Below are 72,089 nucleotides of genomic sequence, written 5' to 3' on the forward strand. Positions count from 1 at the left end.
CTCCAACTCCTCCTTCAAACCTTTCAGTTTCTCCACCTCACCTCAGGTAGAGTCAAGAAATCTTTGAGTGGCACCAATAGGAGTCTTTCTCAGCTCCTTAGCTAGAGTAGTGCACACTCCCACCATTCGAATATCATTACGGGTCATATGGCTAAGGTGATTTTGAATAGCCACATCCTCCATGCCTATGTGACTATGAGGCAAGATATTCTTCTCACTCTGAGCAAACCCATCAAACTCTTTATCGTTGATTCTCAACTCCCCAATAGTCTTTTGTTTTTTTAGAGGAGGCCCTGAAGGCAATAGGGAAGGCGGGGCACCCAATCTCTCTGAAGGTGGGTCAGAGGAAATCAATCGAATGGAAGGAGTAGGGATGATGTTCTTTTGAGCAGTAGGACCAGAATCCAATTTCTTTGGGGAAGGTCGGGATGAAGCCCCCTCAGTCTATTTACCCTGAAGACCTCAGGCCACAACTGTCTTCCGAGTCTAAAGCAAATATTTCATAGAGGAGGTCTTGGAAGCCATGGTCTCTACAAGAACGAAAGGCACATTAGAACAACAAAATACAACTTAAGAAATCATAAAAGCTAGAGGTTGGGAGACTACCTAGCTCGAACCGAAGCTGACTAGGATCCCCTATAACCTTTTTGTGTCTAAGTGAGGAGCTCGGCCTCAGAACTCTTGCAACACGTCCATAAAATATTTTTCAACTTCATCTAACTTATCTACAGTGTATTTGGCTATCACGGGATCCTATTGCCAATATAGGGAAAAAGGAAGTCTCATCATTCTCGTCTAGATAGAAAGGTCGGACACCCTCTAGAGATCGAACCTTAAAAAGGTAATTCTTGAAGTCGTGAAAAAACTCATTGATGAATCCATATTTGACGATACATTTTAGTTTGATTTGAGTAGATTTCATCACATAAACCCACATTTATTCACCTAAATAGCATGCTTTTGTGTTCTCTCCCTAATTTTTGCCTAAATGTGAAAATATGCGTTTTTGAGCTTAAATTAGTAATTTTAATCCCACTTTTATGTCATTCGATGCCATGACATGTTTGTTGAGTGATTTTACGTCTTAGAGGTAAGTTTGGCAAGGCAAAAGTGGAAGGAAGCATGTACAAAGGGATAAAACATGAAGAAAACAAAGGAGAACAGCACAGCTATGTGTGCGTACGCACAGACCTGCGTGCATACGCACAACCATCAGAGCAGAGCCACGCGTGCGCGTGAGCCGCATCATGTGCGTACGCACAGGTACCAGCGCGTGCCTCCATTAAAAAGTCACGTGGACTTGCGTTTTGGGGGGCTTTTGGCCCATTTCTGATGGCTGGGAGGCTGAAATCAAAGGCTATAAGAAGGGGGCAACATCTCATATGAAGGCATTAGGTTTTTATTAGGTTTTATTAGCTTAGATTAGGTAGAACATACATTAGGAGTAGGAGTAGAGTAGAAATTCTCTCTTAGGTTTAATTAGGGTTTGTAGCATTTTATACTTCAAGTTTGATTTGGGATTATAGCAATGTCATTGTAAGTATTTCTTTAATTTCTCTTTTATTTACACTACTTGTTCTACACTTTCATCTATTTTTATTTCTCTTGTCAATATATGCATAGTTTTGCAATTTTGGATTTCTAGTTGTTGAATTTGATGTTTGATGCTTATTTTATATTTGTTGAGTTTCCTTGGTTGCTTATTATCACTTGTGGTTTATAGCTTTCATCAATTTACCAATTTTGTCATGTTTTATGTTTACGCCCTCTATGTGTTTGATGAAATGCCAATTTTGACTATGGGTAATTTTCACCCCCTTGGCTTGGGAAAAATGAGTGTATGGATTACTAGAGCTATAATGTCCATCATTTAGTGATAATTCTTGGGTTGTTAGTTGTTATTGTTTCCACTAACGCTAGCTTTTTACCAATTAATTTGGTAAGTTAGTTAGGATTTGTGGATTAATAACGATTATGCTCACTTGACTTACTCTTCGATGTTAAGGGTTGACTTAGTGAGATTAATCCATCATAATTATCATGGTTGTAGTTATGGCAAGGAAGGGATTCCATAGCTCATCCCAAGCCAAGGTTTCATTTATGTTTTAACCCACTTTTTCATCAATTTTGAGTATTGTTTATATTACATACATAGTTCTTTTGTTCTTTCATTAGTTTATTAAATGCAATTTTATCTTGTTCTTTTATCTCTTTATTATTTGCTTCCTTATTGTTGACAACAACCTTTGCCTTTTACAACTTGTTGGTATTAGTTCCTAGGGAAGACGACCTGAGGTTTGATTACTCTCGGTTAATTAGAAATTTTAAACTTTGATGTTTGGGATTTAAATTGCCGGTTTGGTCTATACTTGCAACGAAAGTTATCTTAAGTGTGAAAATCCAAATCGTTGCAAATCTTAACCCATCACTCATTAAAAATGGAAAAAAGCTTTCTACCATGGATGGCGCGAAAGGAAAACCAAGAAGCTTTTCCTTTCAACGTCTCAGGCTTGGTCAAGACGAACAGGTAAAAAAAGACCTTAGTAAAAGGTCGAACATCAAGTTCTTGGCAGAGGAGCTGGAAAATCTTTAGGAAGTCCCAGGAATTCGGGTGAAGTTGAGAAGGAGCAACATTGCAAGTCCACAGAATATTCAACTCAAAATTGGTAAAAGGGAGTGAAACACCTAATTTGAAGAAAAAGCAATCATAGGCGTAGAAAAAAGGGCATTCCGAGTTATCCAAAGGACGAAAACAAACTCTCTCCTCAAGGTCAGGCACTACCAATTCATAATTTCTCTCGTCCTCTCTATTCTCACAAATCTTATAATGCTTACGAAAAGTATCACAATACTCCTTATCCACTACTAGAACGCAAGAAAGGATAGAAGTATCTACCCAAGTTAAAAGGCTAGGGGAAACTTTAGTCGACATATTGAGGACAACAGAATGCGACATAAAGGCTATACTTACAGATGCAAAATGAAGAGATCATTACTACAATAACTCGGACGTCGTCCAAAAGAAGTTGGTCAAAAACAAGTAAAACCAAAGAAAGCCATTTTCTTTTTTCTACAAAGCACGCGAAAATGGTGTCCCTACTATGCTATCAGAAACCGACATCACCATATGGTTAGCGACACCATTGGGGGCAATACGAATGCAACCAAACAAACAACAAAGCGGCTATAATTTTCACGGCTATAATTTTCAAAAATTTTTGCAAAATTTAGAATTCCTCAAGATGATCTCAATAGACAATCAAATGACAATAAACAATTTCAAACAAGTACAATTCTACAAAATAACAGACACAGCCAAACATTCTATATCAGTCTCAATCGATGGAGAAGACCGAAAGACTTCTTAGCAAAATTAACGCAACAACAGTTAAAAGCAACTCCAAGAATAAAAAAACTAACATATCAACATCGACGACAATTTTTTTTCAAGGGACCATTCAGAACAGTCTCAAGCAAATAGACCATAAAGATTGACAAGAAGATAAGGCACCAACCTTGACGAAAGCCAAAAAGGAGAGGGGCACGTCAAGCGACAATTCACGGATGATCCTCTTCGTTAAACGCAAGCCAAAACGAAGAAAGTCTTGGAAATGGAATCGCAAAGTGAACTACTAAAAGAAAGGAGAAAATATTTACAGTAACAAGGAAGAAAAAGTTTTCTGCGAAAGAAGAAAGCGAAGAGAAAAGTAGCAAAAGAGTTTCAGAAGTATGGAAATGAAGAAGAAGAGGTGAAGCATTTTTATAAGAGAGAAGGGGCAAAAAAGTCCTATCAGCCCCCTCTTAAAGACGTGCGTGCATCCCAAGGAAACTGCCACGCCAAGTTAGCCCCTCATTTAAAGGAGGTAACGTTCAAAAATTCAAAAATACGTCGAGTACCCGATCTCATGAGGCTGGCATACCCCACATCAAAGCTGAAGCCACTAAATGCTCGAGTCTGACCTATCGGACTCAAGCAGAGGTGTTATTCATACCCTAATCCAACAAATAAGGGCAGACCCAATAAGGAGAAGAGGTCCGACCCACAGAAGAGGCCTCTAACCCATACCCAACTTCTTTAAAGAGGTCGGACACCATGAAAGGAACCTAGATCTACTTGCCCGAGCAAGTAATTGTCTCTGCGAATCTCTCCACTATCTCTATCTTTTCTAAAAGATAGACCTCAACAAATTCTCAAGATAAAAAGGAACGGTTATCCATCAATAAAGATGGAACTACTGCAACAAAGTTATCAAATTTACTATAAATACACTGACACCCATCAGGTATTATTTACATTTTAATCTACAAAAAACCTGCCTAAACCTTCTCATGAGAAACTCGGACAAATGACACCTCAGTATCAACAAGTCGGAGCTGCCATATAAAGGGATCTGGACCTCAAGTTCAGGCCCAAATCAACGTTTTAAGTAACCCTCGGAACAAATCATAATATGCATTTCTTGTAACATTGAACGAGTTAAGTATTAAACCCACAAGAACAAATGTCAAGTATATATATATATATATATATATATGGAAAAGCTCAATTTCTTGTATGTTTATCAGAACCAACTACCAAGACTTCTCTGGTAGATGAGTTGTGAACCGTAAGAATAATGCTTCCGTGTTATCTATCTCGTGACTTCAGAGCCGTTCTATAGTACAAAACTACAAAGGAACAAAAAAGGAGATGTGAAACGTTGGTCGATAATAAGCTTTAGACAAAAATTTGGATTACCTATTAGGCTATATTTCACTTGGGACTATTAGAGGAACTATTTTTTATTTTAATAATTATACATTCACACTTCCTGGAAAATTAAAATAATTTTGATTTGGTTTTATATAACTAAACAAGGAAGTCTGCATCAGAAACTTCGAGCACTTTATGAAAACCAATGGGGTTGACACCAGGTCGGAATGCATTTCCTTCAATGTACCTGTTTAACAACACAATGTTACCAGTTCAATGAGAATAACTGTTTTAGCGAGGGTGCCTTTTTGTTTTTAAAAAGTGATTTCACGGGACAAATTTTCTTTATAATTTTTTATAGAGAAAAAATTCTAAACTGTCCTGACAATTACTTCGAAACACGAGGCCCTCAACGAAAAAAAAATACCCTTTCCGGCCTTTGAATTTTATTTCTGTGAGACTGATTAGCGTTTTTGTCAACATTTTCTCTGTGTATTAATAGAATAAATCTACATAACATGTTAAACTGTTGATTCATCTGTTAAGAATCAACTAAGATTTACAAATTCTTTTTTGTTGGGGATCTTGTCTTTTAGGGGGTAATTGTTAGCTTTTTTTAATTATATTTTTTAAATACATGGACTAAATTTTCTGTGTAAAACAAACAAATATTAGTGATTTTTAAATTGTTTTTACTTATAAAAATTAAATGGAAGATATATTAGTGATTAGCGAGTCACATAAACATGTTCTGGAGAGAGATCATTAATAAAAGGACTAATCAGTCTCACGGAGTTAATTATCAGGGGCTGAAATGGGTATTTTTTTTTTTCTTAGGGGTTTCATAGTCTTTCAAAAAAATTAAGGGGTCGGGATGGGTATTCACCCTTTTTTTATATGATAATTGAAAATGCCTGGTTCTCTTTAAAATTTATCCAACTTAGCTAAAAAATTTTCTTTTCCCAGTAAATAAAGAAATTTTCTGGTAAAATAAACTGAAACAAACACATTGTTAATTAAATATGTTGGAAACTTACATTTCTTTCAAGAATGGATGCTTGTAAAAGGGTTCCGGGATTCTCCCTGAAAACTGGTTATGATCCAAGTACCTGAAACAAAGATAGAAAACATATACATATTGAAATTACAAAGTAAAAGAAAGAAAATGCCAAACATATATATTGCAAGTATCTACATATTTGATACCCTAAATAGCAGTGTCCAAAGAAAATCAGAGAAAATTCCCATCTCCATTTTTACACGAGACATAAATATGATCAAACTATATTATAGTATTGTAAGTAGAGAATCAATACTATCTTCGTTTCAAACTAATTGCCGATTTTACTTTTTTTATATAGTAGAAAAATATAAATGTATTTAGACACATTTATGTCCAAGTACAATTGATTTTTCAACATAATGGACAAAGTGAAAATGGAAAACATAAAGGGCTGATTGACACTAGCATCACTTTTTCTACATGGCCTCCTCTATAAGCTTAATAATATTGCAAGCATGAGAAACAAATGTAAACTAAATTAAACGAAACGTTATATTGCAACAAAACATAAAAATTGATTATTTTATGATTAAAAAAATCTAGAGTCTCTACTTGATGCAAATGCCCTGAATACATTTTTCAATCAATTCCTAGTTTACATATCTCTAAAAATGTATTTTACTGGACCAGAAACTATCAAAGAATTTGGTTGGAAAACAAACTTACAAGTATGTCAATTTAGGAATATGAGCAATGCTAGACGGTATAACTCCTGACATCTTGTTGTAAGACAAGTACCTGCCACCAACAAACAGGCACCACTTTTTTGTAACAATAACGACAACGGAATTGTTTAGCAATTTTGTCACATGCTATCATGACACACCCGGGAATCAAACTCTTATGAGTGTCCAAGTTTAAGTTCCAAAATCAAGTTGCGAGTTGCAAGCATAAGAGTTGAGTGTTATGATTTAAGTTTAGCTAAACCTCATGAGTTTAGCTGACCTCTTGAGTTTGATAGCCTTGCACTAACCACACACACATACAGAGGGAAGATGAGATATAGAGAGATAGAAGAAAATGTAATACTCACAAGATTTCAAGACTAGTCAAGTTAGCAAGTTGTGCAGGTATTCCTCCCGTAAAATAGTTATTGTTTAGATATCTGGGTATAACAAAACTTGTTAATATTCACAAGCGAATGCAATCCATTTAAGATCCAAAGGTTACATCTAAGAGAAAATAAATAGCCTGTAAAAACTTACAGGTTGCGAAGTGCTGGGAAGCAACCTTCAATACGAATGAGTTCCCTTATGGTACCAACCAAATGATTGTTACCAGCATCCCTAGAAACACGAGAAACCATTACTATCAGATATAAATAGTTTACTGTGCACAAGCAGATCCCCGTAAGATTCGAACATTACAAGTGCCGAAGGTTTTGTAGTGTGCCCAATTCTGGTGGTATTCTTCCAGTTAAACGATTTTCATGAAGGTAGAGGTAGCGAAGGTTAGGAAGATTTGCAAGCTCCTTAGGGATTTCTCCCTTGAAGTTATTGAAGCTTAGGTATCTGCATAATGTTATCATATCTCAATTGCAAGTTAAATAAGAAAATGGGGCAAGATAAGACTATCGAGCACAGTGGAGTAAGAATTACTCACAGATGAGTTAAACTTTTAAGCTCACCGATTTCTGGAGGAATTGCATCTTGCAATTTGTTCCACCTCAAATTTCTGTAAGAGTAATGACATGAACCACAACATAATAGAAATAAAACTATCAGGCGTTAACAATTGAGAGTATAGAAAGCAACGGAAAAAGCATAATAATCATAAATCAACAGAAGTTATTAATGCAGATTATAGATTACAGAAAAATAAAGTATGTCATTATAATGCATCATATCAAAATTGAAGTATTCAGAAAACAAAATGCATGGTGGAACCAGAAAGTGGGAAGGAATAATTAATCATACAGTATCTTAAGACGCTTCAAACGTCCAATTTGAGGAGGAATAGGCCCGGTCAACTTGTTATTATGGAGATCCCTGCAATGAGAATACAATATTCGATCATATAACAGTTTTTACCACTATAAATACATTGCTAAACATCATTCCAGTCTAGTTAAAATTATAAATCTTTCACCAATGTACGTCTACATCTCTCTCTAGGTTATATTGAGCACACTTATATATGCACATTAAAAGTTACCAGAGTAAACAAAAAACCTACAATTAAACACCAAGACATAGGCTAAACTATCCAAGGTCTATAATAGCAACATCTAATTCAATATGTTATTGCAAACTAGGAATCCAACCTTCCAGTACCAAGGTTTCATCAGCCAACCAATTACCATCCTTAGATTCAGCCAAGGTTATCATACTCTAAAGTTAACTCAATGTGTTTACAAGTTCTGTCTCCAATAGGGTTTACTCTTCAAGATTTCCAGTTCAGCTAAATCCATGTAAACTCCACAACTACCTTTGATTTCAGCAAAACTACTTGAACAGCATACACATACAACTTTCCAAATTGGCCTTCATTTCATGAGCATCCAAGTCCAACATAACTATAACATATAAATGGAAGATCCAAAATAATTGAAGTAATATGCTTACAGCCGTGTAAGATCCAACAAGCTTGTCACAGCAGTAGGAAAAGGTCCCACAATAGACACAGCATACACCTCACTGAAAATAAAGAAAAATAGCCGAATAATTCCGATTACTCCATCTATGCCAAAAGTAAAAAACACGTTCTTCTCTTTTTCTTTCACATAGCATAACACAATTGAATCTTTTAATAAACTGAACATGAATGATAGAAAAGAAACATTATACTCACAGCTCGGTAACAACACGATAATCACCGACAGTGGAACAGGTGACACCAGACCATGCAGGTAGATCTCCATCACCGCAGGGGTCATCTCCAACCCACGCATACACCACTCTCCAACCAAGCGAAGCCTTGATCTCATTCAATGCTTTAACTGCCAAAAATAGAACCCAAAAAATAAGAAAAATAATATCTTTATGAAAAACAAAACGTGCCCATCACCGATTCCGACCCAAAGCGCAACCTCACCAACGGAATCAGAGAAAGGGTAAGAGAAAACCACATGGGTCGAGTGGTGTTTTTAAGAAGAGAGTAAATCACATAAACGTTACCGTCACGTTTGAGGGTCTTGCAGTGAGCAAGGTTTGGAATTGATAGTGAGGAAACGAGAATCAGGGAGAGTAGAGTGAAGGATATTAGCGCCATTTCGATGGGCGCTTTGAAGAGATCCTTTTTGCTCTAGATCTGATCAAGTGTTTGTTTCTTATTGTTCTTGTTATTGATCTTGATGTCGATAATAATTGAGACGTTTCTGTATCTTGATTTCAAGGTGACAGATTTTGCGCAGAAACTTGGGATTTTTCGATTTTAAGTGTGAAAGGATATGATTTGAAGTTGGAACTCAATGAAAGCGGCATGGAACTGGAAACTGGGAAGTGAAAATCTTTAGGCACTCGTCGTCGGCACTGAATTTCTGTACCATTTAGTATTTCACTATTTCTTTATGAAAAAGTGTATGGCCAGAAACTTTTTCAAATTTTAGCAAGTACCTAATCAGTAAATAAAAGTAAATTATTAAATAAAATTTTATATCAATTTTATATCATTAAAATTATTATTAATAATTATTTAATGTTATAAATCATAAAAATTGCTGTCTCTATTACTTTTTTTTTTTTTATTATTTAGTGTTTTAGTACTGCTACTTGTTTTGTTTATTTATTTGGAGTATTTATTTATAGAATTTAATCACAAGAAAAACTTACAAGAAGGAAACGTTTTTGCTAGCCTGTTTGTGATATTGCGTTCTGGCCAGATTTGTGTGTGAATTGTGATTGACTATGACTTAAGGTCCGGTTTATTGGGCAGTTAAAATAGCAATACAAATAAACAATACAGCGACGGTCTAAAGAAATAAAAAAAATATTAAAAAATTATCAAAATTTATTATTTTTTATTATCATTTAATTATTAATATTTAAAAAAATGAGATAAAATATATTATTAGATTATTAGATTAAAATAATTATATTAAAAAAATTAAATTAATAACTAAATAATAGATAAAAATAATAAATTTTGATAGTTCTTTAGTATTTTTCACAAATAAATAATCAATTTACTATGAATTAAATTTATTATTTATATAAAATACATGTGTAAAAAATATTAAAAAATTATTAAAATTTATTAATTTAACTAGTAGTTAGTCAATAATATTTAAAAATATAGTGATTACTAAAAGTACTAACAAAAATTAAAAGCAATAAATTTTGTAGGTTATTGAATTTTTAAAATTATTATAATATATAATATATATTAAAAATAATTTAAATAACACATTTATAAATGCATAATGATTATAACTGATTCATGTATACGTTCTATTTTTAATACACAAACAATACAATAAATGAACAAAATATTATAATAAATTTAGAGTAATTATTTAAATTAGTTTCAAAGATTTGAAAAGTAGATATTTTAATTCCTAAAAAAAATTAATACATATGTCGATTTTTGTAGTTTTTTTTCATTGGCGAAAATAATTCCCAAACTAATTTCTGAATTCTGACGTGACTCACTAACAAAAATTACTGAATTGGCACATTAACTCGCACACGTGGTCATTAAGTATCACGTGTGCTAAGGGACAAAACAGTTTCTAACTTTTTTCTTCACCTTTTCAACTATGTTCTTCATCCACTGCACTACCCTATCTTCTTCATCCTTTTTTTTCTTTTCTACCCTCTCCGTTTCTTATCCCTTTTCACTTCTTAACAACTACCTCCTCAATTGCGATTCTGTCGCCCCACTCATCATCGCTGCTACTTCCTTCCTTTCCGCTGACCACTGCCTCTTTTCTGGCGACCTCGTCTGAACACCCAACTCTCCTTTCCACGAGAATCAATTCAATCTTGACTTGGGAGAGAAGGTTGTTCTAGTTCCAACATTTACTTAGTTATCCTATCGGTGAAAGTTACTGTGTTTAACAACTATTGTCCATTTTTAAGGTTGGAGATGTTATATTACCTCTACGGGTGAAAAGTAATGCTAGAGTTCGTTCATCAATAAGCATAGGTAAGATCTTGAATCTAACTATGTCTCAAAAAAATTTGCATTAGTAGATAGACCTTATTTTTGGATATAAGCAAAGAGAGAAGGTAGGTGTCTTATTGCATCACTTGTAGATATTTGAACCTCCATATATTGTCTGGCTCTTATATTTTCTTAAGCTTACTTTTACGTTGGTAAAATTTTTCTTTTTCTTGTCAAAAATACTCTACAAACTATTTCCACTAATTAAATCCATGTATTCATATTTATTGAAGACTCTGGTTTACTTGTGGGAATTTATAATCATGGACTCCCATGACAAAAAGAGTTCCTTTTTTTCCTTTAATTTTATTGAGTTAGAAAACAAAGTTTTTATTTAAAGTCTTTTTTTTTGCATTGATGCTTGATTGTCATAATATACAATTTTACCATCATGATGATTTTTGATGTATAATGTAATCTAGAATAAATGTAAATGCTTTTAAGATTAATAAGATAATTAGGTTTATGAAATTTTACAATAAATTTATATATTTTTTTAAAATATTAAATAAGTTTTTTAAAAAATTACTATTAAACTTATTAGATTTTTAAAAAACAAAGCATCAAATAAATTTAAAAGAGTTGCAACTAGAGTTATTAATGATGGATTTTTTTCACAAATTGAATTACAACTGCATTATTTTATCAAATAATTTTTTTCAAAGATAAATTTGTATTTATTTAAATAAAAAGAATATAGTTATCCAAATAGGACAAAGAAAGAAAATAACACGAGTCTTCTGATGCTTTAACAAAGCTAGAAATAGATAATGATAAAAAAAAGAAAAAAATTATTCCTTAAATTTAAGCTTGGTGGGAGTTCATTACTGAAGATGAAGTAAATATTAAAGTATCTTCTTGGAAATTGCTATTACTTTATTTGGAGAGGCTCCTTCTTGTGTCGAAGATGAAGCAATTTCTAGCTCAATATGTATTCTAGCAAATTAAAACTACTGGCGGAAGGACGAAGGTTCTTTATTTATTCTGACTCGTGTGCCTGAGGTGAATTTTTTTCTCCTTTCAACGTTGAAATTAGAACAATTTTTGTCTTTTTCATCCATGACTCCATTAAGAGGGTTTCTACTCCAAATTTTTTATCTCTTAATTTTTTGCATGTAAATAGGTAGTTAAAGGCTGTTTTCCTATAGTATGGCATTAAAGCTAAGAGCCGATCATGTAATGCACGTAATAACCTAACTTTTAGCATGTTATGACCAATGTCAATCGTCAAGTATTACTATTCAATTAATCTATAGGATTCTAGACCTTATATATTGTATATTATTATTCAATGAGCTTGTAGCATTATTTGGATCGTAGGTTAGTTAAGATTATATGAATATTTTCACAACGAAGTTCGAAAGCGATGAATCATACAAGCACTTAATATAACAACAAAATATAGCAGAAAGGCATATACTATATGTGGATGGCCACTAGGGCGCAGTTTCATACATAAGATTGGTCAATACATTCGACTTCACTTATATACATAGTACCCATAGCATAATAAGTAGATATATACATAACTGACACTTAGGCTTCGGCTCACATATAAGTCCCTACTCTAGAACTTGTCTACCAAAGTAAAATCATCTCCCTCCAAAAGATTATCTACAATGAAAGTATATTACTAGCTACGAAAAACTACTTCCTACAAACATCTGTGAGACTGTTGCATATCGAGTCCATCATACGTGGCCATTGGGCTACTGCCTGGCTCTCCATCTCCCATCTTTCCTCCCTCTGACAAACTGAAGACTAGGTCAATAACTATGTGATTTTCACTGGCCTCGGCATCCTCCGATGGATCTTCTTCGGATGAAGTCGATATAAAGCCATTGGGAATGATTGTGGCCAAGACCTCTCCCAAGAGACCAAATTACTTGACCATCGGGTCCAAGGATTGGTAATCAAGCATAGACTCCACCGGTATCACTGGCCCAGGTGCTGGGTCAAACTAGTGTGGATACTCAGGCAAAAAGATGATAGGAGACTCCAACTCCGAGTCCATCTAGTATAGTGGCTGTGGTGAAAAAGAGTGGTGGGTGCCTCTAATATACAATTTAGATAATAAAAAACCGAAAGACAAGTCGAAGTCAAACTCAGGACTAAATAAAGGATGTGAAAAAGTTTTATCAGAAAGGATGTACATGCACGCACGTGGTTCTCCCCATATGAGAGTGCTACCCTCATATGGGATCGTCCTAGTGGCATAGTGCAGAGTACTCAAAAAACACTACTCCCGAGCCCATCTGTAGAATGAGGTAAAGAAGGGAGGTTGAGAACCTAAAGTTCCCAATAGGATGTGAAGAGGGAAGTCGGGGGTTTTGGGTACTTAACCCTAAGAAATTTGTTACTACGCTATCAAGTTACCTCTAGGGATATTACACGCTCTTATCAAAATAGTAAAAGAATAACAGGAAATACAATTACACATGCAATCACAAATCATAGAGAAATGCAGCAAGTAGGCATGCTACATGTCTAACCCTACACAAACTATAAGCTCATGCGTCGGTTGACTACCCGCAACCCAACGTTACTCAGAGTAACGTCCGAATATGATCTCTTAACTGTGTTGGTCATTCTATGTACCTCATGGTTGTAACGATGTCAATTCTGGTGCTGAACAATTGATGTAAGACTTGATACCACTAAAGGCTCACAGTGAGAGACAGATTCTATTATAGGCATCCCCACCTCTTTCGACACTAGCCAAACGGGTTAATTCCTTTGCTTGCCAGCAGGCGGTCTTTCTTAAGAGACCTGAGACTTTTTCATTTATCTTAGTAAATTTTAGTACATTTAAAGGACTTTTTGTCTTTAGTCATTTAAATTACTGAAATGTACCATTTCTCTAAGAGATTCTTTTGCCCTTAATCTTTATTCATAAAGTTTTTTACACTTTTTCTCCTTTATTCTTAAAGTTTTTTAAGACATTCTTTTTCTTATTTATAGTTTTGTCCTTAGCAACTTCTAATGTGACATTTCTACCCTTTCTTTATTTTTACCACATTAGTCTTATACTTATTCTTAAATGACTATTTTACCTGTAACTCATTAACTACTAGTTTTTTACCTTATCTTTTACCGAATCGCCCCGAGTACACCTTAGTTTACTATTTCATTCTGAGACATTTTACTAATGATAATTTTATCCTTTTTAGTCTAATTTACCATTTTACCCCTAATTTCTTATCCTTATCTTATGCGTTTGCTATATCTATATTTTTTACCCTTAGACTCTACTTTTTATATTATTTATAACTGGATCTTTCAATAATTACTTAGCACCCGTAGACTTTACCCCTTATGCCAATTATGCCTGAATCTTTTTACAATTATCCTTATTGTCCTAGACCTTCTATATCTTCTATATCTTTATTTCCTAGCCCACTTTAACTCCTAGTTACATCTAGGCCAGATTTAGTGCATCATATATTTTTCATTGAGCAAAATTTTATGATATAAGTATTCATGCATCAAAATATCTAGAGTTTATTCATTATCACAAATTGTCATTAAGCATCAACGAAGGCACTTTATGCATATAGTAAGTTTTCTAGCTAGTCCTAACTCTTACTTCTTTAGTCAAGATCCTCAAATCACTTTTACGGTTGCTCTAGGCTCCAAGAACTTTCTAAGAAAAGCAATATGTTATTTAATTATAAAGCCTCATGGCTAAACCCATGGTGAAAGGAATGGAGTGGATTCTCACTTCCTTGAGCTTGAGTCTTGAGTAATCCTAGAACATCATATATGAGTGAGATATGGTCAAATAATGAGAGTGCATCTTCTTGCTCCTACCGGGCCATATGGCCGAATGTATAGTGGAAAAATAGAGGAGGATTTCTTATCCTTTGTGCTTTGAATTTTGATGTTCTCTCTACTCTTTTGGAAGCTCATAGTATTAGCTTGCTATACAAGGAATGAAGAACATTAACTCTCCATAAGAGAGCATGATTGCCGAATGTATTAATAAGAAAAGAAGAGGGTAAACTCCTTACTCACCTTAGGGATTCTTGAAGGAGATTTAGCAAAAGAATTAGAGAGGTTATCCTAGTTGGTTTTCTCAAAGGGTTGAATGTTCTTGATAATGGAAGAGGGAATTGTATGACGGTGAAGTTAGTTTCTCTCTTTTTCTTCTCTCTAAGCCTTGGCCTCACTTTCTCTTTCTCTCTAGTTATTTTTCCTAATCTCACTTAGGTTTTGTTTGGATGTTAAAAAAAAAATGGAAGGCAGGAAAATAAGAGGAAAGAAAATAAGATGAAAGAAAATGGAAAGAAAAGTTGAGTTATTTATGTGTTGTTTGGATGAATAGAAAATAGATGAAAAGAAAAGTGAGAAGAAAGAAAATCATAATAGTATAAAATTACATTAATACCCTTATTATAAAATAAGTATAAATATTTTTATTTATTCATATTTTATTATATTTTATAAATATTATAATTTTATATATTTGATTTAAATTATTTATCTAATACATATAATATTTAAATATAAATTTTTATTATAATAATATATTAAAACTAAATTTATATTAATATTTGTTAATAATAATATAACTAAGGGTAGTATTGAAAATTTAAAAATATAGCACTTTTTTTCTTGTTTTTTTGTTTGTGATGGAAAGAATTTTTTTTTAGTGAGACCCATACAAAAATTTTTTTTCCTTCCTATTTTCTTTTATAACCAAACAAAGAAAAATATCATTTTCCATCTATTTTCTTTCTATCCATTTTCTTTTCACTTATTTTCTGTCAAACCAAACATAGTGTTAGTGATTAAGAATATGGTAAAAGATAAGAGGTGAAAGTAAAATATTTATAGAGGAATGAGAGATTTACACGTTGGAATAATGGAGAGATAATGTTAAATTTAATGGTTTTTACTTTATTTTACTCACGGTTACCCACTAATTACCTTATTTGATCATCAAGGTAAAATTTAGAGAGAGAGAGAAATTTGGTTATGTGAGGAGAGGGTGGAGTGAAAAATGTGAGTTATGCGTGATGAAATTTGGATAATCTCATTCATAATTCTCCAAGTTAATTTATCACATGATAAATTAATATCAGAAGAATAGCCTCAAAAGAGAAGGATTAATCTAGTTATAAAATCTAGTGGCTAAGATTACTCCTCAATGGATAATTACTAAGGTGGTAATTTCTTAGCCATGTGTTTTTACCGTAGCCAGCAAAAATAGATATCTATACTGATATAGGTAGTTCCGTTATCATATAGTATCTATACTCCAACATATTTCTAAAATATTTTGGTGATGATAAACGAATCAAGAAATATACCTGTAAAAATATATTATTGGAGTTAAACTCTAAAATGCTCTTTGAGATTGGCATCGTGCACTAAAATTGTCCCTGAGATTCTAATTGCACTAATTACGTTCCTGAGATTGAAAAAAGTGCATCATATTAGTCTCTGACCTATTTTCCATTAACGACATGATGATATGGTATGATGACGTGGACTGTAAGTGACACGTGTCACTTCATGATTTGACCACGTGTAATGGTATGATGATGTAGTGACCAGTGACACTTGGCATGCTGACGTGGATGGTTATACCACGTGTCACAATGTTATTTGGCCACGTGTCCGTTTGTGCCACGTGTCGCAACCGTATTCGTTCACGTGTCATCCATTATGTTATCGTTGTATATGCACCAAATTAGTCCCTCACTTTGCATTAAGTGACTCATTTTAGTTCCTGAAATTGAATGTCGTGCACCAAACTAGTCCCTTCACCAGTTTTTTCTCATTTTTTTCTATAAATTCAAAATTCTCAATATTTTTGAATGCATTAATTTCAATTCTATTTTTTCACATGTTCTTCAAATAAAAATGTTTTTATAAAATATTTTTTTCTCTTGCGAAACCCTAACCGCCGACTTAGAGTTGACGTGAAGGCTTTTCAAGCACCTTCACTACCATCTCCGACCTCTTTCAGTACTTTTATTAAAAAAAAAAAATTCTTGCGGATACCCCTAATAACCGCCGTCTTAGAGTTGACGTGAAGGCATTTCAAACTTCCCTCATTACCATCTCCGACCTCTTTTGTCTAGACTACAGAAGTCAAAGATAGTAGTGAGGGTGCTTGAAGTGCCTTCAATCTAGTTCATTTACACATAACGAAAACGTGTATTTCATAAGAAAAAAAAATATTTATTTTAATTATTAATTTATTGTTAAAAACACATATTTTTTTTATGGAAAAATGTGTCTAATCAATCATATAATTATTTTTTTATAATAACATACTTAGACTATCTCTATTTTGGTCCCTGAAATTCACGCGATTACCTATTTTGGTCCTTGAAATTCAAAATTACCTATACTGGTCCTTTAGATTCAATCCCAGCACCAATGTGGTCCCTCGAATCTTTCCGGCGATGACTAGACAAACGGAATGCTGAGATGGCATTCTCCCTGCTACGTTGGATGATGAGTAAACGACGTCGTTTATCCTTGGCATCCAAACAAGTCAGAAATGTCGTCGCTTTGTATATGAAGGGAGAAGAAACGATGAAGACCCAAAATAAAGTATTCTTCTTCTCCTCTACCTCCACTATTCTTCATTTCTGACTTGTTTGGGTACTAAGGGTAAACGACATCGTTTACTCATCATCCAATATAGTAGGGAGGGCGCTATATCAGCACTTCGTTTGCCTAGTCATCACCGGAAAGAGTCGAGGGACCATATTGGTGCCTGAATTTGAATCTAGAGGACTAGTATAGGTAATTTTGAATTTCAGGGACCAAATTGAGTAATCGCGTGAATCTCAGGGACCAAAATGGGTATTTAGTCAACATACTTATATATTACAAAATTTACCAATGTTAAATTATTAAACAAAATTATATAATTAAAACTAAAAAGTAAAATCTTAAAAATTTTTATGAAAGTACTTGTATTTAAATGATATATGAAAAAATAGAATTGAAATTAGTGTATCCAGGATATTAAAATTTTAAATTTAAAAGAAAATGAGAAAAAATTGGTGAAGGGACTAGTTTGGGGCACGACATTCAATTTCAAGGACTAAAATAAGTCACTTAATGCAAAGTGAGAGACTAATTTAGTGCATATACAACGATGGCATAATGAATGACACGTGGACAAATATGGTTGCGACACGTGGCACAAATGGACACATGGCCAAATAACATTGTGACACGTGGCACAACCATCAACGTCAGTATGTCACGTGTCACTGGTCGCCACATCATCATACCATTACACGTAGCCAAATCATGAAGTGACACGTGTCACTTACAGTCTACGTCATTATGCCATGTCATCACGTCGTTAATGGAAAATGGTGATTGCTACGGTACGATGATAAATTCATACGTACCGATATATTTAAAATATGGACAAGTAGTAACAAGTCACGTGGAATTTAATTTCCACGTCAGCATTTAATTTTTTCTTTTTTAAATATATATTATATCACAACTTTTACTAAAATACCCTTTTAATTAAATAAAAATAAAAAATATTTATTTATTTAATTTTATAAAAAGACTTAAATACCTTTTTTTGTATATATTAGACAAAAATTACTCTTTTAGATTAATTAAATTGTTTAATTTTAAAATTTAAATAATCTAAAAAACAAAAACAAAAATACATTTAACAAAATTATTTGTCTCTTCATAAACTCTAATCAATTATTTATACCAAAAAAATTAAATAAATTTAAAAAATATTAAACAAAATTACTTTGTTCTTTATTTACTTACTGGGTTCTCACACAACCCTCATCTCTAATTGTTCATACAAAAAAAATCATCCGAAAAATTAAGAAAAAAATTAAAAGAACAGAGCTTCCTATCTTCATCTTCTTGGGTTTTTCACCAGCACACTCTCAACGAGCTTCTCTCTCATTACTAATTCTGAGACTCAAACTCTCTCCACTCTCACTGCCACTAGAGTCTCTCTCGGTCTCACCAGAGTCTCTACTCGTTCACACAGTCACACTCACCGGCGTCTCGTTGCTCCTCTCCTATCGTCGCCGGCGTTTCAACGTCGCGGCCTTCCCTGGGCTCCTCCTCGCCGGCGACAGAAGCACTCGTCGGAACGTCGTCGCTCGTCGTCTTCTGTTTTGCTCTCTCTGTTTATGTTTTGTTTCTCATGTCAATGAAACTTGAAGCTATTGTCATCTGATCTACTGATTAGGATTAGGGTGAATAGATAACAAACTTTACAATATGTGTTCTATGTGAAATAGTTTGCATATGAAATACTTTATCCCACTGTTACCTTCAATGGAGCTGGTTCTGTTGTTTTTCTTTTGTTTCTGGACCTATGAGCCCAGTTATTGTTCCTTGTTCTTGCTTGCTATGGTCCCTTTGCTTTTGATCATAACTTTATATCTATAGGGGGAAACGATGCGGCTTTGTGATTTTTGTGCTAATTCATGTGATGTTCAGCTTGATTGGATTGTTAACATTCCTGAGAAATACAAAAGGAAGAAGTGTGGGATTTTGGAATCTGAAAATCATTTTGGAACTTCCTTAGATAATGAATTGTTAATTTTACTCAATATTATGATTGGGAGTCTGGTGTGATTTCATGGACTGGGGCTTCTAATTTCATTTAGATTCTTCTGTTGGCTTATTCCAATGTTCTAGTTATGAAAACAGAAGCAAAATCTGAGTAGAGTAATTCTGATGTATATATTTTATAAATGAAAGGGTTCATAACAATATGATTCTGCAATACTTTGTGACTTGCTACCCTTTTTTTCCTAAAAGAAAAAAGTCATCTCTTAAATTTCTTGGACCAGAAAATTGGTTTTAATTTGATTATGATTCGATTTTATATAATCCAATCCATGCATAGCCTTTTATTGATCATTGCGTTGGTGTTCTTGCTGCCTCTGCTATAAGTTGAATTTTGCAAATTGTTATTGTGTTTTGGCTGCTAATTTTTGTTGATGCTCAATTCCTATAAACCTGTACTTGCTCTAAACTATTTTTAGTGAATACTTTTATTTCTCTAAGAAAGAACACATTGCAACTGTGCTTAACTACTGTATAATTGTCAGTGTGATGTGTACATATGAAAGTATAGTCATTGTTGTCTTAGTCAACACATGGTTCAATGATTAACAGAACAATGTATTTTATTCAATTTGCTTCCAGAGTTGGCATGTTTGGAGAGTCTTGAAATTTCTTGCAGTAAAGTCACTAATTTTGGCATCAGCTTTCTAAAAGGTACTTTCCGTTTCCTTGTATTTTTGTGGTGTTTCAGAACAATCAGGATTTTTTATTTTATAGGTTCAACCTAGCATTTTCATCTTCTTCCATGGATTTTTCTTTGTTTTCTGTTTTTATGTGAATATATGGTTATAATTCTGAATGCAGCTATCAACCAATCAGTTTGTCTTTTCTGGGGAAAAATTTCAGTTATATATCCAATCTTCCTTGTGCTTCATTTCTTTGATGTAGACTTCAGTTGTATAAATCATTCTTGGAAAAGTCTCTTTGTTTTTCCATTTGTCCTTGTAATTTCTGTAGTTGATATTGTTTATGTTAGTCAGTAGACATGTTGCAGTGTGAACTATAAACAGTACCGATATACAATACTAGCATCTCAGCTTGCCAGTTTGAACAGAATTCTTGAGTTTCAGTATTTCATAATTATCTATGCTTCATTAATTTTCGATGATGTCCTGGTTCATTTCAGGGTTGCAAAAGCTTTCCTTACTAAACTTGGAAGGGTGCCTTGTAACAGCTGCATGCTTGGATTCTCTTGCAGGTTTAATTGCTTCATATACTTTTATGCTTATTATGTTGCTGATCTAGAAAATTGGTCGCTTTATTATATTCCCTAGAAACAATACAACTATACAACTACTAAACCTATAAACCAGCCAACATATTTAAGGATATCCTGCAGTGGTGCCATTGTGAGAATGGTTGAATTCTTGTCTTCTCTCTCTCGATAACAAGTAATTTATAGCTTATTTCCATAAAAACAAATATTCTATGTTCAGAGATATGTTGGATCAAACTTGTTACTATCTTTTCAATACAAGAATGAATGCTAAAATGGGTGATACTTAATTAAGGGGAAAGTAAAATATTTAGGGTACCTAAGCAGATAAACATAACCCAGTCAAATTGGATGAATGGAAAAATCTCTTCCTCTTTGCCAATTCAATCAACTGAACAAGAAAACAAAAGAAGAGTGTATTTAGAAGCAAGCTATTGAATCTAATGGACACCCTCTTTCAATGCACCGAATAATTAGTGCGACTGGAAAAGACTCCAAGGGGCCGTTATGAACCTACATTTTATGGACAATTAATAGCCAGTTGTCCTTTGTCGTTTGATGCTTCTGTTCTAGTTCTGAAATTTGGGAATGCTAGTATGATACGTGAAGGCATATTGCTGGGTATAATGATGGATAAAAAGCCTTTACCCATTCTTCATCCATTTGGAGAGGATATATTGGTAACGCCAGAGTGGATCAATATTACTATTTCCAATTGCACTGATTCTATGTTGTAATTTTTATGAGCTTTATTGTAATTGAATCCTTTTGTTTTCGTCAGTTTACAAAGCATATTGCTAGCTACTTTACTGACCGAACAATCTTAGCCGGTCGAAAGGAGATGGAATTCATGGCTAACTTTTGTGCATTTGAATTTTGGCAGCATCTTTTCAGGGTAAAGTCATATTCCTCCTTCACTTTATGAGCTTCCAAATACCTTAGCATTGTTTAGTTTTTGTATGAGGATTTATTGACGAAAGGTGGAAGGAAAAATTTTCAAGCTGATAATTTTTTTAATTAAAAACTATAATATTGCTCACTAAACATCATGTTTATATTCTCACTCCAAGCTAAGAGACCACAATGCAAATTCTTCTTTTCGTTGCAGGTAATTGATTTGTCTGATAATTCAATGCTACCTAATTCTATGATGATGAATATTGTTCTATCATTATAACAGGGATGCCGAAGAGAAGAGCAGAGAATGTAAACATCTTTTAAAGTAACGATATAGATAGATACACGGATTTCACAAAGAATGGGATCCCAAACTTTTTGCTACACTGTAATTATAATTCAAGCTGTGTTTGGTTATTCCAAATTAAAAATTTTTTCCTTCTTCTCCTTTCTATCCTTGATTGACACAGGTTGAGTTGTATTATATGTCGGAGAAGACAAGAGTGTCCAAATTCCAAACAAAATAATAATAACCAAAATATTATCATATTTGAAGTCTGGTGTTAATTATTGCATAGCAATATAGCATGATTGTTATTGTTATTGTTCAAAACTTGAACGAGGTAGCTATGGACTATGCTACACAATTAATCAACTATTAATTTAATTAAATATAAATGTAAATAGATGGACACTTTGATATAATTTTCCAAAACAGATAAGGTTATTACACAAGCATTCTTTTTTCTTTTTTTTTTCTTCTTTTCTCTACAAAAATACATACTTAAATACAACACCATCTCAAATCCTAGGGATAGGGAACTAGAGATTTCAGCTCCAAAACACAGTTTCCATTGATTGCACCATGCACTCTAAAGCTGTTGGGTCTTTTTTATATTTTCTTCTCGAGGCATCCATCACAGTGCTCAACTTAACGGCTGCAGCTTGCTAACTAATAGCTATGTTAATACAGATTTATTCTTCACAAAATTGTAATATCCCGGCAAGTGGCAACTCAAGGAAGGTGAAGAATGGATTTATGCAAATTGCCAGCAGGAGTTAATAGCTGCTTCCCTGCCTCTAACTAGATCAAATTGTAACCAAAATTCAGAATAAACAAGAAATAAAAATACATAAATTAGGAGAAAGGCTTCAATTTTAGTAAAAACTGAAGCTTCAATAAACAAACCATGTCATAACAGCTATGCAAATAAAAAGAGTAACTAATTTCGGAAGAGGAAAAGAACATGAATATATGATTAAATGAAATGAAGTGAGGAAATAATTGAACTGAAACATGTCTAGTAAACTCCTGGGTACCAAGGAAGATCAGTAGTTACATTTAAAGAATTAAAAGAAGGATGAACACATGAAGAATTCAAAATAAGATTACATAGAAATATGCTTGGTTTAGTAACTTGTTCTTGCCATTCAGGTCTCAACTACCTCAATATTGAATTCTACCTCAACTTTCTTTAGATAATGTACAAATTACGCTTTTAAAAATCTTTTAATTCAATAATACATACTTGATACTTCTTCCACCTTGTGGCTCCCCTTCTACCAACTTGGGCATCATAACAGATGCTTGCTCTTAATTACTCTCAGCATTGACACCAAGGAACCCAAAATATCAAAGCATTCTATGGCTAACCAATATTTCATCCTAGCCATAAATATTACTACAACACTACCTACAGCACAATAAATGCACCAAAGGTCAGCAATTCAACAACAACATTGAAGCATACGAGTAGAGAAATATATTGAGGTATAAACTGGGATCATATCTGATCACGGAGGAGTGACAATAGTTTATCAGTGTCACTCTCTGATAATCCATTCTCAGGAGAAATCTGCAGCTTGGGACACTTGAAGGGATACCCAGGTAAGCATCTATAAAGTGAAAGACAGAGAAGGGCCAATTTAATATCAATTCACAATAAAAAAAATAAAAAAAATAAACAAAAATAATAACAAAAGCTATCTTAAATCCAATTGAATGTCAAACTATTAACATCTACATATGAATTGACAACAAATGTGCAAAAGACGATAATGAAGAACTCTAACTAATGCATCTGAACAAATCAAGGCTTATGTAGAAATCATGACAGACCAACACTGTTATGCTATTCCTTTGATAGCCATTTGGATTTTGGACCTGTAAAATATTCCCTTTCCCTCTTGAATGGTCCATATTCATCTTCGTTTTACAAATTAGATTATGTAAATAACAACGTTGCGAGAACCGAACCGGTCACTAAACCGGTGAAGTGACTGGTTCAATGGTTTAAAGGTTCAACCGGGGTAATTAAATATAAAATAAATTTATTAAAAATTTAATATGTAATTTTAAATATTTAAATTCAATTATTTTTACACTAATAAAATTTAAAATTTTATAATTTCACATAATAAATTGTCTATACTTTATAATTAAGTTCACATACAACTTCAACCATCAATCTTTATAACTAATAAAAATCAAAATACATTTAAATGACAAATAAACTAAATATTTATAATCATAAATGATATAAACCAAGAGTTATTATTATTATTATCCACTTACATTGAGAATTTCAGTAACATTGAAACCAGAAACTTTGACAAACCCAGTACAAAGGGACTTTCTTTGAATTTTCAATGCAAAAAAAATTGAAACACTCTTTCCAGCATACTTCAAAGTTCAAAGAAGTGTATACATTTGAACAAAAAATGTACAAGAAAGAAATATAATTTGTGCGACTGAAAGATGAGAAATGATGAAAAACAATTTTACTATACCACCATCAACAATTCAGAATCAGACAAAATCAGCAACCAAAATTAACAACTCAATCAGAAAAACCAACATAAACAACTCAGAATCTGGAAAAAATTCTAGCATTAACAATGTTCATCAACAACGCAGAATCTGAAAAATCAACAGCCAACAACTCAAAAAATCAGAATAAATAAAATTAACAAAATAACCAAAAATAAATTGAGGCAATAGTGCTTACCAGCGGCGAGGGAGGAAGGTGACGGCGCGGCGAATACTCCACAGCCGATCAGAGAAAGACGTCGCAGTGAGAGAGAGACAGAAAGAGCTCGTAGCCTCGGATAGAGAGAACTCGAAGAGAGATGACTCAAAGAGAGAGATGGGCACCAACAACTCGAGCAGAGACGACGACGGAGAAGCCCTTCGTAGCGGCGTCGCCAATAGTTGCGAGCAAGCACTCAACGTCGAGGAGAAGAGGATCGAGAAGCGAGCAGACCTTCCACGAGCGAGGACGGCACCCAAATCTGTCTCTGCCGGCGGCGACAACACCGTCTATCGGAAGAGAAGAGCTCGACGATGGGATGGGGCTGGGTTCCTACCGTCGTTAGGGTTTGCCCACAGAGAGAGAAAGAGAAAGGGAGGGATGGGTGAGGGGTTCTGATTTCTGGACGTTTGTTTTTTTCTTTTTCTTTATATATATAAATATATATTAATAGTACTGAAACGGGAAAAACCGGACAGTTTTTGCGGTTCACCGATTAACCGCCGGTTTGATCGGTTTTTTGCAAGACGGTTTTTCACATCAACCAAACCGGACAGATGACTGGTTACCGGTTAATCCGGTCGAACCAATCGGTCGGGTTCGATTTTCAGAACAATGGTAAATAAGCATGATTTTTAGTCACATATAAGAAGACTTCTCTGATGCATGCTGGTTAATAGGGGGAGTTACTTCAACAATTATAATAACAACAAATTAGATTTATACCTAGGGTTAGTAGAAGATAGGAAAGAATGCAGAGCTGGCGGCAACAGGGACAGTGGCTGGGGTGGAAGGGTCGAACAGGGGTGGCGCCGACGGGAAGACACTTCGCGACGAACAGGGCTGTGCGAATCTCCAAGCTGGCTCCAGGAACTTGCGACAGTGAGTGACTTCCACAGAACTTGCGACCGCGGTGGTGGCTGGAACGGAGGGTGCGCCGGAAGCTCGAGTTGGAGACTGCATGCATGGTAACTGATAGCGAGAGGTGAGAGTGGAGGGCTGGAGGGTGGAGGCTCGAGAGTGTTGCCTGGGTGAAGAACTGAAGAGTGAAGACTGAAGGCTAGGGTTCTTTTGGCGACAAACGCAGCGTTTTGGGCAAAAATTAAAAATCCGGTCGGGTCACATTTTGGTTCGACCGACCGGTTTTCGACCGGTTTATTGGTTTGATCACGGTTTTCAAAATCTGCGGTTTTGTCCATTGTTCGAACCGCTTTTTTCCTTGGTTCACGATTTACCGGTTTGAACCGTTTTCAGAACTTTACGTTTTTCCCTTATTCCAAAAAACTAGCCAGGTCACGGTTCGGTTCAACCGACCAGTTCCTGGCCGGTTCGACGGTTTAATTGCGGTTTTTGAAATTGGCGGTTTCCACAAGAAAATAATAAAAACAAAAATAATAATAAATATCCTATGTTGTAAATCTAATCTTGTGGAAATTCATAATCATCACGATGGTGATTATCACACAACTTATTAAGATTTTCAATGGTATTTTTTTTACCCTATAGCTGATCATATTATGATTCTTTAACATGAGTGAGACTGCAATCTTCATGCGAACCCCATTATCCACCTAATAAAATTTGAATAATTACACATTAGGCTTGACTACCTAAATATAAAAGAAAGAACGAAGGAAAAGATTAGTGCATAACATTACCTTTATGTTAAAATGATCATCTTTAAAATAAGCTATCATCCAACTTGCAACCCACACACCCGCGTCACTCCTACATATTGAGGAAGCTATATTAGAGTATTATATAATTGCATAAATTTCATACCAATAACTACTAATTATACGATCTTACAGATATTAAAAAATCGGTTGAACCATGAACCACTACAAAAAAACAACTCGACAATATGTTAAAACCCCCAATTTCAAAAACCACAATTGCACCGTCGAACCGGCCAAGAACTGGTCGGTCGAACCGAACCGTCACCTGGCCGGATTTTTGGAATAAGGGAAAAACGCAAAGTTCTGAAAATGGTTCGAACCGACTGGTCGAACCGGTCAAATCGTGAAACGAGGGGAAAAGCGGTTCGGACCAAGATTCTGAAAACCCGTTCGAACTGGTCGGTCGAACCGTGAACCGGTACAAAAAACGAATCGGTCATATATCAAAACCAAAAGATTCAGAAACCATCGTTGGACCGTCGAACCGGTCGGTCGAACCGAACTGAGACCCGACCGGTTTTCTAAAATTTGCTCAAAACGGTGCTGTTGGTTAGAGGAACCCTAACCAGTAGAGGTGTTCAAAATCGATTCGGACCGAACTAAACCGATCAACCAAACCGAAAAATCGAAAACCGAACAAACCGATAACCAAAAAAACCGAAAAAAACATGTTTTGCTGTTTTTAGTTCGGTTCGGTTTGGTTTTTGGTTCTGATAATGAAAACTCCAACCGAACCGAACCGAACCGGTCAGGTAAAAAACAAAAAAAAAAAACCAAACCCCCTCCCCCAAAATGAACGAAACCTAAACCTAACCCAGTAACCCCCATTCGGCAATTCCCCCAAGCCCCACTTCCAAACGAACCCTAGCCCCTCTCTCCCTGCTCCATAGGTCTCACAGCCTCGCTCTCTGCAACTCCCATCGCCGGTGAGAGACCTCCTCCCACCACCTCGCAGCCACCGCCACATTCCTCCCAGCGCAGCCCTTCCACTGCTCCCACCCAGGACCTCCTCGCGGACAGAGCAGCCCAGCACTGCAGCACACAGCCAGCGCCCAGCGCCCAGCAGGTCGGCACCACCCTTGCAAGTCGCACCCACCACCACCCTCAATCCCTCGCAACTCGCAAATCGCACCCAGCAAGCCAGGACCACCCACTCACCCAGGACCACCCAGCGGACACAGAGCACCGTATCAAGTTAGATATGGAGCCCGAGCCACCGAGTTAGGTATGTAACTTTACTGAAATTGCTGTTTTGTTTGTTTTGTTGAATTACTGAAACTGCTTCTGGTTTGTGTTGTTCTGTTGAATTGATGAAAGTTTGAGTCTTGTTTTGTTTTGCTGTTTTGTTGAATTACTTAATTACTTTTGAGTTTTGAAGTGATTTAGTATGATTTATCAAGTGTTGGAGGTTCTGGATCTTGATAATGTTAGATTGAAGGTAACATATAAATGGAGAAATCTTGGAACTTGGGCAGTTAAGGTTATATTTCAATTGTGTCTTCTGATGGTCACTACTGTTTGATTTGTAGAATATGTAACAGATTTCTATCTACCATGGTCTAGGTATAAAGGTGGACCATCATTACCAAGGAAGTTGATCTTGCAGGGTGCTACACAGAAGCAATATAGTGTTGAGGTTTACCCACTCATTTTGAAGTTGACTGATGCCAGAGATAAGAGTGTGTCAACTGTAAAATTAAGCAAAAAGGTACCAATTGATTTCATATGGGGTTGTCTTGTTGGTTTTGTGGTTATGCTGCACTGAGTAGTAAGTACAGATGAGTATCGAATCCGTTAAAGTATGACACCTATTCAATTTTAAAAGCATATGTAATACACATTGGCATTAGTATGTCAATGATATTCATCTTTTATCCAAAAAGAAAAAATACTGTTGAGTATTTTTATGTGAGGAAGACATTGGAACACTCACATTACTCGATAGCCTATTGCAAGTAAAGAACACGATTTGCTATTATATATAAAGTTCTTCTATTCTTTCTTATTAGCATGTTTTCCAAGGCCATCTACTTTGGTTCTAACTTGGCATAATGTGATAACTGAAATGTTAGACCAACGTAGTTCTGATTATTGCTTTTCTGTTCTCTCACGAACATAAGGGAACTATGTGCTTTTCTGATTATTGCTTTTCTGTTCTCTGAATGAACACACTGAAGAACGCATAGAAGATAGAAGAGAACTCGAACGCAGCTTGGAGGAAGCACCGAAGCAGCCATCTCTCGTCGCCATTCCTCAATGTCCAGCCACCGCTGCTGCTACAGCTTCGGCGCAACATCGCCCTTGTTCGCCGCGCATCCGCCTCCTTTTTGGCCAAGCTTCTGCGTCTGTTTTTTGGCCAACCCTTGTTCGAGCTGCTTAGCCCTCTGCTCAGTCCTCTACGCCGCGTGTTCGAGCCTCTGTTCAGCCTCTGTTCCGCGGCCTTTCAGCCACCGTTCGCCATTGTCTGCCTCCATTCAGCCATCTCCGTCGCGATTTAAAGCTCCTCCCTTTCCCTGTACTGTTTGAATTTCAGAACTGCTCCATCCTAAGTCGTAGTGATCTGTATGCCTTTGATCCCATAGCCTTTGTATTGTTGCATATTGGTAGATAGAAGGTATCAAATTTTGTGACATATCTATTATGTTGCTGATCTAGAAAATTGGTCGCTTTATTATATTCTCTAGAAACAATACAACTATACAACTACTAAACCTATAAACCAGCCAACATATTTAAGGATATCCTTCAGTGGTGCCATTGTGAGAATGGTTGAATTCTTGTATTCTCTCTCTGGAATGTTTTATTATAATTTTTTTAAGTTTTAAAAACTGTTTTAACATTCTTATGCACTCCTCCGTGATCAGATATGATCCCAGTTTATACCTCAATATATTTCTCTACTCGTACGCTTCAATGTTGTTGTTGAATTGCTGACCTTTGGTGCATTTATTGTGCTGTAGGTAGTGTTGTAGTAATATTTATGGCTAGGATGAAATATTGGTTAGCCATAGAATGCTTTGATATTTTGGGTTCCTTGGTGTCAATGCTGAGAGTAATTAAGAGCAAGCATCTGTTATGATGCCCAAGTTGGTAGAAGGGGAGCCACAAGGTGGAAGAAGTATCAAGTATGTATTATTGAATTAAAAGATTTTTAAAATCGTAATTTGTACATTATCTAAAGAAAGTTGAGGTAGAATTCAATATTGAGGTAGTTGAGACCTGAATGGCAAGAACAAATTACTAAACCAAGCATATTTCTATGTAATCTTATTTTGAATTCTTCATGTGTTCATCCTTCTTTTAATTCTTTGAATGTAACTACTGATCTTCCTTGGTACCCAGGAGTTTACTAGACATGTTTCAGTTCAATTATTTCCTCACTTCATTTCATTTAATCATATATTCATGTTCTTTTCCTCTTCCGAAATTAGTTACTCTTTTATTTGCATAGCTGTTATGACATGGTTTGTTTATTGAAGCTTCAGTTTTTACTAAAATTGAAGCCTTTCTCCTAATTTATGTATTTTTATTTCTTGTTTATTCTGAATTTTGGTTACAATTTGATCTAGTTAGAGGCAGGGAAGCAGCTATTAACTCCTGCTGGCAATTTGCATAAATCCATTCTTCACCTTCCTTGAGTTGCCACTTGCCGGGATATTACAATTTTGTGAAGAATAAATCTGTATTAACATAGCTATTAGTTAGCAAGCTGCAGCCGTTAAGTTGAGCACTGTGATGGATGCCTCGAGAAGAAAATATAAAAAAGACCCAACAGCTTTAGAGTGCATGGTGCAATCAATGGAAACTGTGTTTTGGAGCTGAAATCTCTAGTTCCCTATCCCTAGGATTTGAGATGGTGTTGTATTTAAGTATGTATTTTTGTAGAGAAAAGAAGGAAAAAAAAAAGAAAAAAGAATGCTTTTGTAATAACCTTATCTGTTTTGGAAAATTATATCAAAGTGTCCATCTATTTACATTTATATTTAATTAAATTAATAGTTGATTAATTGTGTAGCATAGTCCATAGCTACCTCGTTCAAGTTTTGAACAATAACAATAACAATCATGCTATATTGCTATGCAATAATTAACACCAGACTTCAAATATGATAATATTTTGGTTATTATTATTTTGTTTGGAATTTGGACACTCTTGTCTTCTACGACATATAATACAACTCAACCTGTGTCAATCAAGGATAGAAAGGAGAAGAAGGAAAAAATTTCTAATTTGGAATAACCAAACACAGCTTGAATTATAATTACAGTGTAGCAAAAAGTTTGGGATCCCATTCTTTGTGAAATCCGTGTATCTATCTATATCGTTACTTTAAAAGATGTTTACATTCTCTGCTCTTCTCTTCGGCATCCCTGTTATAATGATAGAACAATATTCATCATCATAGAATTAGGTAGCATCGTAAATGAATTATCAGACAAACTAATTACCTGCAACGAAAAGAAGAATTTGCATTGTGGTCTCTTAGCTTGGAGTGAGAATATAAACATGATGTTTAGTGAGCAATATTATAGTTTTTAATTAAAAAAATTATCAGCTTGAAAATTTTTCCTTCCACCTTTCGTCAATAAATCCTCATACAAAAACTAAACAATGCTAAGGTATTTGGAAGCTCATAAAGTGAAGGAGGAATATGACTTTACCCTGAAAAGATGCTGCCAAAATTCAAATGCACAAAAGTTAGCCATGAATTCCATCTCCTTTCGACCGGCTAAGATTGTTCGGTCAGTAAGTAGCTAGCAATATGCTTTGCAAACTGACGAAAACAAAAGGATTCAATTACAATAAAGCTCATAAAAATTACAACATAGAATCAGTGCAATTGGAAATAGTAATATTGATCCACTCTGACGTTACCAATATATCCTCTCCAAATGGATGAAGAATGGGTAAAGGCTTTTTATCCATCATTATACCCAGCAATATGCCTTCACGTATCATACCAGCATTCCCAAATTTCAGAACTAGAACAGAAGCATCAAACGAGAAAGGACAACTGGCTATCAATTGTCCATAAAATGTAGGTTCATAACGGCCCCTTGGAGTCTTTTCCAGTTGCACTAATTATTCGGTGCATTGAAAGAGGGTGTCCATTAGATTCAATAGCTTGCTTCTAAATACACTCTTCTTTTGTTTTCTTGTTCAGTTGATTGAATTGGCAAAGAGGAAGAGATTTTTCCATTCATCCAATTTGACTGGGTTATGTTTATCTGCTTAGGTACCCTAAATATTTTACTTTCCCCTTGATTAAGTATCACCCATTTTAGCATTCATTCTTGTATTGAAAAGATAGTAACAAGTTTGATCCAACATATCTCTGAACATAGAATATTTGTTTTTATGGAAATAAGCTATAAATTACTTGTTATCGAGAGAGAGAAGACAAGAATTCAACCATTCTCACAATGGCACCACTGCAGGATATCCTTAAATATGTTGGCTGGTTTATAGGTTTAGTAGTTGTATAGTTGTATTGTTTCTAGAGAATATAATAAAGCGACCAATTTTCTAGATCAGCAACATAATAAGCATAAAAGTATATGAAGCAATTAAACCTGCAAGAGAATCCAAGCATGCAGCTGTTACAAGGCACCCTTCCAAGTTTAGTAAGGAAAGCTTTTGCAACCCTGAAATGAACCAGGACATCATCGAAAATTAATGAAGCATAGATAATTATGAAATACTGAAACTCAAGAATTCTGTTCAAACTGGCAAGCTGAGATGCTAGTATTGTATATCGGTACTGTTTATAGTTCACACTGCAACATGTCTACTGACTAACATAAACAATATCAACTACAGAAATTACAAGGACAAATGGAAAAACAAAGAGACTTTTCCAAGAATGATTTATACAACTGAAGTCTACATCAAAGAAATGAAGCACAAGGAAGATTGGATATATAACTGAAATTTTTTTCCAGAAAAGACAAACTGATTGGTTGATAGCTGCATTCAGAATTATAACCATATATTCACATAAAAACAGAAAACAAAGAAAAATCCATGGAAGAAGATGAAAATGCTAGGTTGAACCTATAAAATAAAAAATCCTGATTGTTCTGAAACACCACAAAAATACAAGGAAACGGAAAGTACCTTTTAGAAAGCTGATGCCAAAATTAGTGACTTTACTGCAAGAAATTTCAAGACTCTCCAAACATGCCAACTCTGGAAGCAAATTGAATAAAATACATTGTTCTGTTAATCATTGAACAATGTGTTGACTAAGACAACAATGACTATACTTTCATATGTACACATCACACTGACAATTATACAGTAGTTAAGCACAGTTGCAATGTGTTCTTTCTTAGAGAAATAAAAGTATTCACTAAAAATAGTTTAGAGCAAGTACAGGTTTATAGGAATTGAGCATCAACAAAAATTAGCAGCCAAAACACAATAACAATTTGCAAAATTCAACTTATAGCAGAGGCAGCAAGAACACCAACGCAATGATCAATAAAAGGCTATGCATGGATTGGATTATATAAAATCGAATCATAATCAAATTAAAACTAATTTTCTGGTCCAAGAAATTTAAGAGATGACTTTTTTCTTTTAGGAAAAAAAGGGTAGCAAGTCACAAAGTATTGCAGAATCATATTGTTATGAACCCTTTCATTTATAAAATATATACATCAGAATTACTCTACTCAGATTTTGCTTCTGTTTTCATAACTAGAACATTGGAATAAGCCAACAGAAGAATCTAAATAAAGTTAGAAGCCCCAGTCCATGAAATCACACCAGACTCCCAATCATAATATTGAGTAAAATTAACAATTCATTATCTAAGGAAGTTCCAAAATGATTTTCAGATTCCAAAATCCCACACTTCTTCCTTTTGTATTTCTCAGGAATGTTAACAATCCAATCAAGCTGAACATCACATGAATTAGCACAAAAATCACAAAGCCGCATCGTTTCCCCCTATAGATATAAAGTTATGATCAAAAGCAAAGGGAGCATAGCAAGCAAGAACAAGGAACAATAACAGGGCTCATAGGTCCAGAAACAAAAGAAAAACAACAGAACCAGCTCCATTGAAGATAACAGTGGGATAAAGTATTTCATATGCAAACTATTTCACATAGAACACATATTGTAAAGTTTGTTATCTATTCACCCTAATCCTAATAAGTAGATCAGATGACAATAGCTTCAAGTTTCATTGACATGAGAAACAAAACATAAACAGAGAGAGCAAAACAGAAGACGACGAGCGACGACGATCCGACGAGTGCTTCTGTCGCCGGCGAGGAGGAGCCCAGGGAAGGCCGCGAGACGTTGAAACGCCGGCGACGATAGGAGAGGAGCAACGAGACGCCGGTGAGTGTGACTGTGTGAACGAGTAGAGACTCTGGTGAGATCGAGAGAGACTCTAGTGGCAGTGAGAGAGGAGAGAGTTTGAGTCTCAGAATTAGGAATGAGAGAGAAGCTCGTTGAGAGTGTGCTGGTGAAAAACCCAGGAAGATGAAGATATGAAGTTCTGTTCTTTTAATTTTTTTTCTTAATTTTTCGGATGATTTTTTTTGTATGAACAATTAGAGATGAGGGTTGTGTGAGAACCCAGTAAACAAAGAACAAAGTGATTTTGTTTAATATTTTTTAAATTTATTTAATTTTTTTGGTATAAATAATTGATTAGAGTTTATGAAGAAACAAATGATTTTGTTAAATGTATTTTTGTTTTTGTTTTTTAGATTATTTAAATTTTAAAATTAAACAATTTAATTAATCTAAAAGAGTAATTTTTGTCTAATATATACAAAAAAAGGGTATTTAAGTCTTTTTATAAAATTAAATAAATAAATATTTTTTATTTTTATTTAATTAAAAGGGTATTTTAGTAAAAATTGTGATATAATATATATTTAAAAAAGAAAAAATTAAATGTTGACGTGGAAATTAAATTCCACGTGGCTTGTTACTACTTGTCCATATTTTAAACGTATCGGTAGGTCAGGGACTAATATGGTACATTTTTTTCAATTTTAGAGACGTAATTTGTGCAATTAGAATCTCAGGGACGATTTTAGTGCATGACGCCAATTTCAGAGACCATTTTAGAGTTTAACTCTATATTATCAATTAAATTTTATTCCGGTGATTACAATTATTAATTATTAGCATTTATTGTTATCTTAGCATTTGTTACTACTATTTTTTATTATTTATTTATTTAAATTTTTTTTATCTAGACCCGCCTCGTCAAATCGAAGTGAATTGAGATTTTTGGATTTTACAAATTTTAGTCGTAGAATGCCCAAAAATTATTTTTGTTGTAAAATCGGGCTCTTACAATGCATGCCATGGAAATAAAAAATTATTTTATGGAGGATTTTCGTCTTTCAAAGATCTTGCCACAGTTCTTTAGATTGGTTAATTTCAGTGCACAATTCATTTGATAGGCGATGGAACCGGTAAGTAACTTGTTAGCCTGAGGCAACGCTTTATTTACCTAATTTATTTAGAAATCATCAATTTTGTCCTCTTCCAATTATTATTGAGAGAATTCTGTGATTACTATCTGATGTGAAAATTTTCTCCACTAGAGAGTGATTCCATCATCTATTATGCTGAGAAGTTTCTTAACCCATATTATATTTTAGTTTGACAGGTAGGATTAAAAATTTAATAGTACGTGAAAAGGGTGTTGTGGAGACAGTCATAAATTATTGAAAATGCGGATATTTTCACCTGAGTCTACTATCCAATATAGTCGTTTCTCAATGAATTTGTTCCCTTCCATAATACTTCTCCAATCCAGAAAGGTATTGCATGAATTGATTTCTTGAGTATTTGTTTTAATGAAAAACATATATATATTTAATATATGACAAATAATTTTTATGTATATATATACATATATTTTGTTAATAAAAATTTACTTGATGAGTAACAAAAATAAAATTCAATTTTAAAGAGAAACCGACAAATTGGCATGTCAAATTTTGTCAAATGGAGGAAGACTTCTTAATGAAAGGAATCGCATTACAAATTTAAAGTTTTTACTCATTGTATAACATAATATAAGGAAGGAGGATAGTAAGACCAAAGTACAATATTCAACATACTAATTGTAGAACTTTGAAATTTTATCAAAAGTTAAAAATAAATTTATCTCTCAAGTGAAATATATTTTAAACTAAGTTTAAAATATTTTCAAATCATATATTTTGAATTGATTTGACAAAAACTTTTTTGGGATTCAAAACAATATTTTTAGAACTTGTTTTTTTCAAAGATTAGGGTTAATAGGTTTGAATTAAATCAATCGCAAGTCATCTTGATTTTTTTTTTTATGTTTGTTAGCTCCATAATATCTCAAATTGAGTTTTGATAATTAATAAACCTAAATATATTTTAATAATTTCATTAATTTGTATCTAACATTTACATAAGTGTGTAATTACGGAGAATTTTTTTAGATAATATATCTAAACTGTTAGAGAATCATTAGAATTAATTTAGATCAATTAGTATCGTCTATATTTATATAGTATATCTGTACATTAATTGTAGGATTCTATGTCTTTATTACTTTGATTCATTTATCACCTATAAATACCCCTTGTATATTGTACCTTTGATCACAACTCAATAATACACTTTTTAGATTACTTTCTCTGTCTCTTGTTTCTAACATGGTATTAGAGCTTAGGTCTTTTTTTTTCAATGAATATTAGTTCATAGCCCCATTGTTTTTTCCTTTCTGGCAGTGTTCTTTGGCATCTTTTTTCGTTCCCTTTTCGACGCTTTGGTTCGTCACCCCTGTAACCATCTTGTTCGTCTTGTCTCCGTGATTCCAACGCAACCAGAACCGCCGCCATCCGCCGCCAGACGCGCCGCCGAAAGACGCTGCCACGACCAGTTTGATCTTCCTTCCAGATTCCACCCGTGCCTCTTTGCTCTCATTTTTCGATCTGTTTCTGATGCTTTGGTTCGTCACCTCCGGCATCATCGTGTTCTTTTCTTCGTCAGCTTTCCAACGCCGCCGAGATCGCCGCCATCAGCCACCGGACGCACTGTCATGCGCCGCCGGAATCCTGCTGCCCGCCTCCATTGTTTCTCCTTCAGAAGGTTCAGCAGCCGTTGGATCTCGACTCCAATCGGACGATCCTCGCGCTGCCACGTGTCAACTGAGCCTCGGACGACCCGCGCACACCCAACCCGCGCTTTCACCTGGCTGCCAGCGTGTCTCTCTCCCTCCTCTTAGGTGCCGCCACGTGTCCTTGTCTCGCTGACGTGGCAGACAAGTGGACCCTCCCTAAGATTTTTTGGTGAGCTCTTTCCGATTCTGCACTCCAATTTCTCATTTTCTCCTCTCTTTGATCTTTGTGACTGCTATCATGGAAAAGCCAGATGTTTTTGCTGCCACTGATAGAAAGGGTAAATTCTGTCGAAACTGTAACTGTTCTAGGCACCTCTTCCCCGACTGTCCTTCTGTTGAATGTCGCACATGCCACCAGAAAGGTCATCTTAGCTACCATTGTTCACAGCTATTCTGCCGTTACTGCAAGCTCTCGGGACATTTAATTACTGCCTGTCCTACTCGCCCACCACGTCCTAGTCCACTCAACTCGTCTCCTGTCTCTCTTTCTGATATTGCATCTCTTCTTCAGCGTCTTCTCTCTGTTTCTGGTAATACCCTGCTGCTTTTTCCACCTCTCCAGGTAATTCTAAATGGTACTTTGACTCGGGTTGCTTTAATCACATGTCTTCGTTGCGTAATATTTTCTCGTCCATGTCTACCACTACAAATGGACCTTATGTCAATACTGCAAATGGTTCCCTCTTGCACGCAACACACAAGGGTTCTATATCCCAGTCAACTCTTAATCTTCCTGATACTTATTATATTCCCAAATTAAACTTCAATCTTATTTCTGTTGGTCAACTTGTTGATATGGATTTTGAAGTCACTTTTTCTGTTTCTGGTTGTCGTGTACAGGATCCTCGGACGGGACAAATCATCGGGACTGGACGTAAGGTCGGAAGGTTGTTTGAACTCGAGAATCTTCATATTCCTCCTGTACCAAATCTCTGTGCTGCTTCTTCTCCCTTCTACCCTCCACTTATGGCATCAGCGTCTTGCCCACACCTCCTTAGGAAAACTGCGTCCTCTTGTCTCTCAGGGTGTTTTAGGTCAGGTTCCAAATGAATCTTTTGATTGTATTTCTTGTCAAACTGCCAAATAACTTGCTTTATCTTTTCACAATAATTCATCTCTTGTTTGCTCTCCTTTTGATCTCATTCACTCTGATGTTTGGGGCCCCGCTCCCACTGCCTCTATGGGCGGAGCTCGATATTTTGTCATTTTCATTGATGATTATTCCTGTTTTACTTGGGTTTATTTGATGACTAATCGCCATGAGTTACCTCAGATCTATATCAACTTTGCTACTATGATTAAAACTCAGTTTTCCAAGGTCATTAAGGTTTTCCGACGTGATAATGCTATGGAATACCGTGATTCCAAACTCTTAGCCTTTCTTGCAGAACAGGGTACTTTGTTTGAGTTTTCTTGTCCTGGTACATCTCAACAAAATGGTAAAGCTGAACGCAAATACCGTCACATTCTTGACTCTGTCCGTGCAATGCTTCTTTCTTCTTCGTGTCCTGAGCGTACTTGGGGTGAAGCTGTTCTTACTGCTGTTCATGTTATCAATAGACTCCCTTCTTCTGTTCTTGGTAATGTTACTCCCTTTGAGCGTCTTTATCATACCTCCCCAGATTATAGTTCTCTTCGAGTTTTTGGTTGTGTATGTTTTGTTCTTCTTCAGCCTCATGAACATAGTAAACTTGAACCTCGGGCTTATATGTGTTGTTTTCTTGGTTATGGCACTGAACACAAGGGTTATCGTTGTTGGGATCCTCTCTCTAAACGTATTCGTATATCTCGTCATGTTGTCTTCTGGGAGCACCACATGTTTTCTCGATTCTCATCCTTTGAGTCGATTCCTACTACTTAGTCACCTTTGTTTACTAACCCCAATGTTGATCTTTTTCCTAGTGATGATTCTACAGATTCTATCTCGAGTGACCCTCCACAGCCTCCTGTTCTTCTGCCTTCTCCATCTCCCGATGATTCCAGACCAGACGATGATCCTGCTCCTACCGTCATGCCTCTTCCTCCCGCTCGTTCTTCTAGGGTAAGGAATCCACCTCCTCATCTTCTTGATTACCATTGCTTTTCTACTATTCTTCATCAACATGAACCTAAGACATTCAGAGAAGCCTCCTCAAACCCAAATTGGCAACAAGCAATGCAAGAAGAATTACAGGCACTTGAAAAAGCACACACTTGGGATCTGGTTGATCCTCCTTCTGATCAGGAAGTTGTGGGCAGTAGATGGGTATACATATCAAGACTCACTCTGATGGCTCTATTGACCGTTATAAGGCCCGCTTGGTTGCTCAAGGTTGTACGCAAGAGTATGGTATTGATTATGAAGAGACTTTTGCCCCTGTCGCTCGTCTTACGTCTGTTAGAGCTCTTCTTGCCATTGCCGCGGTTAAAAAATAGTCTCTCAGTCATATGGATGTGAAGAATGCATTTCTTAATGGGGATTTGAAAAAGAAAGTCTATATGAAACTACCTCCGGGATATCCTTGTCCTTCTAATAAGGTTTGTCTCCTTCGCAAGGCACTTTATGGACTTAAGCAAACTCCTCGTGAATGGTTTGACAAGTTCAGCACTACCATATGCAGTCTTGGTTTTACTTCTAACCCTCATGAGAATGCGCTCTTCATTCGTAAAAGCGAACGTGGAGTTATTTTTCTACTTTTGTATGTTGATGACATGATCATTACTGGGGATGATGTTGATGGTATCTCTGATCTCAAGGCCTCACTTCACCGTACCTTTGAGATGAAAGATCTTGGTTCTCTCAGGTATTTTCTTGGTCTCGAGGTCATCTCCACCGATGATGGAATCTATCTCTCTCAGGCTAAGTATGCTTCAGATCTTCTTGCTCGCGCTGGGATTACAGATAGTCGCACTGAGTCTACTTCTCTTGAGCCTAATGTTCAATTTACACCTATGGATGGCACTGTTTTGGATAATCCGACTCTCTATTGACAGTTAGTTGGTGGTCTCGTCTACTTGACTGTCACCCGACCAGACATCGCCTATCCGGTTCATGTACTTAGCCAGTTCTTGTCAGCTCCCCGTACTACTCACTATGCGGCAGTTCTACGCATTTTTCGCTACATCAAAGACACTCTATTTCATGCCCTTTATTTTTCTGCCCATTCCTCTTTGTCTCTTCAGGCTTACTCCGATGCTGATTGGGCTGGTGATCCCACTGATCGTCGTTCTACTACTGGTTACTGTTTGTTTCTTGGCGACGCTCTCATTTCTTGGCGTGCTAAGAAGCAAACGTTCACTGCTCGCTCAAGCACAGAAGCTGAGTACCGTGCCCTCGCTGACACCACTGCTAAAGTTATCTCGGTTCGTTGGCTTCTCGAAGATTTGGGTGCTCCTCAGTCGTCCCCTACTGATATTTTTTGTGATAACCGCAGTGCTATTCAGATCGCACATAATGACGTGTTTCATGAACGCACCAAACACATTGAGATTGATTGTCACTTTGTTCGGCAACGTATCCTTATTGATGTTGTTCGTCTCATTGCTGTTGGAACACTAGATCAGACTGCTGATATCTTGACGAAAGCTCATCACCCGACTCGTTTCCAGACTTTGTTATCCAAACTCAAGTTGGTATCCTTAGCTCCCACTTGAGTTTGAGGGGGGATGTTAGAGAATCATTAGAATCAATTTAGATCAATTAATATCGTCTATATTTATATAGTATATCTGTACATTAATTGTAGGATTCTATGTCTTTATTACTTTAATTCATTTAGCACCTATAAATACCTCTTGTATATTGTACCTTTGATCACAACTCAATAATACACTTTTCAGATTACTCTCTCAGTCTCTTGTTTCTAACATAAACTACGAAAAAACTGAACTTGAGAAAGTGTTAAACAACCTTAAAAATTGAATGAGTAAACATATCACCTCAGAAGTACAACCTCAAATGACAGCTCACCTTAGGAGTAACATCCGTGTTCCATAAGTGAAAATAGTTAAAAGCGCAAAAGTGCTCACCTCAGAAATATGTGAGAAACATGCGTTTTAACTAATGTTTTAAAATGATCTACAAACTAAATCATTTTTCAAAGTAGTTTTTCTGTCATCGTCTGCAAAGTACAATATAAATTAAAGCTACTTAAAAGGGTAACGACATAAATGCAAGCAAAAATCACCTGTTCTTTGAGAAAAAAAGAGACAAAAATGAAACAGAGGTTTCTAACGGATATTTAATGCACTCTATCCTATATATATGATCCTAAACTCTAGAAAAAATGAAGATAGAACGCAAAACGAAGTGGTGAAAAATTTTCTTCTAGCGTTTTTCTTACTTTTAATTATCTTTTAGAAGTCTTCTTTCTTAAAAAGGATCCCAATGTTTTAATGTAGACAATTTATCATTTTATATTTTAGTTCATATTACAGTATTGTAAACCTAAGAATAGTTTTTGTACATGACAATTTATCATTTTATATTTTAGTTCATATTACAGTATTGTAAACCTAAGAATAGTTTTTGTACATTAGATAACATCTTTGAACTAAATCAGAAATAGAATAAGTTACAAATTGAGTTGTTAAGTTTTAGAACTTCTCAACACTCTTGTGTTAAAATTTTGGAGCCTTTGAACTACACAGATCATTTTAGCGAATTGATTCAATAGTGATCTCTAGTACTAAGAAGGTGACACGAGCTAAAAGTTGGTTCAGAATTTCTTAAAAAGAAAAATCGCGTTGTAAGTATAGTTCCAAACCAATGAATGACTCGAATCAGAGTTTAATTTTGTTTGTCACGAATGCAAACCAATAAAAACCGAGAGTGTTAGATCTCGAATCACCTCTCAAAAGGAATTGTAGTGAGGTGTGCGTATTATCAGTTATGATATTAAGGGGGTTGAAGATAAATAGACAAGAAATTAAATTACAAGAAAGTAAAGCTAACAACTAAAGGAATATAAATGCTAAAAGACACTCTTGGCAAGGATTGAGAATCAAAACTTCCTAACCATGTAATCAAGTCATTGACCACAAATAAGGTGATTACCTAGACTTAATCCTACTTCGCCATCTCCAACATCAGGAAAAAGTCAAATAGGCATAGTCAGTCTTAATCCATAGGTCTTACTCGTCAATGAAAATAAGAACAACTAATAATCCTAAATCACCAATCAATATTGGACATCAACGACTCTCGTATCACTAATCGTGACATGACAATTATAAGAGCGAATCCAATTAGTCAACCTCTAATGGCGAGATAAGTCAACCGAGCTTAATCAATCTCAATCAATAGGTGTTACTCGTTAATGAAAACGAGATTAATTAAAATCTCTAAATTATCAATCAATTCGGACATAGTGTGATAAGAAATTAAAACGAAGGATAAAGGGTGATGACTTGCATCATCTACATCTTTCTCTTATCCAAAAAGACCATAAAAAGAGCATAATCTCATTCAATCAATGCAATTTCATGTAGTAAATGGTTAATATCATGGTACATTACTTTGAAATGAGTTTTCATTGAATTTCAGGTAAAAAGAGCAACAATAGAAGAAGGAAACAAGAAAAGGATGCTGGGCGTGTGAACTGGACGTGCCACTTGGTGCAAACGCCCACACTTTGAATGGCCGAGGCACGCCAGCCAAGAGGCGTGGCACGCCAGTTGACAATTCCAGAAGGCAAAGTGAAAGATTTCTAAGGGGCGTGCCACTTGACATCGAAGACATGGCACGCCAGTATCATCTCCAAAGAAGAAGTCCATGGAGCTCACTATGGACGTGGCACACCAGTTACATAATCCAAAGAAGGGACAAAGAGATTTTACATGGGCGTGGCACGCCAGGGCCAGGCGTGGCACGCCAACTATATTTTTCAGAGAGCAATTTTGAAGACCACAAAAGGAGCGTGGCATGCCAACTCCCTAGTCAACACTGGGCGTGTCACTTGGATTCGAAGGCATGGCATACCAGTTCATTGGTCCAGAAAGGGGACTTGAAGGTTCAACACTGGGCGTGCCACTTGGGTTTGAAGGCGTGGCACGCCACTCTACTCATGTCTTGGGTGTGCCACTTGGGTTCTAGGCGTGGCATGCCAAGCTTGAAGAAGTTCACACCAACAAGGGCGTGCCACTTGATGTCAAAGGCGTGGCACACCAACTCTAGCACCCAAGGGAGAAGAAGACTGGGTGTGCCACTTGAAACTTGAGGCGTGGCACGCCAAGACAAGATAGCTATGGGCGCGCCACTTGAATGTTGGGCATGACACGCCAGTCACTCGGCCAGAGGAACTCACTCATGCCTTATTATGGGTGTGGCACGCTAATTTTGTTTTCCAGAAAGGAAGGAGGAAGTGCTTATTATGGGCATGGCACGCCAGACCTGGGCGTGCCACGCTAGTTCAAGTTTCCAGCAAAGAAGAGAGCCTGGGCGTGCCACTTGAGCTCGAAGGCGTGGCACGCCAGGCTAATTAAGCAAAGAAGCAACCCTGGGCGTGCCACTTGGGCTTGAAGGCGTGGCACGCCAGGTTAGTTAATGAAGAAGGCGTGCCACTTGGGGAGCCAGACATGGCGCGCCAAGCCACGCTGAGAAGCTAAGCATGGCACGCCACTCAAACGCCAGTCACACGCCAGGCACATGGTTCATTTTATGAGTTTTTCCTTTTTCCTTTTAGTTGTAATTTTCTTTACTCTTTTGTAATTTCTTATTCTAGTGATAGGAGTAATATATATACCCCTAGAGAGTACTGAAAAAGGGTAGTTGGCAAGTGGGTTAGAGAGGGGGATAGTTAGCTTTACTTTTACACTTCATCTTCTCCATCTCTTGTACTTTTCTCTAAGTTATGAGTAGCTAAACTCTCTCTCATTGGGAGAGGGAGCTCTATTGTATTTGATGGATTAATGATAGTGAATTTCTTCTTCTCTTCATCTTTTCTTTGATTTTCTAGAAGGAATTTCGTTCTTCATGCTAGTGTTCAATCATCTTGGAAAATAGGTTGAATGCAAAATGGGTTTCATGGGAACCTTGAAAAAGGAAACATGAAACCATGCTTGAAATCCCTTCTCACACTTGAGTAGATCTGGATTTTAGGATTGGATATGGTGACATATAATCCACCCACTATTTGGATCTATGAGGATGTGTGGTATAATCAGCGACCAAGCATATCTCTCTTCATGAGCAATTAGACCAAGGAATTGGGCTAATTATCAAGATTTGAGAGATTGAATCACCAAGGAATTGGAGTTCAATCAATCATGATTGCCAAGAGGTCAATGAGTTGCATGATTGAAGATGAGATGATCTAGATTTAATCCAAAGAGAGCAACATCTCCTAACCCCAATGAATTTCCCCTATTCTTATCTTCCCTATTCTTTATAGCTTTCTTTAATTCTTGCTAATCCCCATTCCCCATTTACTATTCAGTCATTTATGTTTCAGCACTTTACATTTTTGTCATTTATTTTTCTACACTTTATTGTTTTCCTTTACCTTTAAGTCATTTACATTTCTGATCATTTAGAATTCTGCACTCACAACCTCTATTGTTTAGCTTGATTAATTCACCCATTGATTAAAATTGTTCAAATCTACCAATCTCTGTGGGATTCAACCCCACTCTTAGTGGGTTATTACTTGATGATATTTGGTGCGCTTGCCAAAGAACGGATTTATTTTATATGGGAGTGAATTCCGGTCATCAAAGGGATAAGAAAAAGATGGAGAAAAGACGCAACAGAAAAGACACAGTAGAAACATAAAAGGATAGATAAGGGTTTTCCTACTAGACTTCTAAGAAACCTGTTCTAAGCAACCTAGGTTACCGGAAAGGATCCCTACTAGACCTTCAAAGAACCTGTCCTTGAGAACCTAGATCAGAGGGATGAAAATTGAAAGAAACTACCATGCAGATCACCTTAGTGTTGGATCATTCAATCTTCTTCATGCAACAAGCGAAGCAAATCACTCACCTCACTTAATCATACAAAAAAATGTGCATAAAGCAACTGAAAATTTTATTCATCAAAAGTTATGAAAATTATCTCACCAAAGGTATTTAAATAGGTCCCTAACAAACTAGCTAAAAGATAAGATAAGATAACTTAATTTAAATCTCCTAAAGATAAGATAACTAATTTAAATCAGATTTGATCTTATTGGATTAGGTCATGTTTGATTTAAATTTTAAAATCTTAAAGATATGATAACTAATTTAAATCAGATTTGATCTCATTAGGTTAGATCAGATTTGATTTAAATTTAAAATTCCTAAAAATACTATTAAGCAGATCAGAAGTAAATCAAATCTTTCAACAAATTATAACAGCAAAACAAATTAAAATAAATGCCTAAACAATTCAAAAATTAATAATAAATTATGCCTCCCATTGAATTTGAAAAGTATTATTGGGTTTCTTGTTGTCCTGCCTTAGCCCAATGAGCCTTATAAGTTGCCGCTATTTCAGCACCACTATTTTCAAGATGGACTCTTGGTCTTCTTGATGTCCCAGACCGGTATGGTACAATTTTTCTAGTATTCAAATCTTTGAACGTGACGAAATTACTATTCTTCCCCTTAGCTCTAAAATGACAAAAATGCTCTCTTTGACCACGTATCATAGTGACTCAAGGTCACCTCAAATACTCAATTTCCAATTTAAGAGTGTAAAAATTTACTCTAAAGTTAAACCAAGCATTTTATCAAATACTTGGATGCATAAAAGAAAAACATCATAAATTGCAAGAATTAATAAAATCTAAGACTAGAAACTGTAAGAAAACAATGATAGCAACTCAATTAAACAACAAGAAAATATAAAACATCAAATTACATTAAAGACAATCAAAATTCAACAAGATTTCATAAAAATGAGAGTAACAAAGTAAAGAAAATAGCAAGTAAAACTACAAGAATTAAGATGCTAGAACAATAAAGAGTAAAGAAAACAAAATCAAGACAAGAATTAGAACCTAAACTAAGGGGAAGACTAAACATAAAATTCTAATTTCTAGAGAGAAGAGAGAACTCTAGAATTTTAACCTAAAACATGCTAAAAACTATCCTAATGGCTCCCCCTTTTGATCCTTCTTGAGTTTGGCTTGAAATACTTCAAAAATAAGTTAGAATTGGGCTTGAAAAGGCCCAGAAATTGCCAGCCACATGTTTTCTTAAGCAAACCACGTGTGTACGCGCAAGTTGGGCAAAATGAAAGTCATGCGTACGCATGAGGCATGTGTACACATGACCATGAAATGCTTCAAAACTTTATTTCTTCATGAATTCTCCACTTTATATGCTTTTTCTTTACTTCTTCAATCCAATACTTACCTTTTTTATCCTGAAATCACTCAACAAACACATCAAGGCATCGAATAGAATTAAAATGAATTAAATTTAGCAATTTTTAAGCATAAAAGCATGTTTTCAATCATTAAGCACAATTAGGAGAAATTAACAAAACTATGCTATTTCAATGAATAAATACAAGACAAGTTGATAAAATCCACTCAATTCAACGAAAAATTTACTATAAAATAGTGGTTTATCAAAAGGCTTAAGAAAAGAATATCTAATATTTATATTGGTGGGGTATTAAATTTGAGTTTTGACCGAGAAAGTTAATAGAATATCCAAAGTACTTAAATTTGTGGAGTATCCAATCTAATTAATACTTAGCCTTTAAAAGACTTGAGAAAATCATATATAATATTCTTAGGTTGGTAGGATCCAATCTAAGTCTTTTCATCTATTTGAGAAGACTTGAGGAAAGAATATCTAACATTCTTAGGTTAGTGAGACATGTAAAATCCAGTTAAAAGGTAATTAAATAAGTAATTAATTAAGTATGGACTGACGGGATTGAAAATTTAGAATTTATAATTTGAAAATTTATAATTGAATTCAGTGAATTTTTTCGAGTGGGATAATGTAATTTTATGCAAAAAAAATGCGTAAAAACACATGTTGGTAATTTAACCGGCAGTACCAGCTTAAGTCTGTCCGACACTGCAAGCGAGACAATTAAGTATGAGTGGAGAAGGCCAAGAATTGAAATTTATAATTTGGAGAGGTGAAAATTGTAACATCCTACCACACAGAGTCTTATGCTTAAGTCATAAAACAGAGGTGGTGATGTATTACGACCTCTAAAAGTAAAATTTTATATATATAATATAGTTGAAAAGAAGATTTATCTAGGAGCCTTTGAAGGAAAGTTAAAACAGAACGTTAAATGGAAAAGCGCAACGCTCACGAAATCCTTACGTAAATGAAACAGGATAATAGTAAACTAAACATGAATATATACAAAAAGAGTTCCAAGATACAGATAACAAAGCTTCTGACTCGGCTCGTGAAGTTAAGACCGGCCAGAACCCAAAATACCCAAAACACTATTTACAGAACCTGTTTCTCCAAGTCAACCTCTGAGAGGGACAAAAATGATATATACCTATGTACATATGCATCTAAACCAAAATGAAACTCCAAATAGGTAGAGTTCTTCGCTTGCAGAAAGCTTCCAGTATACCTCTGCGAGGCACCTCACGTTTTGCATCTGAAAACTACAAAATATGTATGGGATGAGAACCAGAGGTTCTCAGCATGGTAACAATGCCCATATAACTAACATATAATGTCTTGTGAAAGCCGAAGGCGATCCTAGAACTTCTGACAAAAGATTCAAACTTAAAACTAAAATTTAAGACCATACAATAAGGCGAGGTATCTAAGTTTAAGGATTACTGGTCTTTATCATAATTCTAACCCAAGTCCCTAAGTTCACTGCCTTTCCTCCAACCTTCTGAAACACTGGTGCACAGACAAACAATGCATACAAGAAAAATACAAGTAGTTTATAGTTACAGCAAACAGAATATATAGCAGTTAAGCATGAATAACAGCTACGCAAACCCACGAATGCAAACGAAACAAGACACATAAATGCATATGATGCATGCATTTCTACTGGCCATGAGCTCACGTGTCGGTTACTTTGCCAGAACCTGACACATCCGGTAGCTAACCCGGATATCGTCCTCTTGAAAACCGGTGGGCGGTACACCACCACAAATCCCACCATTGCAAGCAGTACACCACCACGAACCACACAAGATCTTCAATTGGAAAAACAACACATACGTGGGTGGTAAACCACCACAAACCCCACAAAGTATTGTCATTTAAAAACATGTGGACGGTAAACTACCACGAACCTCACAAAACATTGTCATTTAAAAACATGTGGGCAGTAAACCACCATGAACCCCATAAAACATTATCATATCAAGTTTGTTCTCATCACCATCTAGTGTTTCAGCACTTCTCCTTCATAATTCACCACTTCTCAAACTTTCTTCATCTCCAAGTTACCACTTTTCCTTACCATCTTCTCACCACTCAACATACAACTAAGGTTTAGGGGCTAAACGAGTAAAAATAGAGGTTTAGAGGTTCAAAATCAGGTTTTAAAACATAAAATTCACTTTGTTGAAAACAGGGGTCCCATGTACGCGTGGACCATACGTACGCATGGGTCCACGCATACGCGTGGGTGCGTTTTTCCCTGCTCGCGTACGCAGGCAACCTCTCGCATACGCGGGATAGCCAACCGAACGTGTAAAACCCGTAAAGTTAGTAAATAATTAGCTAATAATTAATTATTAATAAAAGAAATTAGGAAAATTTAATTTTATAGTTTAATGAGATAGAGCTAATTAAAATAAAAGTTTTGATACTAATGTTAAATAATTTTGCCCAAAATTGGGTCGAACGGGCCAAACTGGTCAAACTGGGTCCAAAATGGGCCCAAGGCCAACCCAAGTCCATAATTAATAAGAGCTTTAACTCTTCATCCCTTGTTTCATAATGAAACACGCTGGGAAATTGATGAAGGGGAGCAAGGGACATGCAAAACCCTTGGCTAGATTTCAATCTCACATAACTTTTGATCCGGAGCTCCGATTGACGAGCCGTCAGTGGCCACGAGCTCATATCAGAATCCTCTTTAAGACCCACTAAATAATTTGGTAATAAACTTGAGTTTTATCACCCATATCTTCTCATCTCAGTTTCGAAATTTTGAGAATTTATTTTGAAGAATTATGTGATTTTGGTACTTTAGGATCAAATTAACCTTGTGAGCTTGCTGGGTCTTGTCCCAAACTTTTATTGATAAGGTGAGGAATGTTTAATCATTGTCAACTTATCTAATTAGTGAACCCTATGGTAATATTAGCGTACACGGACCCCTATTTTTCTAAAAATGTGTTTCTTTTAACATTTTAAATCATTCCTCTAGCCTTCCAAACCTCTATAAAACCTGTGAAAAATACGATAGCTAGTGTTTAGACTTTGGGGTAAGCACGAGAGGTACAGGATGAATTAAAAAGGGGGTGTTTACCGTCATGTATTTAGAGCCAATGGAGTAGAGGATAGAGTTTTAGGATGAGTTATAACGACGAATGATTTTGTTGGAAAATAAAGAATATAGTATGACGAAGATGATATTGATGTTAAGATTTGTGATGAATGAGACATGATTATGAATGGATATGAATGAATGATTTATAATAAATTTGAAAATGAAATTGTTTTGAGCTTGACCTGGCAAGGTTCGTGGTGGTTTACCACTTGCCCAGAGTCGAGACGTATGTGGGGTTCGTGGTGGTGTACTGCCCACATGTATTTTAAAAGAGAATGTTATGTGGCGTTCGTGGTGGTTTACTGCCCATGTGTGTGTGTGTTGTTTTCCAATTGAAGATCTTGTGAGGTTTGTGGTGGTGTACCGCTCGCAATGGTGGGGTTCGTGGTGGTGTACCGCCCATCGGTTTTCAAGAGAACGATATCCGGGTTAGCTACCGAATGTGTCGGGGTATGGCAAAGTAACCGTCACGTGAGTTCACGGCCAGTAGGAAAAGCATACATCATATGCATTTGAGTGACTTGGTTGGTTTTGCATTCTTGGGTTTGCGTAACTGATATTCATGCTTAACTGCTATATGTTTTGATTGTTGTAACTGTAAACTACTTGTGTTTTCCTTGTATTGCATTATATGTCTGTGCAACGGTATTTTGGAGGATTGGAGGAAAGGCGATGAACTCAGGAGTTAAGTTAGAAATTGAGATAGAATCAATAATTCTTAGATATTTCACCCTGTTTATGGTTTTCAATGTTAGTTTTAAGTTTGAATCGATTGTCGGAAGTTCTAGGATCGCCTTTGACGTTTCCGGGACCTTATATGTTAGTTATGTGGATACAGTTACCATGTTGAGAACCTCCGGTTCTCATCCCATACATATTTTTTTGTTTTCAGATGCAAGACGTAAGGCACCTCGCTGAGGCATACTGTGAGCTTCTGAAAGCGAAGATCCTTGTGTTTTGGGATTTTATTTTGGTTTTGATATATATATATATATACTGAGTAATAGTGATGTCTTACAATTATTTATCATTTAGAGGATCCATAATTCAGAGATAGCTCCTCTTCTGTTTTTTATTTTTTATATCTAATGGCTATTAGCTACAATTCTATCAATAGTATTACTTATGGTAGATTATGTGATACAAAAGTTTGGAAAATAAAGGCAAGAATTATAAGGTTATGGAAAGTCTTATTGAAATTTGACAAGAGAAAGACGGCTGGCGCGTGTACGCAAACCCCCACACTTCCGTACAGCAGTACCAGCAAGTGCACTGGGTCGTTCAAGTAATACCTGAGCGAGTCAGGGTCGATCCCACAAGGATTGTGGTTTGAAGCAAGCTTATGGTTGTCTTATAGGTCTTAGTCAAGCGGAATCAGAAGGAGTTGGATTATGTAAACCTTGAATGATTATATGTCATATATGGAATTTATAGTTGAATTAAAAGCAATAATGGGAATAGAGTTGAGAGTCGGACTTGCTTTGCCTTTCTGAATTAACTCTGGTACTACTGTCTTCTTTGCTTGTGAATGATCTTCTTCTATGGTAGGCTATATGTGATCAACGTCATGGGCCGTGGTCATTGATCTCCTCTGCTACATAATGAATGCCATTGGCTATAGTCATTCAATCTGACGAAGGGTGAAGCGCTTAGCAAGTCGTTCTCCTAGTGATCCTACTCAAAACGCCACAGACAAGGTCGAATCCTCTGGATCAGAGAACACTGCTTCTTTGGATTCTAGCCTATACCACGGAGACCCTAATCTCCCCGGAAATTGGCTGAACTGGTGTCCCGAGAAGTCCCCAACGAAGTTGTGGATTAACCATCTGAGAGATGTATAAACATAGCTGTTGGCTCGTGCTTTTCTTCTAGGTACTCACACGAACCCAAGCAGACGCGGGTGTTTGTCAGGCACGTTCATCTTAATGTGATGAACAGAGCTAATTGGTCAGATCATCCTATTCACCACGATGAAGATCGGATATACATCTTTGAAGTAAATCAAACACTGATCGTAGAAGAAATAGTAGTATTTTTATTAATTCATAGGACTTAGCAGGGCTCCTCCCCTCAACCTAGGAGGTTTAGAAACTCATACTAAAGTAAAATAAAATGTAAAACTCGAAATAATGGCTGTCCTCTCTAAGAGGTTGATGAGCGGATATTTTATACGCTTTTTGACATCATTTTCATATAGTTTTAGTAGATTTTATTTAGTTTTATTATGTTTTTATAGGTTTTAGTGTTAAATTCACATTTTTGGATTCTACTATGAGTTTTTGTGTTTTTTGACAATTTCAGGTATTTTCTGGCTGAAATTGAGGAGCTGGAGTAGAAGGCTGATTCAGAGACAAAGATAGCACTGCAGATGCTGTTCAGATCTGACCTTCCTGCATTTGGAAGAGTTTTTCTGGAGCTACAGAAATTAAAATTGAGGGCTCTCAATGGCTATGGAAAGCTGACTTTCAGAGCTTTCCAGCAATATATAATAGTCTATACTTTGCTTTGGATTAGAAGGCCCAAAACTGGCGTCCAACGCTAGCTTCCTGCACCCTTCCAAGCATCCAGCGCCCAAAGAGCAGAGCCCAGCGTCCAAAGGCCCAAAGAGGACCCCCTAGCTAGCATTCCACATCCAAGGAACCTCAATTCACATGGATCTCATCAAAGTTCAGCCCAAATACTCACTAAATGGGCCCCGGAAGTAGATTTTAGTACTAAATAAACTATTTTACCCTACTAGTCATCCATTTAAGGGATTAAACTTATGTAATTCAGAGAACTTTTACCTTCCTTGAATTATCCATTAGGGGAGACCTCCCGCTGAGGGAGGTCTGCCATTATTTTTGTTTTTACTTTGTATTTTACTTTCTGTATGAGTCTCTAAACCTCCTAGGTTGAGGGGAGGAGCCCTGCTGAGTCCTATGAATTAATAAAAGTACTATTTCTTCTTCTTCGATCCGTTTTTGATCTATCTCTAAGATGTATATCCGATCTTCATCATGATGAACAGGACGATCTGACAAATTAGCTCTGTTCATCACATTAAGACGAACGTGCCTGACAAACACCCGCGTCTACTTGGGTTCGTGTGAGTACCTGGAAGAAAAGCACGAGCCAACAGCTATGGATTTACATCTCTGAGACAGTTAATCCACGATTTTGTTGGGGACTTCTCGAGACACCAGTTCAGCCGATCTCCGGAGAGATTAAGGTCTCCGTGGTATTGGCTTGAATCAAAGAAGCAGTGTTCTCTGATCCGGAAGATTCGACCTTGTCTGTAGCGTTTTGAGTAGGATCGCTAAGAGAATAGCCTACAAGAGCTTCACCCTCCATTGGAATGAATGACAAGGGCCCTGGCATTCATTCTGTAGCAGAGGAGATCAATGACCATGGGCAATGGCTTTGATCATTTACAGCCTGCCATAGAAGAAGATCATTCACAATCAAAGAAGACAGTAGTAATAGAGTTACTTCAGAAAGACAAAGCAACTCCGACTCTCAACTCTATTCCTATTATTTACTATTCCCAGCATATAATTCCTAATAGCTAACTTCTTAATACCCAACATAAAACCTTCTGATTCCGCCTGACTAAGACCTGCAAGACAACCATAGCTTGCTTCAAGCCACAATCCTCGTGGGATCGACCTTGACTCGCTTAGGTATTACTTGGACAACCCAGTGCACTTGCTGGTATTGCTGCTGTTGTACGAAATAGTGTGAGTTTTGCGTACACGCACACCAAGTTTTTGGCGCCGTTGCTGGGGATTGTTGAGTTTGGACAAACTTCCGGATTTTCTTGCTCCCTAGATCAGGTAAATTATTTTATTTTTATCGAGTCTTTTATTTTTATTTTTGTTTTCTTCTTCTCAATTTTCGAAAAATTCTAAAAAACTTTTTCAAAAATATTTTTCTTTTCTTTGTTTAATTTTTGTGTTCTTGGTTTGAGTCTTTGAGTCTTTAATTTTTATTTTTATTTTTATTTTCTTCTTTATTTTTTCGAATATTCTAAAAAGTTTTTCAAAGGTTTTAAATTTCTAGCTCAATCGGTTACAGCATTGGCTTATGTTCTTGGCAACTGTTATTCCTTTGAGTTCTTCTTTCAAAAATAATTTTCTTTGTTTAATTCTTATTTTAATTTTAAGTTTGGTGTTTTCTTGTTATTTTTCTTCGGATTTTCAAAAATTTGTGTTGAGTTTTCTAAAAATTTTAATTTTGGTGTTCTTTTTATGTTCTTGAGTTCTCTGAGTATTTAAATTTTGTTCTCTGTGTTCTTGTTTATCTTCAAAGTGTTCTTGAGTCTTGTATGAGTTTAGATCGTAAAATTTTTAAGTTTGGTGTCCCTTGGTGTTTCCCTCAAAAAATTTTCGAAAAACAAGGGTGCTAGATCTAAAAATTTTAAGTCTTATGTCTTTTTTGTGTTTTTCTCTTTCTTCAATAAATTCAAAAAAAATATATTTTCTAACTAATTTCTAACCAATATTTTCGAGAATTACAAAAAAAATTCAGATTTCAAATTTAAAATTTTATCTTATCTTATCTTAGTTGTCAAGTTTTCAAAAAATCAATTCTTTTTAAAAAATAAAAATCATATCTTTTTCAAAAATCTTATCTTTTTTAAAAATCATATAATTTTTTTTCAAAATTAAAAAAAAAACTTATCTTATCTTTTTCAAATTTCAAACTTTAAAATTAAATTTTTTCAAAATCAAATTTCAAAATCTTATCTTTTTAAAATCTTATTCAAATCTTTTAAATTTCTTATCTTATCTTTTCTAACTTTCAATTTTAAAATTCAATCTTTCTCAAATCTTTTTAATATCTTATCTTATCTTTTTCTAATTTCAAATTTTAATTTTAAATCTTTTCTTATTTTATCTTCTATCTTATTTTAAATTAAAATCTTTTCTTAATTAATATCTTATATTCTCTCTCTCTCTCTTCTTTTTCAAAACCTCCTAACTAACTCTTTCCTCCTTAATTTTCAAAAATAATATCTTCTTCTGTCTCTCTTCTTTTTCAAAACTACTTAACTAAAAATTTTCTCTCTTAATTTTCGAAAACTTCTTCTTCTCTTCCCTCCTCTATTTTCGAAAATTTAACAATTAAAAATTCAAATCTTTTTAAATTTATTTAATTTAATTTTCAAAAATTAATTAATTAATTAAATAAAATAAAAATATTTTAAATCTTATTTACTTTTTTTATTTATACTTCTTATCTTCTCATCTCTATTCATTCAACTATACTTCTTTCGACTCTTTGCCTACAATTCTTTATCTTCTTTCCTTTCTTCTTCACATCTCACTTGAAACTTCTTGCCAATTGGCATAGAAAGCTTTCTTGTGATTTCTTTTCCTTCTTTTTCTATCTTCTCTTTTCAAGGTAATCTTCTTCTACTTCTTTTATTTATTTTTATTTTTATTTTTTATCTTTTATTTTCTTCTTCTTCCTTCTATTCTGACTCTAAGGAGGAGCTTCTTGCATATTGGAAGTCTCTTTCTTTTCTTTCTTTTTTTGACTTCTTGTTTATGACTAGGAATAGGGATAAAGAACCCCTCTTGACTCCTGATCCTAAACCTGAGAAGACTCTGAGGAGGCGTTTACAACAAGCTAAAGCACAACACTCCGGAAGAGACCTTTCAGAAAGTTTTGAACAAGAACTGGAGGATATGGCCGAACCACAAGAGGAGCCTTGAAAGGTTCTTGGTGACTTCACCATGCCTACCTCTGACTTTTATGGCAGAAGCATTGCTGTACCTGCCATTGGAGCTAACAATTTTGAGCTTAAGCCTCAATTAGTCTCTCTTCTGCAGCAGAACTGCAAATTTCATGGATTTTCACTGGAAGATCCACATCAATTTTTAGCAGAATTTTTACTGATCTGTGATACTATAAAGGCTAATGGAGTTAATCCTGAAGTCTACAAGCTGATGCTCTTTCCCTTTGCTTTAAGAGATAGAGCTAAAAATTGGTTGGATGCCCAGCCTAAAGAGAGTTTTGACTCTTGGGAAAAGCTGGTTAATACTTTTCTTGCTAAGTTCTTTCCTCCTCAAAAGATGAGCAAGATTAGAGTGCAAGTTCAAACCTTCAGACAAAGAGAAGATGAATCCCTCTATGAAGTTTGGAAAAGATACAAGCAGCTGATTAGGAGATGTCTTCCTGACATGCTCTCAGAGTGGTCCATCATAGGCGTGTTCTATGATGGCTTATCTGAATTGTCCAAATTTCATTGGACAGCTCTACAGGTGGATCTCTCCACTTGAAAAAAATTTCTGCAGAAGCAAGAGAGCTCATTGAGATGGTTGCAAACAACCAATTCATGTACACCTCTGAGATGAATCCTGTAAATCATGGTGCCTTTCAGAAGAAAAGAGTTCATGAAGTTGAGAATCTGAACGTCATCCTGGCTCAGAATAAGATCTTGACCCAACAAGTCAACATGATCTCTCAATATCTCACTAGGATGCAAACTGCAGCTGGCAATAATCAGGAAGCTTCTCTTGAAGAAGAAGCTTATGATCCTGATCAACCCACCATGAAAGAGGTGAATTACATGGGAGAAGCCTATAGAAACACTTATAACCCTTCATGGAGGAATCATCCTAACCTTTCATGGAAGGATCAACAGAAACCTCAACAAGGTTTCAATCAAGGTGGCAGGAACTAGAATAGGTTCACCAACAGACCACCATTCCAATCTTCTCAAGGGAATATGGAGACCTATAAGCAGAACCTTTCTGACTTAGCCATTATGGTGTCTAGCCTCATTAAGACCACTCATAGTTTCATTAATGAAACAAGGTCCTCCATTAGAAACTTGGAGGTACAAATTGGTCAACTGAGCAAGAGGATCCTTGAGATCCCTCCTGACACTCTCCCCAGTAATATTGAGGTTAATCCTAGAGAAGAGTGCAAGGCCATAACCATGGAGGTTGAGGCCAAATTAGAGGAGAATAATAAGGCATTGAACGCCAGTGAAGAAGCCTTTACTGGGCGTTTAATGCCCAGAATGCTAGAGGGACTGGCGTTTAACGCCAGTCAGGGTGGATAGCAAGGGCGTTCAATGCCCACTAAGCTGACAGAGCTGGCATTGAAAGCCAGTGAAAGGACACCCCTTGAGAGCTTAAAGCCCACTCAATAACCATCTAGCCTAGAACCAAAGAAAACCATAAAGACCATTGAGGTTCCTTTGAATGCACTTCTACAGTGCATAAGTTCTGATGACTACTCATCCTCAAGTGAGGATGAAGACACTAGGGAAGAGAAAGTTGCTCGGTACCTAGGAGCTCTTATGATGCTAAATGCCAAACTATTTGGTACAAAGCCTCTGGAGGAAGAACCTCCAATGCTCACCAAAGAACTCCATGCTTTGGTTTAGCAAAAGCTACCTCAGAAGCTTCCAGATCCTGGACGCTTTCTGATTCCTTGCACCATAGGCACCATGACCTTTAAAGAGGCTCTATGTGACCTAGGGTCAATCATCAACCTCATGCCACTGCCTGTAATAAAGAGGTTGGGAATTCTTAAGGTACAAGCTGCACACATCTCTTTAGAGATGGCAGACAAGACAATGAAGAAGCCATATGGCTTAGTGGAGGATGTCTTGGTTAAAGTTGAAAACTACTACATCCCTGCAAACTTCATTGTCCTAGACATATGAGAGGATGAGGATGACTGTATCATTCTTGGAAGACCTTTCCTAGCCATAGCTAATGCTATCATTGATGTGGCTAAGGGAGAACTAACCCTAAAGTTAGGGGAGGACTATATCTTATTCAAGATGCCTCATCCTAGCTCTTCCTCTAAAAGAGAGATAACAATGCAACACCTAGTGTGCCAACCCTTTCTCTCTGTGCAAAGTTTTACAGAGCCCCCAGACATCAATTCTAAGTTTGGTGTTGGGCAGCCCTCAACAAGTTCTAAGCACAAAGGTACTAAAAAGAAAGTACTTAAAGGCTGGAGGGACAAGAAAGTTCCTACTAAAGGCCTCTCACCTGGCATGAGAGTTGTCTTCACTAAGAAGCTAGCCTTACCACATACAGTGAGCCGTGTCCTATCTCTAGAGCATGTAGAGCTCATTCATGAGAGGACGGGCAGAAAATTCACTGTCAGAGGCAAAAATCTGAGACCATACTCACCTTCATAAAGGGCTGAAGGTCAAGCTAGTGACTTTAAAAGAGTGCTTGTTAGGAGGCAATCCAACTTTACTCAATTATTTTATTTTATTTTGTTTTTCTTTCAATTGTTAGAGTCATGATCATGTCTATCAGTCAAGAGACAAAATTTACAGCAGTGAAAACAGAACACTCCAAGTGGAGTGTCAAAGTTGAAACGCCAGCCAGGGAGCAGCCCCTGGGTGTTCAAACGCCAGTGCAGAGAAGCAAGGAATCTGGAATTCCCTAGCCTCTAAGGACCAAGAGGTCCCACGGAAGCTCCACCTACCCTACCTTCTTCCTATCCACTAACCATATTGGCTCGAGGACAAGCAAAACTCTTAATTTTGGTATTGCAAAATCTTTGCTTTGTGACTTCTGCCACTCTTAAGTATAGAAGAAGAGGATGGAGCAAACTAGAGAGAATGCACATGAACCTGTGCAGCAGCCTCAACAAAGACAAAGGAGTGACATTAAAGAGAACAAGCACTACACGGGATCCTCAAGGAGGAGCACTAGCCACCATCATCCAGGTGGATTCGTTTTCTTTTACTCCTTTCCTATTATTTTTTCTGTCTGTCTATTTTCTGTCTTCTTGTTCTAGTTGCATGATCATTTGCATTTGATGTCTTTAAGTTGTAGAATGTTCCATATATCTCTCACCTTGCTTAAATAATTTTTTTTAAAAGAATTGAGAGATGCATGAATTTCAAGTTTAAAATAAGATTAGTTTAATTAGTTTGATGTGGTGTCATTTGCTTTTGTTTTCTGAATGTATGAAATAAACAGTGCATATTCGAAATTAAAAATTTATGAATATTGGCTCTTGAAAGAATAAGGAAAAAGGAAAAGTATTATTGGTGATCTGAAAAATCAAAAAATTAATTCTTGAAGTAAGAAAAAGCAGCAAAAAGAAAAAGCTTGCATGCGAAAAAAATTCGAAAAAGAAAAATAAAAAGCAAGCAGAAAAAGCCAAAAGCTCTTTAAACCAAAAGGCAAGAGCAAAAAGTCAATAACCCTTTAAACCAAAAGGCAAGGGTAAAAGGGCCCAAGGCTTTAAGCATCAGTGGTTAGGAGGGTCCAAAGGAATAAAATCCTGGCCTAAGCGGCTAAATCAAGCTGTCCCTAACCATGTGCTTGTGGCGTGAAGGTGTCAAGTGAAAAGCTTGAGACTGAGCGGTTAAAGTCATGGTCCAAAGCAAAAAGAGTGTGCTTAAGAACTCTGGACACCTCTATTTGGGGACTCTAGCAAAGCTGAGTCACAATCTAAAAAGGTTCACCTGGGTAAAGTGTCTGTGGCATGAATGTATCCGGTGGTAATACTGAAAAACAGAGTGCTTAAGGTCATGGCCAAGACTCTGAAAGCTGTGTTCAAGAATCAAAATAAGCTTAACTAGGAGAGTCAATAATATTATCTGGATTCTAAGTTCCTAAGGATGCCAACATCTTTGAGTTTCAATGGATAGTGAGATGCCAAAACTATTCAGAAGCAAAAAGCTACTAAGTCCCGCTCATCTGATTGTAACTAAGCTTCATTTGAAACTTAGAAATTTATTGTATCTTAATTTTCTTTTCTATCCTACTGTGTTTTTAGTTTCTTGGGGACAAGCAACGGTTTAAGTTTGGCGTTGTGATGAGCGTATATTTTATACGCTTTTTGACATCATTTTCATATAGTTTTTAGTAGTTTTTATTTAGTTTTTATTAAGTTTTTATAGGTTTTAGTGTAAATCACATTTTTGGATTCTACTATGAGTTTTTGTATTTTTGTAAAATTTCAGGTATTTTTTGGTTGAAATTGAGGAGCTGGAGCAGAAGTCTGATTCAGAGACAGAGAAAGCACTGCAGATGTTATCCAAATCTGACCTGCCTGCATTTGAAAGAGCTTTTCTGGAGCTACAGAAGTTCAAATGGAGCACTCTCAATAGCTATGGAAATCTGACTTCCAGAGCTTTCCAGCAATATATAATACTCCATAATTTTCTTTGGATTAGAAGGCCCAAAACTGGCGTCCAACGCCAGCTTCATGCCCCATTCTAGGCGTCTAGCGCCCAAAAAGCAGAGACTAATGTACGAACGCCCAGAGAGGACCCCCTAGCTGGCGTTCCATGCCCAAGGACCTCATAGCATATGGATCTCATCAAAGCTCAGCACAAACACTCACCAAGTGGGCCCCAGAAGTGGATTTTACCACTAAATAAACTATTTTACCCTACTAGTCATCTATTTAAGGGATTAAACCTATGTAATTCAGAGAACTTTTACCTTCTTCGAATTCTCCATTAGGGGAGACCTCCCACTGAGGGAGGTCTGCCATTATTTTCGTTTTTACTTTGTATTTTACTTTCAATATGAGCCTCTAAACCTCCTAAGTTGAGAGGAGGAGTCCTGTTGAGTCCTATGAATTAATAAAAGTATTATTTCTTCTTCTTCGATCTGTTTCTGATCTATCTCTAAGATGTATATCCAATCTTCATCGTGATGAACTGGACGATCTGAAAAATTGGCTCTGTTTATCACATTAAGACGAACGTGCCTGACAAACACCTGCATCTACTTGGGTTCGTGTGAGTACCTAGAAGAAAAGCACGAGCCAATAGCTATGATTTATATCTCTGAGACGGTTAATCCAGGATTTTGTTGGGGACTTCTTGAGACACCAGTTCAGCCGATCTTCGGGGAGATTAAGGTGTCCGTGGTGTAGGCTAGAATCAAAGAAGCAATGTTCTCTGATACGGAAGATTCAACCTTGTTTGTGGTATTTTGAGTAGGATCGCCAAGAGAATAGCCTGGAAGAGCTTCACTCTCCATTAGAATGAATGACAAGGGCCCTAGCGTTCATTCTGTAGCAGAGGAGATCAATGACCACAAGCAATGGCTTTGATCACTTACAGCCTGCCATAGAAGAAGATCATTCACAAGCAAAGAAGACAGTAATTCCCGCCTTAACCTGGCCTATCGCGAAAGAAAGTCCCCAAAAATGCTCGTTCCCTTGGGCTCCAAATCTGACTAGCTCGTGCTTAGGAACTCAGTAAAGTGACCAATAAGACAGCGGGCATTGAGGCAGGCAGTCAATACATACAGTACAAGTGGGGACTCTTTTTCGAAAGAGAAGGCCCCGAAGGAAAATCCCAAATAGATTAGAATCTTGTCGGAAAGCTAGAAGGGAGTCTTTTCCTGTCTGGGATCTCTGCAGACATCCGGATTGAAAAGGAGTTGGTAGGGTGAGGTGAAAGAGTCTTGGCTGAAGAAAGTGGCGAGAGAGGGGAAAAAGGAAAGGAAGGTAAGCATTCAGCTCTCAATCCATCTTCACTATCTTCCCTTCAAGCAAGGCTAAAAAGCGGAGTGGAATTGGCACTTAATAGCCTTTAGCAGAGTGGAATTAAGGTATCCCCTTCCCTCTAGGCTAACTGAACTGCCTTTCTCGAGGGAGAAAAAAGCCAAAGCGTAATGCTTCTATCATACTGGGATTTCTCCTGCGAATAAGGAATGAGATGAGGGAGAAAAGGATAGTCTATGCCACCCCGGCTTCATACTGACCGTACTTCCGGCAAAGAGAACTAGTTCTCGAGGAAGATTGGTTTAAAGCGGCAGGAGATGTCTTAGCTAAGGCTGATTGAATTGCTAACTAGTCGAATTCTCTTATTCTGACCCTGTTGGGACTGCACTCCCTTTCTTACTCTATCTATGGAATCTTTCCTATCACTAAATGCGTACTTACCGACATCATTCATTTTTTACTGCTTACTACTTCATGCTTTTCCTGCCCGAAAACTAGAGTTGCGATGGGCGAAGGTATCAACTCATTTGAGATAGTTTCAAAGGCCTTTGGTACTTCTTTCAATCCCACCGGTCTTCTTATTCAAGTAGTTAACATTTCGCTCCGGCTGGATTCTAATCGTTCCAAATTTGCTGCAGGTGAGAGAGGGCCTAGCTTTCAATTTGTTCTATCATTGGAAGTCTTATCAAGCGAGGGGATAGGCTTATAGGCGGGGGACCCTTTCCCTATCGCTTTTTTGATTGACTTTCTAACTGGTACGACCCTCAAGGTTTAATTTAAAAAGGAAGGACAGAGAGAACTCTTCAACGAAAAGAAAGAAATTACATAGATGGAGTAGCAGTACGGGCTGCTCTTGACAATTTTCATTTTCGATTGAGAAAGCTACTTAATCCAATCTTACGCATAAGGCATCCTTGATCAAAAAGTCCCCTATCTTTTATAGATCTATTTTGAGTCTTAAACTCCTTCCGTTGCCAAATAAAGAGAATCCTCTGGAGTAGCTAGCAGAGTCAAAATTCTATCAATATCTAAAGGCAAGGTGAGCAGGGCCTAAGCCATTTTAAAAGCAATTCAGTTCAACAAAAGTTCTAGCAAGCGGCTTAAGCGACTACGTTTGTTGGGATAGCAAAAATAAGGATGAAATTCGTTCAGAGTTGGACTTTATTTTAGAGGGAGAGTCTTTTCCAAGGGGACCTATGACGACTATCGAGCAGTGCCCATAACAGTGTCTAAAAGCATTCTCCGGAAAGATTTTTTTTCGGTTTGAGATCCTGTAGAAATTGCATTTGCTGTCTTTCTACATGTAATTGCTAAAGCTTTCGATCCATTGGGATTGGGGCAGCTAAGCTTCGAGCAAAGCACGAGAAGTAGTCTTTCAATTCCACTTCACCTTACGCTATTGCTCCTCTTCCATGATGAAGCGCAGCTATCCCCTTTATGTGTAAGCCCTTCCAAGGGGAGACTATCCCAGGGGCACACCTGGAGCCGGACCACCCGGCCTTTCTTTGTTCGAAGTTAGTGTTCTTACGACAAAGCTGGATGCCCGATCTTTATTTCTCGAGCTCTTGGTCCTCGGTCCTACTTCTGCGGTTAGGCAAGCTTGACTCTTAAGAGACTGACTTGGGCATAGAATCTCATTCCCACTAGATCCACGGAAGCTATATTGGCATATCTCTTCGAACCTTCCCATCCGGAGCCCGCAAGCCTTTTTTCGTTAATGGATGGCTTGGCTTCGAGAAGAGAATTGTTTGATCCCGTCCAGGGGCTAAAGCTCATCGGCCCATTTCCACTAATAGACAAGCCACAATTCTAAAGTTTTTCATTATCCTATACCGGAGAAACTAATCAAAAATAGGCTTTTTCAAGGCTCGTCCTAACCTAAAAGCGGGTCGATGCCTAAAAATACGGGGTTGAGTCAAATGTCTTATTTTATAAGCTAAGGTTTTCTCTTCCATAAATAAGGTTTATTTTATGCCCTAAAACAGGCTATTTCATCGTAACTTTATTAAATTAAGGGCTCCTACCCACTGATCCATTTCCATCCCAGTCCGCTTGATTTGAGAAAGAATTAGAGCCGAAAGGACCAGATCTCTCATACGTGGGTTGCCCGCGTATCCTCGTGGATTCTCCTCGTTCATAGATAGATGAGAACAAAGATAGGTCCCAGTTAGGTTCAATAATCTATTCGCGAAAGACTTGAGTTACTGGTACCAAAACCTGTACCCAACGGCATCAGGAAATTAGATCCTCAGAACCGAAAGTTGAAGACTCGCTCCTACATCTCGAACTCTCAAAGGACGTTATTCTGATTGGCCCGTCCCAAAGCGACTGGACAGGCCCAAGCTTTCAGGAGGATTGATGAACCGCCTGGGGGAACCATTCCTCAAGAAAGACCATCAATGATGACGACTTCCGTCTGAAGCAAGAAAAGAATTGGGCGGAAGGTCCCATCCCTGGATACCAGGTACATGGCAACAAGGAAAGCGGCTAATCGGCTCCACCTCTGAAGGCGCACCATCTTTGGTACCATGATTGTCGTTGTTGAAATACCGCTTAAAGCATTCTTTCTAGATGCAAAAAGAAGACAAAGCAACTCCGACTCTCAACTCAATTCCTATTATTTACTATTCCCAGTATATAATTCCTAATAGCTAACTTCTTAATACCCAACATAAAACCTTCTGATTCCGCCTGACTAAGACCTGTAAGACAACCATAGCTTGCTTCAAGTCACAATCCTCGTGGGATCGACCCTGACTCTCTCAGGTATTACTTGGACGACCCAGTGCACTTGCTGGTACTGGTGCTGTTGTACGAAATAGTGTGGGCTTTGCATACACGCACACCAGAAGTCTACGAAAATCATGTAAAATAACACTTAAATATTAAACAGATGACTAGTAAGGGTAAAATAGTCTATTTAGTGGTAAAATCCACTTCTGGGGCTCACTTGGTGAGTTTTTGGGCTGAGATTTGATGAGATCCAGGTGCTATAAGGCTCCTTGGGTGTGGAACGCCAGCTAGGGGGTCATCTCTGGGCATTTGTATATTGGTCTCTACTCTTGAGGCGCTGGACGCCTAGAAGGGAGCAGGAAACTGGCGTTGGATGCCAATTTTGGGCCTTCTAATCCGAAGCATATTATAAACTATTATATATTGCCGGAAAGCTCTGGAAGTCAGATTTCATAGCCGTTAAGATCGCTCCATTTGGACTTCTGTAGCTCCAGAAAAGCTCTTCCGAATGCAGGCATGTCAGATCTGGACATCATCTGTAGTGCTTTCTCTGTCTCTGAATCATACTTCTGCTCCAGCTCCTTAATTTCAGCAAGAAAATACTTGAAATTGTACAAAAATACAAAAACTCATAGTAGAATCCAAAAATGTGATTTTAACACTAAAACCTATAAAAACTTAATAAAAACTAAATAAAACTACTAAAAACTATATGACAATGATGTCAAAAAGCATATAAAATATCCGCTCATCACAACACCAAACTTAAACCTTTGCTTGTCCCCAAGCAACTAAAAACACAGTAGGATAGAAAAGAAAATTAAGATACAATAAATTTCTAAGTTTCAAATGAAGCTTAGTTATAATCAGATGAGCGGGACTTAGTAGCTTTTTGCTTCTGAATAGTTTTAGCATCTCACTATCCATTGAAACTCAGAGATGTTGGCATCCTTAGGAACTTAGAATCCAGATAATATTATTGACTCTCCTAGTTAAGCTTATTTTGATTCTTGAACACAGCTTTCAGAGTCTTGGCGATGACCCTAAGCACTCTGTTTTCCAGTATTACCACCAGATACATTCATGCCACAGACACTTTACCTGGGTGAACCTTTTTAGATTGTGACTCAACTTTGCTAGAGTCCCCAGATAGAGGTGTCCAGAGTTCTTAAGCATACTCTTTTTGCTTTGGACCACCACTTTAACCGCTCAGTCTCAAGCTTTTCACTTGACACCTTCACGCCACAAGCACATGGTTAGGGACAGCTTGATTTAGCCGCTTAGGCCAGGATTTTATTCCATTGGGCCCTCTTAACCGCTGATGCTCAAAGTCTTGGGCCTTTTTACCGTTGCCTTTTAGTTTAAAGGGTTATTGGCTTTTTCTGCTTGCTTATTATTTTTTTTTCTTTTTATTTTTTGCCACTTTTTTTTCGTATGCAAGCTTTTTTTTGCTGCTTTTTCTTGCTTCAAGAATCAATTTTTAGATTTTTTAGATCACCAATAATATTTCACTATCATCATCATTCTTTCAAGAGCCAACATTCATAAATTTCAACTTCAAATATGCACTGTTTAATCATACATTCAGAAAATAAAAGCAAATAACACCACATCAACATAATTAAACTAATCTTATTATAAACTTAAAAATCATGTATCTCTCAATTCTTTTCAATAGAAATTTTCATTTAAGCATGGTGAGAGATATATGGAACATTTTACAACTTTAAGACATCAAATGCAAATGATCATGCAACTAGAACAAGAGAACAGGAAAATAAACAGACAAAAAACAGAAAAATAACAGGAAAGAGGTGTAAAAGAGAACGAATCCACCTGAATGATGGTGGCTAGTGCTCCTCCTTGAGGATCCCATGTAATGCTTGCTCTCTTCTATGTCACTCCTTTGTCTTTGTTAAGGCTGCTGCACAGGCTCATGTGCATGCTCTCTAGTTTGCTCCATCCTCTTCTTCCATACTTAAGAGTGGTAGAAGTCACAAAAGTAGAGCTTTTGCAACACTAAACTTAAGAGTTTTGCTCGTCCTCGAGCAAATATGGTCAGTGGATAAGAAGAAGGTGGAGTAGGTGGAGCTTCCGTGGGATCCACTGGTCCTGAGAGGTTAGGAAATTCCAGATTTCCTACTCCTTTGTATTGGCATTTGAACGCCCAGTGAGGGCTTCTTCACTGGCGTTCAACTTTGACACTCTTTCCAGAGTGTTCTGTTTTCACTGCTGTGAATTTTGTCTCTTGACTGATGCATATGATCATGACTCTGGCAACTGAAAGAAAAACAAAATGAAAATAAAATAAAGTTGAGTAAAGTTGGGTTGCCTCCCAACAAGTGCTCTTTTAGCGTCATTAGCTTAACGGTTAGCTCCTTACGGAGGTGAGTATGGGCTCAGATTTTTTTCCCTTGCAGTGAATCTTCTTCCTGTCCTCTCATGAATGAGCTCCACATGCTCTAAGGACAGGACACGACTCACTGTGTATGGTAAGACTGGCTTTTTATTGAAGACGACTCTCATGCTAGGTGAGAGGCCTTTAGTAAGGACTTTCTTGTCCCTCCAGCCTTTAGGTACTTTCTTTTTAGTACCTTTGTACTTAGAGCTTGTTGAGGGCTACCCAACACCAAATTTAGAATTGATGTCTGGGGCCTCTATAAAGCTCTGCACAGAAAGAGAGGGTTGGCACACTAGGTATTGCACTGTTATCTCTCTTTTAGAGGGAGACTTAGGATGAGGCATCTTGAATAAGATGTGATCCTCCCCTAACTTTAGGGTTAGTTCTCCCTTAGCCACATCAATGATAGCATTGGCTGTGGCTAGGAAAGGTCTTCCAAGGATGACACAGTCATCCTCATCCTCTCCTATGTCTAAGACTATGAAGTTTGAAGGGATGTAATGGTTTTCAACTTTAACCAAGACATCCTCCACTAAGCCATATGACTTCTTCATGGTCTTATCTGCCATCTCTAAAGAGATGTGTGCATCTTGTACCTCAAAGATTCCCAACTTCTCTATTACAGAGAGTGGCATGAGGTTAATGCTTGACCCTAGGTCACACAGATTCTTTTCAAAGGTCATAGTGCCTATGGTGCAAGGAATCAGAAAGCGTCCAGGATCTGGAAGCTTCTGATGTAGCTCTTACTGAACCAAAGCATGGAGTTCTTTGGTGAGTAGTAGAGGTTCTTCTTCCAGAGGCTTTGTACCAAATAGCTTGGCATTCAGTCTCATAAGAGCCCCTAGGTATTGAGCAACTTGCTCTTCCCTAGTGTCTTCATCCTCACTTGAAGATGAGTAGTCATCAGAACCCATACACTGCAGAAGTGCATTTAAAGGAACTTCAATAGTCTTTATGGTTTCCTTTGGTTCCGAGATAGAGGGTTCTTAAGTGGGCTTTAAGCACTCAAAGGGTGTGCTTGGGCTAGCGTTCAATGCCAGCTCTGTTAGCTTATTGGGCGTTGAACGCCCTTGCTGTCCACCCTGACTAGCGTTAAATGCCAGTCCCTCTAGCATTCTGGGTGTTGAATGCCCAGCAGGGATGTCCTTGCTGGCGTTCAACGACAGCTTCCCTGGGCTGGTGGGTATTGAACACCTAGTGAGGGGTTCCTCACTGGCGTTCAGCGCCAGAATGGCTGCCTGGTTGGGCGTTGAATGCCCAGTGAGGGGTTCCTAACTCGCATTCAATGCCAGAAAGCCTTCTTATTTGGGCATTGAACGCCCAGCCAGTGCTCCCTGGCTGGCATTTAACGCCAGCTTTTCTGCCAGGATAGGTATTAAACGCCCAGTGAGGGGTTCCTCACTGGCGTTTAATGCCAGGCTTGCTGCCATTGTGGGCGTTGAACGCCCAGTGAAGGCTTCTTCACTGGCGTTCAACGCCTTCCCATTCTTCTCCAATTCGGCCTCAACCTCCATGGTTATGGCCTTGCACTTTTCTCTAGGATTAACCTTAGTATTACTGGGAAGAGTGTTAGGAGGAATCTCAGGAATTCTCTTGCTCAGTTGACCAACTTGTACCTCCATATTTCTAATAGAGGTCCTTGTTTCATTAATGAAACTATGGGTGGTCTTAGTGAGGCTGGAGACTAGAATGGCTAAGTCAGAAATGCTCTGCTTAGAAGTCTCCATATCCCCTTGAGAAGATGGGAATGATGGTCTGTTGTTGAACCTATTCTAGTTCCTACCACCTTGATTGAAACCTTGCTGAGGTTTCTGTTGATCCTTCTATGAAAAGTTAGGATGATTCCTCCATGAAGGGTTGTAAGTGTTTTCATAGGGTTCTCTCATGTAATTCACCTCCTCCATGGTGAGTTGATCAGGATCATAAGCTTCTTCTTCAAAAGGAGCTTCCTGATTACTACCAGCTGCAGTTTGCATTCCAGTCAGATGCTGGGAGATCATGTTGAGTGATGACTTGCATCATCTACCCTTCTTTCTTGCATAAAGAGGACCATAAAAGAGCATAAATCTCATTTGATCAGTACAATTCATACATTATTTGATGAATATTATGGTACACTACTTTGAGATGAGTTGTGCTGAATTTCAGGTGAAAAAGGCATCAAAAATGGGTAGAAAGCAACAAGAAGCTGGGCGTGTGAAACTGGCGTGCCACTTGGGAGCAAACGCCACAAAAATGCACTGGCGTGGCACGCCAGTACTAAATTCCAGAGGAGAAGTCCAATCATGCATGTGGGAGTGGCACGCCAGGGACTGGGCGTGGCACGCTAGTACAAAGTTCCAGAGAGCAACGATGGAGGACACAAAAGGGGCGTGGCACGCCAGGTTGGGCGTGGCACACCTAACCCATCAGCTACTATGGGCGTGCCACTTGAGCAAAGGGGCGTGGCACGCCAACTCACCACTCCAGGAAGAATCTTCACTATGGCGTGCCACTTGGTATCGAAGGCGTGGCATGCCAGCTCCAAGAAGTCACTTGGGCGTGCCACTTAAGAATCCAGACGTGGCACGCCAAGCTTGAAGAGTTCACAAATGTATGGGCGTGCCACTTGAGCAGCATGGCATGGCACGCTGGTACAATAATCCAGAGAAGGGGCTGAAGGCAATTGAAGACTGGGCGTGCCACTTGAGGTCGAAGGCGTGGCACGCCAACCTCTCAATCTCACTTAGGCGTGCAACTTGAGCAACCAGGCGTGGCACGCCAATGCACAAAGAGACCAAAGCAAGGGCTGGGCGTGCCACTTGATGTCGAAGGCGTGGCACGCCAACCCAAGAATCTCACTATGGCGTGCCACTTGAAGACTGAGGCGTGGCACACCAGCTACTAGAACCAAGGCAAGATCATGGGCGTGGCACACCAGCCTCTAGGCGTGGCACGCTGGTATAAATTTCCAGAGAGGGTGAAGAAGGCCAAATACGTGGGGCGTGCCACTTGGTGTCGAAGGCATGGCACGCCATCCACTATTCCTCACTTGGGCGTGCAACTTGAATCACAGGCGTGGCACGCCAGTATCATTCAAAGAGCAAAGAAGCATTGGGGCGTGCCACTTGAGTTCGTGGCGTGGCACGCCAAATAGAGGACTCACTTATTCACAAAGGGGCGTGGCACGCCAGACCCTAGGCGTGCCACGCTGGTTCAACTTTCCAGAGAAGCTTGGCCAAGCATACAGCAAGGGCGTGGCACGCCATACCCTGGGCGTGCCACGCTAGTTCAAGTTTCCAGAGGCAAGGAGAAGTGGAAAAAGTCTAGGGCGTGCCACTGGAGCTCGAAGGTGTGGCACGCCAAGGTTGTTAGTGAAGACGAACGTGTCACTTGAAGGACTGGACGTGGCACGTCAAGCTAGAATTGAAGAGCACGTGACACGCCACTGGAGCGCCAACCACACGCCATCTGGGAAGTCACACTTATTGAGCTTCTTTTCCCTCCAAAATGTAATTTTCCTTTTTCACTTTTGTAATTCATTTATTTTTGCTAGAAGTAGTATAAATACCCCCAAGGAGTACTGAAGAAGGGGATTAAGCAGTTAGAGAGATTAGTTTTAGATCCACTTTTACACTTCACTTTTGAGTACTTTTCTTTGAGATATAAGTAGCTAAATTCCCTCTCATTGAGAGAGGGAGCTCTGTTGTACTTGATGGATTGATGATAGTGAAATTCTTCTTCTCTTCATCTTCTCTTTGATTTTCTAGAAGGAATTTCGTTCTTAATGCTTAGTGTTCAATTATCTTGGGAAAGAGATTGAATGCAAAATGGGTTTCATGGGAACCTTGGGAAAGGAAACATGAAACCATGCTTGAAATCCCTTCTCACACTTGAGTAGAATCTGGGTTTTGGTGTTTGGATATGTGACATATAATCCTCCCTGTACTTGGACCTATGATGGTGTGTGGTATAATCAGGGACCAAGCATATCTCTCTTCATGAGAAATTAGACCAAGGAATTGGCTATTGATTAAGATATGAGAGATTGAGTCACTAAGGGATTAGGGCTCAATCAATCATGATTGCCAAGAGGTCAATGAGTTGCATGATTGAAGAGGATATAAGCTAGACTTGATCCAAAGAGACAACATCTCCTGATCTCAATGAATCTCCCCATTCTTATCTATCCCTTTCTTTATAGCTTAATTTTACATTCAGCAATTCCCCATTCCCATTTACATTCAAGTCATTTATGATTTTGCACTTTATATTTTTCCATTTCCATTTTTGCACTTTATTGCTTTTCTTTATATTCTAGCCATTTACATTTCTGTCATTTATAATTCTGCAATTCATAATCTACTTGTTCCGCTTGACTTATTCATCAATCAATTAAAACTGCTCGAATTTGCCAATCTCTGTGGATACGATCCCACTCCACTATGGGTTATTACTTGACGATAATTTTAGTGCGCTTGCCAAAAGAACTAATTCACCAATTTTGAATGGGGTGTGAATTGGACTCATCAATGACCTGTTGGGTCAAGATCTTATTCTGAGCCAGGATGGCATTCAGAGTCTCAACTTTATGAACTCCTTTCTTCTGAGAGGTACCATGGTTTACAGGATTCCTCTCAGAGGTGTACATGAATTAGTTGTTTGCAACCATCTCAATGAGCTCTCTTGCTTCTGCAGGCATTTTTTTCAAGTGGGGGGATCCACCTGCAGAGCTATCCAATGAAATCTTGGATAATTCAGATAATCCATCATAGAACACGCCTATGATGGACCACTCTGAGAGCATGTCAGGAGGACATCTCCTGATTAGTTGCTTGTATCTTTTCCAAGCTTCATAGAGGAATTCACCTTCTCTTTGTCTGAAGGTTTCAACATCCACTCTAATCTTGCTCAACCTTTGAGGGGGAAAAAATTTAGCCAGAAAAGTATTTACCAGCTTTTCCCAAGAGTCAAGACTCTCTCTAGGTTGGGCTTCCAACCATAGCTTAGCTCTGTCTCTTACTACAAAGGAAAAGAGCATAAGCTTATAAACCTCAGGATTTACTCCATTGGTTTTTACAATATCACAGATTAGCAAGAACTCAGCTAAAAACCGATGTGGATCTTCCATTGGAAGTCCATGAAACTTGCAATTCTGCTGTAGAAGAGAGATTAACTGAGGCTTAAACTCAAAATTTTTAGCTCCAATGGCAGGTACAGCAATGCTTCTGCCATAAAAGTTAGAGGTAGGCATGGTAAAGTCACCAAGGACCTTTCTAGGCTCCTCTTGAGGTTCGGCCATGTCTCCTTGTTCTTGTTCAAAACTTTCTGAAAGTTCTCTTCTGGAGTGCGGTGCTTTAGCTTTTTGTAAGCTCTTCCTTAAAGTCCTTTCAGGTTCAGGATCAGGATTCAAGATGGGTTCTTTGTCCCTGTTCCTGGTCATAAACAAGAAGAGAAGAAAAAAGAAGAAAAGAAGAAGACTCTCTATGCCAATAGGCAAGAAACTCCTCCTTAAAGTGAGATGTAATGAAAGAAGAAGAAGAAAGAAAAAAATTAAAGAAAAGAAAAGAATGGGAGCTCTATGTTCAAGAACAGAGGACTCCCTATGAGTTGTAATCAAGAAAGGAAAGAAGATAAAGAAGTAAAGATAGACGAAGGAAGAAGCAGAGTTCGAATATAGAGATGAGAGTAGAGAAGAAGTATAAATAGAATAAGCAAATAAGAAGTAAAATATTTTTGTTTTTATTTTATTATTTAATTAATTTTCAAAAATTAGGTTATTAATTTAAAAAGAATTTAAAATTTTTGAAAAATAGAAGAGAGAGAAGAGGAAGAAGTCTTCGAAAATTAAGAGAGATGAGAGTTAGTTAGCTAGTTTTGAAAAAGAAGAGAGAGAAGAAGGAGATATTGTTTTTGAAAATTAAGAAGAGGAGAGTTAGTTAGGTAGTTTTGAAAAAGATGAGAGAGAAGATAAGATATTAATTAAGAAAAGATTTGAATTTTAAAATAAGATAGAAGATAAGATAAGAAATTTGATTTTGAAAAAAATTTAATTTTAAAATTTAAAATTTGAAAAAGATAAGATTAGATTTTTGAATTTTGAAAAAGATATGATAAGATTTTGAAAAAGATAATATTTTTGAAAAAGATATGATTTTTATTTTTGAAAAGGTTTGATTTTTTGAAAACTTGACAACTAAAATATGATAAGATAAAATTTTAAAATTAAAATCTGAATTTTTAAAGCAAATTTCGAAAATTATGGTTAAGATTAAGTTAGAAAAGATATTTTTTATTTTTTGAATTTTATGATGAAAGAGAAAAATACATAAAAAAACACAAAACTTAAAATTTTTAGATTTAGCACCTTTGTTTTTCAAAAATTTTTGGAGGGAAACACCAAGGGACACCAAACTTAAAAATTTTAAGATCAAAACACATACAAGGCTCAAGAAGACTTTGAAGAAACACAAGAACACAAAGAACAAAATTTAAAGACTCAAAGAACTCAAGAACATAAAAAGGACACCAAGCTTAAAATTTTTAGAAAACTTAACACAAATTTTCGAAAATCACAAGAAAATAAATAAGAAAACACTAAACTTAAAGACTTGGCACAAGATTTAATAAACAAAGAAAAATTATTTTTGAAAAATTTTTAGAAAGAAAGACTCAAAGCACTTAAGGAACTTACTCAGTATCAAGATTATTGCCAAA

The 72,089-nt window shown here is 36.8% G+C and overlaps 2 protein-coding genes and 4 long non-coding RNA genes across 10 annotated transcripts; 3 read left to right on the plus strand and 3 right to left on the minus strand.

Annotated features, from left to right (window-relative positions):
- Positions 1-4,503: 4,503 nt before the first annotated feature.
- LOC112750292 (uncharacterized) lies at positions 4,504-9,310 on the minus strand. Its single transcript, XM_025798939.3, has 11 exons — positions 8,873-9,310; positions 8,547-8,694; positions 8,321-8,392; positions 7,673-7,744; positions 7,359-7,430; positions 7,124-7,267; positions 6,962-7,042; positions 6,790-6,861; positions 6,423-6,494; positions 5,731-5,802; positions 4,504-4,940 (listed from the first exon to the last, which is right to left on the minus strand). The coding sequence occupies exons 1-11, from the start codon at positions 8,964-8,966 to the stop codon at positions 4,850-4,852; spliced, it is 990 nt and encodes a 329-aa protein (XP_025654724.1). The 5' UTR covers positions 8,967-9,310; the 3' UTR covers positions 4,504-4,849.
- Positions 9,311-10,461: 1,151 nt separating this feature from the next.
- On the plus strand, positions 10,462-12,108 carry LOC140178935 (uncharacterized). The gene is made up of 2 exons (XR_011872025.1): positions 10,462-10,695; positions 10,775-12,108. It is a non-coding gene; the product is annotated as an uncharacterized lncRNA (long non-coding RNA).
- Positions 12,109-19,441: 7,333 nt separating this feature from the next.
- LOC112750289 (uncharacterized) lies at positions 19,442-22,119 on the plus strand. The gene is made up of 4 exons (XR_003175620.3): positions 19,442-20,105; positions 20,578-20,649; positions 21,449-21,562; positions 21,776-22,119. It is a non-coding gene; the product is annotated as an uncharacterized lncRNA (long non-coding RNA).
- Positions 22,120-22,238: 119 nt separating this feature from the next.
- On the minus strand, positions 22,239-25,023 carry LOC140178936 (uncharacterized). Of its 2 annotated transcripts, XR_011872027.1 has the most exons (3): positions 24,573-25,023; positions 23,094-23,460; positions 22,239-22,648 (listed from the first exon to the last, which is right to left on the minus strand). It is a non-coding gene; the product is annotated as an uncharacterized lncRNA (long non-coding RNA). The 2 variants fall into 2 exon arrangements; XR_011872026.1 differs by lacking the exon at positions 22,239-22,648 and having other exon boundaries at positions 22,882-23,460; positions 24,573-25,016.
- A 2,033-nt stretch (positions 25,024-27,056) lies between these two features.
- LOC140178937 (uncharacterized) lies at positions 27,057-30,279 on the plus strand. Of its 4 annotated transcripts, none has more exons than XR_011872029.1 (4): positions 27,075-27,497; positions 27,836-27,980; positions 28,450-28,834; positions 29,842-30,279. It is a non-coding gene; the product is annotated as an uncharacterized lncRNA (long non-coding RNA). The 4 variants fall into 4 exon arrangements; XR_011872030.1 differs by lacking the exon at positions 29,842-30,279 and adding an exon at positions 27,651-27,752 and having other exon boundaries at positions 27,092-27,497; positions 28,450-29,100; XR_011872031.1 differs by lacking the exon at positions 29,842-30,279 and adding an exon at positions 27,659-27,752 and having other exon boundaries at positions 27,092-27,497; positions 28,450-29,100.
- A 98-nt stretch (positions 30,280-30,377) lies between these two features.
- Positions 30,378-36,215, minus strand: LOC140179237 (uncharacterized). Its single transcript, XM_072217909.1, has 7 exons — positions 36,079-36,215; positions 33,518-33,750; positions 32,391-32,462; positions 31,847-31,918; positions 31,149-31,351; positions 30,935-31,047; positions 30,378-30,643 (listed from the first exon to the last, which is right to left on the minus strand). Exons 1-6 carry the CDS (start codon positions 36,213-36,215, stop codon positions 31,003-31,005), a joined length of 762 nt encoding a protein of 253 aa, XP_072074010.1. The 3' UTR covers positions 30,378-30,643; positions 30,935-31,002.
- Positions 36,216-72,089: the final 35,874 nt, after the last annotated feature.

This window comes from Arachis hypogaea, chromosome 15 (genome assembly GCF_003086295.3).
Source record: "Arachis hypogaea cultivar Tifrunner chromosome 15, arahy.Tifrunner.gnm2.J5K5, whole genome shotgun sequence".
Taxonomy (NCBI): Eukaryota; Viridiplantae; Streptophyta; class Magnoliopsida; order Fabales; family Fabaceae; genus Arachis; species Arachis hypogaea.

Coding starts and splice junctions, on each gene's coding strand:
- LOC112750292 (XM_025798939.3), bottom strand. CDS start 8,966: ATGGCGCTAATATCCTTCACTCTACTCTCCCTGATTCTCGTTTCCTCA. Junction 7,745..8,320: donor TTGTTGGATCTTACACGGCT/GTAAGCATATTA, acceptor TTCTCATTGCAG/GGATCTCCATAATAACAAGT. Junction 6,495..6,789: donor TTGACTAGTCTTGAAATCTT/GTGAGTATTACA, acceptor TGTTGGTGGCAG/GTACTTGTCTTACAACAAGA.
- LOC140179237 (XM_072217909.1), bottom strand. CDS start 36,215: ATGAGAGCAAAGAGGCACGGGTGGAATCTGGAAGGAAGATCAAACTGG. Junction 32,463..33,517: donor TCGTCGGATCGTCGTCGCTC/GTCGTCTTCTGT, acceptor ATTTGCTTCCAG/AGTTGGCATGTTTGGAGAGT. Junction 31,048..31,148: donor CATTTGGAGAGGATATATTG/GTAACGTCAGAG, acceptor TGTTTTCGTCAG/TTTGCAAAGCATATTGCTAG.